The sequence below is a fragment of the Jaculus jaculus genome, chromosome X (assembly GCF_020740685.1).
Source record: "Jaculus jaculus isolate mJacJac1 chromosome X, mJacJac1.mat.Y.cur, whole genome shotgun sequence".
Taxonomy (NCBI): Eukaryota; Metazoa; Chordata; class Mammalia; order Rodentia; family Dipodidae; genus Jaculus; species Jaculus jaculus.
Genome location: NC_059125.1, coordinates 75,053,630 through 75,125,718, shown reverse-complemented (window position 1 = coordinate 75,125,718; position 72,089 = coordinate 75,053,630). Strand labels below are relative to the sequence as shown.

Below are 72,089 nucleotides of genomic sequence, written 5' to 3'. Positions count from 1 at the left end.
AAATAGACCATATACTGGGTCACAAAGATAGCCTTCACATATTTAGGAAAATCGACATAATTCCCTGCATGATATCAGATCATAATGCTATATTCCTAGAAATCAACAACAAAAAAACCAACAAGAGCCCCAACGGCAACTGGAAACTGAATAGCACACTCTTAAATAATAAATGGATAGTGGATGAAATAAAAAATGAAATTGCAAAATTCCTGGAATTGAATGACAATGAGAACACATCATACCAAAACTTGTGGGACACAATGAAGGCAGTCCTCAGGGGAAAATTCATAGCACTCAATGCCTTCATAAAAAAGACAGAAAAATCCCAAATCAATAGCTTAACCATCCACCTAAAGGCATTGGAAAAACAAGAAAAATCCAACCCAAAGAGCTCCAGAAGGAAGGAAATAATTAAAATCAGAGCAGAAATTAATGAATTGGAAACCAAGGAAACAATTAAGGCAATTGACAAAACAAAGAGCTGGTTCTTTGAAAAAATAAACAAGATTGACAAACCTCTGGCCAATTTGATCAATCAAAAAAAGGAGAGACTCCAAATTAACAAAATTCAAAATGAAAAAGGAGAGATTACAACAGACATCAGTGAAATCGGCAGAATCATCAGGACTTATTTCAAAAACCTCTACTCCACAAAACTGGAAAATGTGGAGGAGATGGATAAATTCCTGGATGCATATCATCTACCAAAGCTAAACTCAGAGCAGATCAACCACCTCAATGAACCCATCACGCTCATGGAGATTGAAAAAGTAATAAAAAACCTCCCAAAAAAGAAGAGTCCAGGACCAGATGGATTCCCAGCCGAATTTTATCAAACCTTCATGGAAGAACTCAAACCAATCTTCCTAAAACTGTGCCACACAATTGAAGAACAGGGAAAACTACCCAACTCCTTCTATGAAGCTAGTATCACCCTAATCCCAAAACCAGGCAGAGACGCCACAAGAAAAGAAAACTATCGGCCTATTTCCCTAATGAACATAGACGCAAAGATCCTCAACAAAATTCTCGCAAACCGAATCCAACAACACATCAAAAGCATTATCCACCTTGACCAAGTGGGATTTATCCCAGGAACACAAGGGTGGTTCAACATACAAAAATCTGTCAATGTAATACACCACATAAACAAGCTTAAAGATAAAAATCACATGATCATTTCAATAGATGCAGAGAAGGCCTTTGACAAGATACAACATCACTTCATGATCAAAACATTGGAGAGAATCGGCATGGCCGGTTCACATGTTAATATAATAAAGGCAATATACAAAGCTCCAAAGGCCCAAATAATTCTTAATGGAGAGAGACTGGAGGAATTCCCATTGAGATCAGGAACAAGACAGGGATGTCCTCTCTCACCTCTGCTTTTCAATATAGTTCTGGAAGTCCTAGCCCAAGCAATAAGGCAGGAGAAGGAAATAAAAGGGATACAATTTGGAAAGGAAGAAGTTAAGTTAGCTCTATTCGCTGATGACATGATTGTATATGTAAGAGATCCGAGAGACTCCATCCCAAAACTCCTGAAGGTGATTAACTCCTATAGCAAAGTAGCAGGATACAAAATCAACGCACAAAAATCGGAAGCATTTCTATATGCAAATGACAAAGACACAGAAAAAGAAATAAAGGACATAGTCCCATTTTCAATAGCAAAAAATAAAATAAAATACCTTGGAATAACGTTAACCAAGGAAGTAAAAGGTCTATACAACGAAAATATAAAAACTCTCAAAAAAGAAATTGAGGAGGACTTGAAACGATGGAAAGACCTCCCATGCTCCTGGATAGGCAGAATTAACATTGTGAAGATGACAATCCTACCAAAGGCAATATATAGATTTAACGCAATTCCAATTAAAATCCCTACAATGTTCTTCACAGACATAGAAATAATGATCTCAAATTTCATATGGAAAGGCAGAAGGCCTCGCATATCCAAACATATCCTCAGCAAAAGAAATACCTCTGGTGGCATCACCATACCCGATATAAAGTTATACTACAAAGCCATAGTAATAAAAACAGCATGGTACTGGCATAAAAACAGGAGTATAGACCAATGGAATAGACTTGAGGACCCGGATTTTGGGCCAAGCAACTATAGCTACTTGATATTCGACAAAGGCCCAAACAATATAGACTGGAAAAAAGATAGCATCTTCAACAAATGGTGCTGGACAAACTGGATAACCACATGCAGGAAACTAAAACTTGATCCACACATTTCACCATGCACAACACTCAAATCCAAATGGATCAAAGACCTCAACATAAGACCAGAAACTCAAAAACTACTGGAAGAAAATTTAGGAAGTACTTTCCATGATATAGGAATGGAAAAAGACTTCCTGAATAAAACCCCAGTGGCTCAAGTTCTTAAACAGTCACTCAACCATTGGGATCATATGAAGCTGAAGAGTTTCTTTACAGATAAGCATATAATAAACAAAGCCAATAGAATACCCACAGAGTGGGAGAAAATATTTGCAGGTTATCCAACTGATAGAGGCCTTATCTCTAGAATTTACAAAGAACTCAAAAGTGTAAACAATAAGAAGACAAATACCCCACTCACAAAATGGGGCACAGAGTTAAACAGGCAATTCATAGAGGAAGAGATACAAATGGCAAACACACACCTAAGAAAATGTTCATCATCCCTAATCATCAGAGAAATGCAAATTAAAACAACTATGAGATTCCACCTTACCCCAATAAGGATAGCCAACATCAAAAGGTCAAATGAAAATAAATGCTGGCGAGGATGTGGAGAAGCAGGGACACTCATTCACTGTTGGTGGGAATGCAGGATGGTACAGCCACTTTGGAAAGCAATATGGAGACTCCTGAAAAAGCTGACTATAGAAATACCAACAGACCCAGTTATACCATTACTGGGCATGTACCCTAAAACCTTCAAACCAAAAGCCAGAGAGATTTGCTCAACCATGTTTGTAGCAGCTCAATTCGTAATAGCTAAAAGCTGGAATCAACCCAGATGTCCATCATTAGAAGAATGGATAACAAAGATGTGGTATATCTACACAATGGAATTCTATACAGCAGTAAGAAAAAACGACATAAAGAAATTTGAGGAAAAATGGTTGAACCTGGAACAGATCATTCTCAGCGAACTTACCCAATCACAGAAAAAAAATCGACACATAGTCTCACTCATCTGCAACACCTAACCTGAATTTGCCCAAGATGCCTTACATACCCAGCAAGTACCTCATGGACTAGACAATAAGATGGATGGGTGGGCGGGGAGGGAATCAAAGGGTGGAAAACAGTAATCTGGACCCAAACGGCAATGGTACCATAAAATTCTACTTCCTAAAAGACAGACCAAATGACTGAACCTTCACTAGTCCCTTACAGGAAACACCTGAACCACAAGACACTGGAGAGGGTAGGATCAAGACTGACCTAAATCTCCTACATCTTCCTTCCCTCCCTTTCCCCCTCTCCCCTCTATCTCTCTCCTCTCTAACTCTTGTATATTAGTTATCTTTTTCCTCAATTTCTTAGTGGACACTGACCTGGAACCCCCACTTCCAGCTTGGGCCTACAATCCACAATGAGCTTTTGATCAGAGAAACCTACAAGGTTTCCCAAAACAATGACAGACTTCTGTCAGAGTAATTGATGACCCACCAAAGGCCAGTGGTAAGACCCTATTGCTGAAGACTCCATACGCAACTGACACGTAAAATGGAATGACATGGCTGGAAGCCAGGAGAGAGTCAGTCCCCAGACAGTCAGCGTGTCTAGTGCCAGAAGGCGCTACATAGGCGACTGGGGGAAGTGACCAAGATCTGTCCAAGCAACACATTGTTTAACCTAAGTAGCAACAATTAACCGGATGTGATACCCACACAAGTGCAATAGTGGTACACAGCCATGGTGAGGAATCAATTGCTCTTGATTTGGCTAACTGATCCACTCAGTGGTACTAGACCCTTAGCTGGAGCTGGGAAACAAGTCAGAACCATACCCAAACACAAGCCCACTCTACAATATCAAGCTACCATCAATCACGGGGTATAAGAGGGCCTACACCTATCAAACTGTCTATCAAAAAAGTGTCAATTTTCTGGGTGCTAACTTACTCTCCGTTGGAGAATCTGCTTCTCTTTTCCAGATAGATGCAGATCCTAAGAAGAGAGCTGCCCCAACATACCTCAGAAGGGGCTCAACTGAAACTAAGGACAACTGGCGAAATAAGCAAGGGTGATGTTTTCCTGTGAACTGGATACCAGCACAAAGGGGAAGGAGATCAATGCAGAGAAAAATCAACTCCTACCAAATCAGAGAGCCAGAGCCTCAGAGGCCCCCAACACCTCAGCACTGAAGCAGACCAAAAATGAACCCAACATGGCTCAGGGAAATCTTGCGGAAGAGGGGGCGGACAGAATGTCAGAGTTACATGTTGGGTCATGATTTTCAGAGACATTTATCATACTAATAACTGGGGGCTAGCTCCACAATGCACAACCCATTTTCAATAATAAGGAGGGTCTAATGGGAGGGGGTAGATCACAGATGAGCCTAAATAATGGTACCAAACTGCCTGTATTTACTGAAAAGAAAACTAATAAATTAAATTTAAAAAAAAATAAGAATTGTGCTTAGGAAGCAAATGCCATTGTTGTCGTCATTATATTCTGAGTCCTTTAAAATTATAAGAAATCATTTTGAATTAATGTGTCTCATTTATTTTGGTTAATAAATTTTAATTAGGTTTATTATATTATAGAAATTTAGTGCTAAAAAGACCCATGAAAATTAAAAAAACCTTTAATCTAAGGTGAAAAGTTTAAGAAACAATGTGTTAAATTATCTTAAGATGCCAAAGCTATCTGTGGAACATGCCAAGACAGAAAATAAAGCTGGTAAAATTTTCAGTACAGAACTCATTCCACTATAAATTCTTGTATCATGCTTTCATGTACCTAAACCAATGTCCTTTAGAAGACATTAGGGACCTGTTTTACTGACTTTACATAAGAAATTTAAATTATATTTTCAAATTTAGATTTAGCAACAGTTTTTGTTGGTAGTTGGCAGTTTCAAACTTGGGGAATTGCTTTGAAATAGATTTCTTATGATGAATTTACTTAGAAGAACCACCATTTTAAAAATAAAGCCATAATAACATTTAGCTCAATTCACTGTGCATTATCATAAATTACTAATTGTTTGAATCTGAAATAATGAGTAGTAACCATACTAGAGTTTAATTATGATCAATCATTGACAAAATAAATTAGTATCTATTAGAGTTGGCAAACTTTGTCATTATAAGTAAATTTAAGTCAATGCTTTTTATAATTGTTTGCTGTAAGGGGTATAAAATTATATTATATTTCATGATTTCCTATGATGTGTTTTATTATTTTAAATCATATAATACTCATAAATCTATGACAATTTAAGTCGAGATATGATTATATATATATGTATATGTAATATATATGTATAAATATATATGTACATATATATTTAACTTGTTTTAAATAAAAAATCAATTTTAGAGTTGCATATTTTGTAAATTATAAAAATAACACATGTATGTAAAACAGCACAACACATGGTTAAAGCAGTTTAGTTTTTGACCAAAAACATATAATTAGAGTTCAAGAGTTTTTCAGTTTCACTCATAGGTTTTCTATATGAACATATTATATAAATAGAACTTTGATAGTCTTGCAACCATTGTGATCTCCTTACAGTCTATCTAGGTGTGATATAAACCTTTGCCATCTTTTTAATGTTATGTTTTGATTGACTACATGAAGGAAGCAACACTCCTCTTAACTATTTCTACTCTCATGATATTAACAATTTCAATGCAATAACTGATTTTTTTCCTTTGAAAGAAAATGCAACCACTACCCCTATGTACCTTCAAGTCACTAGACATTAGCAAGTCTGCAGTGAGTTCCCAATTACCCAGTTCACCCTCAAGTCTGCTCACATTTCTTTCAGAGACCCTAACACAACCATGCCAGTGGCCTTTGGCCAACAGAGGCTGGGAAGTTAGATATGAATTTCCCAGGTCCATCCATATTCTCCCCAGGTGCCAGTGTCTTTCTGGGTCCGTAGAACATTGCACCTGGGGTGAGCTTCTACTTCCCAAGGTATCCTCTAACTCTACCCATGTGTCTCTCAGAGTCCCTCAACTAACCATGCTGGGGCAGGTGCTACCAATGTTGAGGGGGTGAAATCCCAATTACCTAGGTCCACTCATATTCTATCCACATGTCTTTTAGGATCTCTTTCCCAGTCACTCTGCTACTGGCTGCAGGAGTCAAGGGATGAGATCCTAATTCCCTCAGTCCACCTCTAATCTACATGCTGTCTCACTAGGTATCTGGATGAGGTGCAGCTATAGCTATGTTCCCAGTCCCATAGCATGCTTCCAAACCAACCCTACCTGTGCAATGTGTCCTTCCTACAAGGCTGGAGAATATACCCCTTCAAGTGAGTTCCTTATTCCTAGCACCCTCTCTTCTATACACTACCTCCAAGTGCACTATACCTCCCCAGTCATACTCAATACAGGTATATGGCGAGCACTTATCATTCTATTCTTCAAAGCTTTGTGCAATCCCACACCATTCACTGGTGCTCTGCCAATTTATATGGCCAGTCCACATATAAGACAAACACCCCAACCTAGATTTTGCCCCTGCTATGACCCTTGTGTAAGCCTCAGTATTCTCCACAAGACAAACAGCATATAACAGAATATCTCCCCAATGAGCAAGTCCCAATGAAAATAAGTGGTACAAAAAAACAAAGCAGAACAAAGCAGCAAGAATGCTCAATCTCATAGTAGAAGCTTTCCATAACAGCCACTTTGGGGAAACTGTATATATATATATATATATATATATATCATTAAACTTGAATAAATGCCCAAATAAAATCTAAGGGAGCACTAAAAAGCAATATAATTCAATAGGTATTTGATGAAATTCAAACAGGACAGAAATGAAAAAGAATCTGAATAAATTCCAAGAGAACATAATCAGTTAAATGAAAAAAAATCTAGATATTAAAGTGTAGCACAAAAGTTATGAAACATTAAAGAAAAATATAGAAATGAAAAATGCAACAAAACAAATAAAAAAATCACTGAAAGTTCTTTCAAATAGAATAGATCATGTGGATGATAGAATATCAGGACTTGAGTGCAAGGTAGAATAAATATATCAGAGAGCCAACATCAACAATTTCAAAATTTAAAAAATAGAACATTAGAGAGATGGGGAATACCTTAATAAGACAAAAATGTTCAATTTATAGGCATATAAAACGAGCAGAACTTCAGGTCAATGTCATAGAAAATATTTTTAGTAAATTTATAGAAGATAATTTCCCAAACTTAGGAAAAGTGATGCCCCTCCAGGTATATGTGGCACACAGAGTAGCAAATAGACAAGGGAAGAAAAGAAATTCCACACATCGCATTATAGTAAAAACCCTAAATATAAAATTATTAGGGTAAAATATGGAAAAAAATATCTCAAGCACATAGAACTATGAAACAAGTAGGTGAGGTTATTCTAATATCTGTTGAATTATAATTCAAAACAAAATTGCTCAGAAGAAAATTACTTCATACTGATAAAGGGAACAATTCATAAAGCAGATTTTAAAATTCTAAAAAAGTACACACCAGAAATAGTCATAAGCAATTTTATAAAACAAGGGGCATTAGATATAAAGTCAGAGTTAAATCCTAATTATAGTGGGTAGCTTCAACATCCCCCCATGACCAATACATTTATCATCCAAACATAAAATAAACAGAGAGTGAAGTTAAATGATGCCATAAATCAAATGGTCCTAACAGATATGTACAGAAAGTTCTATTCAAGCACTACAGAATACGCATTCTTCTCAGCACCTCATGAAATTTTCTATAAAATAGATCACATATTAGGACACAAAGTTAGTCTCAACAAATTTAGGAAAATTGAGATAAATACTTGTATTATATCCAATCACAATTCAATTAAGCTAGACATTAACAACAAGAGAAAGAGCATAAAATACAAACATTCAGATGGAACAACACACAATTCAATGATAATGGGTAGTTGAAGAAATCAAGAAGGAAATGAAAGAAAAGTTCTTATAACTGGATGCAAATGAAAGCACAACATACCAAAACCTATGGGACAAAATGAAGGCTGTCATAAAAGGGAATCTTATCTCTCTAAATGCTTACATTATAAAAATAGAGAGATCTCAAATAAACAACTTAATGACGCATCTGAACGTTTTAGGTAAAACAAGAATAAATCAGTGCAAATATACTAGAGGCAAAGAAAGAAAATCAGGGCAGAAATCAATGATATATAAATGAAGTAAACAAAGAATCAATGAAACAAAAGTTGGTTCTGCTTTTAAAAAAAATATTTGCCAGCAGAGAGAGATAGAGAGGAGACAGACAGACAGAATGGGCATACCAGGAACTCCAGCCACTGCAAAAGAACTCCAGATACTTGTGCCACCTTGCATATCTGGCTTTTTGTGGGTACTGGAAAACTGAACGTGGCAAGCACCTTAACCGCTGAGCCATCTCGTCAGTCCCCAAATGTTGATGCTTTAAAAGATAAAAGGCTGGTGAGATGGTTCAGCGGTTAAGGCCCTTGCCTGTGAAGCTGAGGAATGAATATTCGAATCTCCAGGTCCCACATAAGCCAGATACACAGTGACCCAAGCACAAAGTTTTGCATGGGCACACGTCTGGAGTTAACCTACAGTGGCTAAAGTCCCTCGTGTACCCATTCTCTTTCCCTCTCTCTCTCTCTCTCTTTCAAATAAATAAATAAATTGAAAAGATTGACAAATCCTTAGTAAAATTAACCAAAGGAGAGAGAAGACACTATTTAATAAGAAGAATCAATAACAGAGGTCACAATTGTAAAGGGAGGAGTGAGCTAACAAAAGAAGACAGTAGATGTTAAAGTAGAGGGCAGAATACAGGTGGCAAAAAGGTCCAAATAGGATTTGAGAAGAGGGAGACAGAAGCCATATTGGCTGAAGGTTCCACAAAACTATTGACATTATTAACAAGCCATATGTAAACCTACTTCTTTGTCAGAAAATTAAATTTGTAACAAGGTGCCAGAGAGATGGCTCTGTGGTAAAAGGTGCTTGCTTGCAAACCTTATGGCCAGCGTTTGATTCCTCAGTACCCACATAACATCAAGGTTCACAAAGAAGAATGTACATTTGGAGTTCATTTACAGTAGGGCCTAGAACACCTATATTATATACTCTCTCCATCTTTCTCTCTCAAATAATAAACAGATAAAATATTTATATGCAATGTATAATGCATTTATATATATATAATGTAATGTAAAAAGAGTACTCTGAATGCATGATGAACATGTGCAAAGAAGCCATAAGTTGTTACAGGGAAATCACAGGACCAAGGGTGGCATATCCACCCAATGAATTGTTGCTCATGGAGTCTCCTAAAACAATACAGGCTACTGACAACATTCTTAGTTGTACCTCAGAACTAGTTGGTAAGAGTCTATTCTTGAAGACACCACATGTTGTGGTAACAGGATACTGAGAAATCAAGCTGAAACTGAGCTAGAAACAATCTAAGTGCTGGCCAGTTGCCATAGTGCTTGAAAGTGTTATGCTGGCTGTTGGGGGAGAAAAGTCACCACAGTATGAACTTTAAGTGGATTCTGCATGTACTCAGTCAGCCAGCTGAGCAAGAAGTGCCCAGTGGTGCAAGAGTGTTCAGCAACTGCTCTCTGGTTGGATTTGAGGCCTTCCCTTTGAGTGTGAATTAATTCCCAGTACTGAAAATGACCAAGTCAAAAGCCAAAGCCTGGGAAGGTCCCATACTCTATTCTGTGCCCATGTATATAAATGTATATGTTTATGCTCATTAATAATGTTATAATGTTTTGTTAGAGAAGCATTTTTGCATATGACGATGAAATTTCTATTAATATAGACATTCAATATTGAATATCCAAATTTTATATTGTAATTACCATGCAGTGATTTCCTTTGAATTGTAAATTTTGTGAAAATGGCATTTTAAAATAGAGTGGCTATCATCTTGGCAGCAGGTTTTTTTAAAGTATTTAAAATATTTTATTTTATTTATTTGAGAGAGAGAAAGAAAGAAGGAGAGAGAAGGTGGGTGGGTAATGGGCTTTCCAGGGCCTCTAGCCCTGCTAAAGAACTCCAGACATATGCACCACCTTGTGCATCTGGCTTACTTGGGTCCTGGGAAATCAAACCTGGGATTTTTGGCTTTGTAGGCAAGTTCCTTAACCGCTAAGCCATCTCTCCAGCCCTTGGAAATAGATTCAGATATAGGTGGAGATAAAACATGAAAGTATATGTTGATTACCTATATTGATTATTAGGAAAGACTAAACTTTAGGGAACATTATCACTATTCATATCAATAATGTCATTTTCCCAGTATTTCAATAATATGCTCTAACACTTCCTTTAGGTATCGGCTCAAAGTCCAGGAGACAGAACTCCTGTGACTATCCTATCTAAAGTATCAGTTTCTCTTTTCTTTTGCATTTTGTAAGTAGTGGACTTCCTCTGAGTCTCAGTACCCTTAAGTATTAATGTATAAAATATCAACCAATTTCTAGAATTGTTAGGATTAAGGGAATTATTTTAAGGGGAAATATTTTTACTTTATTTTAGATTAATTTTATTGATTGATAAATTTTGTACATGTATTTAATGTATTTTGATCACATTTTCACCCAAATAAGTATAGTTATGGGTATATTAAATCTTACTATTTTCTTTCTTTGTAGAAAAGTAAAATAGTAAGTTACCTTAAATGAGATCACTTTCAGCATGCTGGGAACCAACACTCTTGTAAATGTTTAATACAGGATTCAGTAATCATAAACATGAAATATTAAATTACTATATTGCACCATTTACTTAAGTGTAATTTTCATATAGTATATAGAGACGTTAAAATTGTTGGTGATTTTTCCTTTTCTTTTCCTTTTTATTTTGATGCTACCAAAGTCAGGCACTGAACACTAAAAAGTACATTCACTCAGGTTGAATGACACACAATGGTAGCTGATAAAACACTTACTTCAAGCGCAGGGTGTTTATAATTATGATTTTAATTCACTATGGATCATGAGCCAAAAAGGAATAAAAGTTTGTGCATGACCAGATGCATAGAGAAGAAAGCAAGTCATTCTCACCTGATCCTATGCTATTTCTTATGAAGAAACTATATCAGCTGGCATGTTAAAAAAGTTCACAAAATATGCATAGAAATCCTTCCAGAATGGCAGCATCCCTATATGCAAAGCTTTGATGTGAGCACATGCACAAATAAGAATGGCTTATATATTAATTGATGCAGCAACTAAGTATGAGGGAAAGAGAAGTAGACTGACAGAATATATGAGTGTAGAACCTGCTTCTATGTTTTTCCAACTTGAGAAATGCATTTATTAACTCTTGGCATCAATTCTGTAACCTATAAAACAGGAATCATAATACAAGTTTCATCCATTCCTAATCATGAGGATTTTTAACATTAATATATGGAAGTAATTGATAATATTTAAATCAGTTAAAATGTTAAACATTCCTCTTAATACATAATGAATTAGTCATATATACTTCAACTTTATGTGTCTAACACTACCATTTTTATCAGAGGTTTGTTTGTTTGTGTATGTCTGTGTGTAAATTCAAATCTATTGTGTGACTAGGTTATGTTTTCCTTTTAGATGTTCCTTTACTTCATATGATATAAACTCAACAGGAATAAAAACTAGTAATCATAAGGCCAACTTTGTTATTAGCATTTAGATACTTCCAGCTAATTGAAAAATACTTAAACAAAATGAATATTAAGGCCACATTTTAAGTGAGAAAAATATCTTGTAAGGATAATGTAAAATTGAAATAAGACAAATGACAAATTCAATTCTGCATATGGCAGTACTAAGTTGACTTGTGGTATGTTTATTAGTGTGTTACCATTATCAATATTTTCTTCTATGAGAACTATAATTTATATGTAAATAATTACTTATAACACCTTCAAATGAATGTACCAATAAGGTAGATCTGAAATTGTTTATTTCATAATGATTTTACTACATACATTCCTTTTTGTATCCTTAATGAGAAATATGTGACACAGGTGGTTGCAGTACCTGACTGACATCTAATTGAGAGTTATTTATATTAATATCAGTTGATATAATTTCTTATAAATGTGCCTAAGCATTCCAAATCTGAGGAATGCCCTAAATCATATAGTGAAATGTGGAATATACCTCCACTTCTGAATTAAGAAAAGATTGGCACTTTTAAAAATCTGACTGGAAAAACTTTACTCAGAAATAATAAAAATATGTGACTACTATACAGTATCTATTGGAAGCATTTGTTATTTTATGAAACATATATCCATTTACAGCACTCAAGATATAAATGGGAATATAGAGATCATTAGAAATTTTAAAGATGCAGTCCAAAGCAGCTTATAAATGGAATGTAATCCCTGTCAAAATCATCTCTGCATTATATACTGCCCATGGTAGTATGAAATTTTTGTGATAGAGCCTTCAAGCACACTAACATATTTTATTAAGGAATACAAACATTTAGTAAAAGGAAAATGATTGATACTATCTGAAGAAACACCTGAGTAATAAAAACATTTAGAAGACAGTTTGATATGCTCTTCATGTGGCATAACTCAATGGGTTAAAAAAGGCATGAAAGTAAGATATGGAAAAAGTTTTAACATGGGAGGGGGATGGGGATAGGAGATGGTAATTTTGGGGAATAAGGACAAAATTCATTATATACTTTCATGGAAATAAGAAATGGAAAAAATAAAAAATAAAATAAATAAATATTATGATACACATAACCAAAAAACTGTACAAAATATTTATGTAATCATAAAATGCACTAAAGAACCAAAACAATCTTAAGCTAAAAGTGCAGAAGGTATTACATTATCTGAGTTTAAAACATACAATAAATCTGTACTTATCAAACTAGAAAGATAATGACATAAACATACAGACATAGACTAATGTAAAAGAATGAAGAACATATAATAAGTAAACATACATGTATACTCAATTAATGCTCAACAATAGTAATGATACTATACCTGATCACTCACTAGTTATAAAAATCTATAAAAGGGCTAGAGAGATGGCTTAGCACTTAATGAGCATTCCTCTAAAGCCTATGGACCCATGTTTGACTCTCCAGATCCCACATAAACCAGATGACAATGTGACACAAGTGCACAAGGTCACACATGCACACAAGATAGCACATGCATGTGGCATTCAATTGCAATGGCTGGAGGCCCTGGTGCACCAATTCTCTCTATTGCTCTTTCTCTCCCTCTTTCTGTCTCTCTCTCTCTCTCTCTCACAAAAAAATGTGTCAAATAATCTGAAGACTTAAATATGCTGACAGTGTGAAAGTATTAGAAGGAAACAGGAAGAAATTGTTTCAAGATGTTTGTAGGTTACTAGGTGCATGGGCTATTTTGGATAAGACCATAAAATTATAAGAGGAAAAAATATATATATAAATTATGTCAAACTAAAACTTTGTAGAGCAAAGGAAAAACATAAAAAAAATATGAAACCAATCTACAGAATGGGAGAGAACATTTGCCCAGAACACATGTTGTAAGATGTTCATACCAAAAATACATAACAGATTCCCAGTACAAGCATGTTGCTATCATCCACAATGAGTTCTTTGATCAGAGAGACCTACAAGGTTTCCCAAAAGAAGACAGACTTCTGTCAGAGCACTTTATTACCCACCAGAAGTTAATGGTAAGACCTTACTGCCGAACACACCATATGCTATTGGTACAGAACATGGAAAGACATGGCTGGAATCTGGAAGAGACTCAGACCCCAGACAGTTAGCCCATCTAGTGCGAGAAGGTGCTACATGAGCTACTGAGGGTAAGTGACCAACATCTGTCTGAGCAACTTGAGGTCTAAGCTACTCAAAAGCAAACAACCTGATGTGATGCTAGTAGTGGCATGCAGCCATGATGGGTAACCAACTGCTCTTGAATTGGCTAACAGATCCACTCAGTGGAGAAGATCCCATATCTGGAACTGGGAAACACGTCAAAATCACATCCAGATAATAAGTTTTTTTTTTTCCAATATCAAGATCCCACCAATCTTGAACTACAAGAGGACTAACAGCAATTAAATTCTCTCTAAATTAACAATCGTTATCCTATTTAACCTGTGCTGACTTGACTCTGTCAGAGAATCGGATTCTTTTTTTCATACAGGAGCTGGACCTGAGGAGATAAATGACCCAGCCCACTCCACCCTAGGCCCAGCTGAAACCACAGAGAAATTGGGGAAATGAGCAAGAGTGTTGCTTTCTTGGTGAACCTGATATCAGCACAGGGGTGAGGGAGGTAGACACTGAGGACACTCAACTCCTACAAAACCAGAGATCCAGAGATACAGAGACTCCTAAGAGCCCACTACTGAAGTAGACCTAAAACTATCCCAACATGGCTCAGGAAATTTTGGAGGAGAGGGAGTGGAAAGATTGTTAGAGCCACAAGTTGGGACATTACACACAGAGACATTGCCTTTTCCCCATAACTGATGGCTACCCCCACAATGCATAGCCCACAATCCCCATGGGGACAACCAGCATCCCCAATGAGGATGGTCCCTTTGGAGGAGGGCCAGGGATAAGGGTATGGATAGGGCCAACAAATTCTGTTTACATATTGAGTATGTCCACAACTAACAAAAATACATAACAGATTTTAGAAATGAGATAGCAAAAAAGTTATAACCAGATGAAAAATTAGTGACTGTCCTTAAAAGAAGGCATACAAATGGTCAAACAGCATATGAAAAACTCTTCCATGTCAGTAATCATTATAGAAATGATAATCAAAACCATGATGTACTGTTATTTCTCCTCAGTAAGAACTATTGATAGGACATCAAAAGGTGACCTAGAGATACAGTTCATTGGCAGAAATCTTGCCTAGTACATGGTAAGACCCTTGACTCAGACTCTAGTATTGAAAAGAAATAAAGAAAACCAAAATTCCTAAGACAAGAAAAACAAAAAATAACAAAAAATTACATTTAATAGGTAATGGTGAAAACTGAAGCCTTACTCATTCTTGGGAATGCATAAGTTAATGTAGCAACTACTAAACAGGATGGACACTATTCAGAAACAAAAAAAACCCTGAAGATAAAACTACTATAATATCAATCCATATCACCACTGTGTACATATAGCCAAAGGAAAAGAGATTGTGTTAAAAGGACAGTATGGATATACTGTCATGTTTACTGATGAACTATTTACAATTGTCTGCATATGGAATCAACCTAAGTGCACATCAACCACTGAATGGATATATACACTATGAAATACTATTCAACCATAAAACAGAACAAAGTCATGTCCATTTGTGAAAGCATGAGGAGCCTCTTGTGAAATGCACTAAGCCAAGCAAAAAGAGGCAAATACTTCATGATCTCAAATTTTGAATATAAAAAATAGTTGATCTCACAGTACCTAGTAGAAAGATCATTAATGGGGCTGGAGAGAGGTAGTGGGTACTGAAATGTTATCAATTGGGATTAATTAGTAGAATGGAGTAAAAAGTTCAAGTGTGCTCATGTAGAGTGAGGAGACTATCAACAGTGAGTTTGCACTGCATACCTTCAAAAAACTACAACAGTGGATTTTGAGTGTGTGTATGTGTATACCATGGCACATATGTGAAGGTCAGAGGACAACCTTGGATGTTGTTCTCTGATTTTAACCTTGTTGAGGCAGTGTCTTTCATTAATTTCTGGGTTTTTCAGGTCAGTTTACCAATAAGCTTCCTGGATATTCTCCTGCCTCTGCCTCCCATCTTGCCATAAGCTCAATAGGATTGCAGATGTCTGCTATAGCTTCTGGTACATTATTTAGGTTCTGGGGATCTGAACTCAGATACTCATACTTGCAGGGCAAGAACTTTGTCCACTGAGGTAAGTCTCCTGTCCTAAGATTCTGAATATTTTTTTGTCACAAGAAAGTAGAAATGGTTAACTTGATTTAAAGATCAAACAGTGTATAGATATGCTAACTATTTCATGATACCCTAGTAGTATTTACAAGCGTCGTGTTTGTTTTTCTGTATCCCTTAAAGTAAATTCAAAAAAAAATTAGTGTTGTGTAATTCTGAGAATGTAGATGTTTTAAAATGTTTCTGAATGATGGAAATTATTTGGAATTTTTATATCTTTTTTTAAATATTTCTTTTTATATTAATAGACATAATAGAGAAAACAGGTTTTATACACACATACACACAGACACACACACACACACACACACACACACACACACACACACACACACGAAAACCTACTCCCTCCCACTACCACACATGTTGTTCATTCTTTTTGAGTTAGGGTTTCACTCCAGTCTAGGCTGACCTAAAACTCATTCTGTAGTCCTTGGTTGGCCTCAAATTCATAGCAATCCTCCTACCTCTACCTCCCAAGTGCTAGAATTAAAGGTGTGTGCTATCATGCCTGACTATACATGTACTTTTCTGATGAAGATGAACCTCACACAGGCCTGTATAAGATAGAAATGTAGTAAAGCTTTCATTGTTTGTGATAAAAGACTTTCTCAAAATGGTAATGTAATTTATTCTTCCATCTTGCGCATCAAGTAGCTTTTGTTTTCTATGGTCTTTATCAGTTTAAATTTTGTTGGAAACACTAAATTATGCATACTCTCCATATTTCTCAAGCAATAACAATTCTTAAGGAAAAGAATCTTGGAACTTTGAAGCAGGTATCTATTTGATAGAAGTTCAAATGTCAGTCTATTTGCTTGATATTGGAGAGCTCAACATTGTATAATGGGGGTTACGCTTATGTCCCAATTCTTTCATTCATCACAATGAAGTGTTTCTTATAATTTATACTCTAGGGATTTCTATTATTTTAGGATTGAATGAGGTACTTTCTTTCAAATAATAAGTAAGCCCAATATGTTTTGAAGACATTTAATATTTGTGCTTTAGTATTGTCAAAGGAAGATGAAAAATTTGGGATTTTGACCCAGAAATGGAATATGAACAGATATATTTTGGTAATGTCAATGTACTTAAAATTCAAGTAAAACATATTTAGGAATGATATTTTATTAGCTAATTTTGACTGTGAATGAATAGTTTTCAACACTCCTCAAGCTCAATATATCAGAGGAACTTGATTCATTCCCAGCAGCAATATAATAGCATATTGATGCAATTATTAGAAGATTGTGACAGTGCTATGGACCTCCTGGTGGTATATATTTTCCAGAAACCAAGAAAAATATCTGGCCACTAATTGATATGCTTCCCATACTGAAAAAACCTCCTATATAGCAATGCATATATGTTCCTCTTTTGATGGAGATGATATTGTGTCCCATCTGCCAAAAGAATACTAGTTATACAGCGTTTCATGAATCTCTGATGATTTCACACCTATAGCTTTTGTGAAACCATAAGATTACAGCTGACCATGCTCTCTAGACTTATATTAACTATGTATTAATAGCCTCTTGCTACTTCATATCCCTAAATAGTGAATTTGTCAGTAATAAAGGATTCAGTATTTTCCCTTAAATTATCCGCTCCTTTCTCTAAATGACAGCAAACATGTTGATGCAAAACTCACTGTGTGGTAATAGGCTGCAAACCTTTTTCTAAGAATTTCTGCTAACCTGTATATAGAAACGTTTTTGGTAATCAGTAGGTGTGATTTTTACAGGTGTCTCATACATCACAAATTCCACTTAAACTACCCTTTTGGAGATTATGGTAGCTGTGTGTTGATAAATAAATAATCATAATGGTGATAGCTGAAAATCTTTTAGAATAAACATAAAACTGCTCCTGAGAGCTTTAGAATATTATTTCTATTTTTTCTTTCCTTAACTGTGTTGGAAATAAGCAGATCCCAAGAACAATGTGAAACCTTCCATGAAGGAAAGGGCAACACATAGTTATTATATTTGAATTTATCTACAAATTTAAATGAGAGATTCATTTATTAACTTGATTGTAGAGACCTGCACTTGGTTGGGTTTAGGTGAAAAAAAAAATCAATCCAGTGGTAAAATGAAAATCAGTTTTGCACTGTCATCATAAAGAAATGCTTTTCTGTCAGCTATTCTAGTTAGTCAGGGTGTTTTAAATGAAAGTTTTTCTTTTTGTTATTATCATATTTTCAGAAACTTACCAGGGATCACTGAGTAATTTCCATCAGTATTCACTGCACTGACTACCCCTCGTCATCTCAACCTGTCTTTCAAAATTCAATATTTGCTCATGCCATTCTGTGCAACAGAAATTCTGAACATGGTTTCATATAGCAAGACACTTACAAGTTATTGTCCCTAACATTCAACTTATGGCCTCTTACCAAACCTGTACATTAATGCCTAATGCATACTTATAAGATTGTACTTACGTTAAACAACAGCTTTAATAAATTAGTGACCACCTATTGTCCACTAGATCACTTATGCATCTATTAACTATTAATATATTAATATATATGTGTGTGTGTGTGTGTGTGTGTGTGTGTGTGTGTGTGTATACAGCTCTCTCATTTCATTGTCAGTTAAATGGGTTTATAAGCATCCACGGTTGGAGGGAGGACCCTAAGGGGATTGGACATTCCAAGTTCATTTATGATGCCTAATTAGCATATGGAGACAATCATTCTAGCACATAAGCAATGGTGGGGGGTGTCAGGTGATCTAGGGTCTCAGGACTGTGTGAAGGCTGCTGGCTGATAAGGAGTTTCCTAGGCAACTGGCCAAAAGTCACAGGGCTATGGGCAAAACCCAAGTTCAGGTGTGACAGGCTTGGAAAGGGAGTGGTCTCCTGTAGCCTGGCCTTAGCTATGGCCGGCATCTCAGACCCCTCTCCTGAAGGCTCCAGCCTGTGCCCGGCAGTGCCCAACAATTCCCCCTGTATTTTTATAATGTGGCAGTGTCATCCCAAATGAGTTCTTTAAAGTTTACCATAGGTCCAGATAGAGTTAGGTGGTGTACAAGGACCTGATTAATAGAAACCTTAGCTATATTAGTTATTTGTTATCTGAGAAATTTGGTGAGACAGGGGGCTACAAGCAATAGGGTCTCTATAGTAAGGAAGGGGATGAGGAGAAGCCAACTAACCAAAGGGCTAGAGAACCAGGTGCTGTGGTCCTCAGGCTCATAGCTGTCAAGCAGCTGGCTTTGCAGGCAAGTGTCTTACTGACTAAGCCATCTCTCTAGCCCCTTTTATATTTTTATATATTAATATTCAATATCTATTACAACATGACAGTGCTGGGTACTAATGGTGTATGTGTGTATATGTGTGTTTGTGTGTGTATGTGTGCATGTGTGTGTGCACACATGTGTATGTTCATGCTTGTGTGTAGTGAATTAGGGTAACTGGGAGAAAGTAGATTAATAAATGAAATTAATGATTCCTGCTATCAGGGAGCCTACACTTAAGTAAGTGAGGTAAACCATATATATTCAAATAGCTATAAGGAGTTGTAGCTACTTACTGTCTAATAAATGACAGAAAAATGATAGAGAAACATTTAAACTTCTTCATAATTTTAATCCATCTATAGTTTTGTGTTTATTATTAGCAACTTTGCGTACCTTCTCCTTTAGTCATCAGCCTTCTAAATACAAGCCATGCTAATTCTTTTAGCCATGCCTTTCAAAGTATTTCCCAATCTACATCATTAGTGCATTCAATTTTCTCTACATAGGGAGAAGTTTTGTTTGTTTGTTTGTTTTTTTTTTAGTAGGGTCTTATTCTAGCCCAGGGTAGCCTTGACCTCATGGCCATCCTCCTTACCTCTGCCTCCCAAATGCTGATATTAAAGGCATTCACCACTATGCATAGCTATATTCAGAGTCTTATTCATTTTCTTCATGAGCTTTTCAGAAAGGAAGATGGGTTAAGCTTTCATTTTTGCCTAAGGCAAGGTAACTAACATGTCAATACATGACACTCTTTTTCAAAGTACATAGTGTAACTCTACTAATTTAAAGGTTTTCATCTTTCATCTCTTCAAATAGACTCACTATTCTGTTTCTCTATCCTATCTTCAAGATCAAGTTGAATAAATCTTAAAGATTATTTTGTACAATAGGCTGGATTATTTAAGTCCATATATTTGATGTGTGCTTTGATATTAAACCTGAGAAAACATCAATTTGTAGAAACTTGGTGTTGAAATGGATCCATTTAAAGGAAATATATTTTGTTATTTATGATTATGTGAAAACAATCTCAGAAGTCAATGAATAATAATGATATGTTCTATGTAAAAATGGAATTTGTGCCGGGCGTGGTGGTGCACGCCTTTAATCCCAGCATTTGGGAGGCAGAGGTAGGAAGATTGCCATGAGTTCGAGGCCACCCTGAGACTCCATAGTGAATTTCAGGTCAGCCTGGGCTAGAGTGAGACCCTACCTCGAAAAACCAAAAAAAAAAAAAAAAAAAAAGGAATTTGTTATGCTCTACATTGGGTGTTTTTTCATTGAAATAATGTGAAAAAATAAGATGTAGAGGTCTGTAAATCAAAGAACAAAATTTCACTTGTGGGAATTTCCTCAAAATTTTGGAACTTCAAAAGATATATAGCTCCTCTTTCCAAATGCAAAGGAAAGAAATATTTTTTTCTACCATTTCAATATCATATTTTCAGTTCTTATGTGTTTTTAAAAGTCTATACCATATCTTCTTTTCTGGAGACTGTATAAACAACCTTACTTGAATGGGGTAAATATCAGGTTAAGCAAACACTACACAATACTGTTGAGTCTTAACTTTTAATTTTGAGCTTTACACTCACAAAACAATACAATAATAATAAATAAGGTTAACAATAATATATATTTATTATGTTGTCTTTTAACACTAAAAAACTATCACACTATTAAAATGTCTGTCATAAAATTTTTAAAGTTAAGTCCACCTTCAGAATACAGGGACTTACATGAAAGAATTTCTGGTGGAGAAAATATGTCTGCAGTTTTGGTCATTGACAATACAAAATAATTTTATGATGGTTAGACAGGACTACAGTATGTCCTTTCTTTAACTCTGTAGTGTAGCAGAAATATAGAAGATGGAGGGGGAAATTTTTACAAAGTAGTTTAAAGCAACATTTTTGAACACAGAAGGAAATAAAAACATGGTAATATAATTGGGAAGGTATGTGGAAATGAATATTGCCCCGGGATCTCGGCAGTCTTTCGAAGTTATTTGTTCATATCGTCAAAACCTTCTTAGTTGTGATTTTTGCCTTTTCCATTTCAAGGTATTCTTTTCATTAACCAAGGGTCAAGGTTTAGTCAGCTACCTGTCTGGAGGCTGAGCTGCAACAATAGGACAAAAAGAAACTAGGGAGTTAAAAATGATTTAAAAAAAAAACAACCAAACAAACAAAATTATATTCATCCTTAAGAGTACTTTAAACAAATTACTTAATAAAATATAGGATATAATGAAACATTGAAAGGATCAAACTTTTGCCTAAGAAGCTACTCTAATTTCCTTACAATAACAGGGATACTACTGTCTCTAAAATTACTAATACTGGATGACAAGGATGTGCATTTTGTAAAGTAAGTGTATAGTATATTAGGTTACTATCATGTTCATTATATTTGGCACTTATAATAGCAAGCTATTTTCATTATATAAAATTATCATTGTATGTATAGGCTCTGATTATTACATTGTAGCTATGTGATCATAAACAATTACTTGACTATACTATATTTTAGTTTTAGCCTCTGGAAAAAGGCTAATAACAAGTACACAACTTTGTAAGTATTTTCTATTGTTAAATACATGTCTGAAGATTTATACCAATTTTGTCCATTTTCTACTTTAACATCACATTTCTTACTTTTTTTGTGACACATAGTCAATTGATAATTTGTATTCAAGAGTATTATAAAACAGTAAAAATAATACTAGTGGATTTTTATGATTTGTTTTGCTTAAAACTCTCACTATTAGCAATCTAAGTAATGTTTTTCACATTTGGAATTTAACACAAATACCTAGAAATTCTCATTTCAGGGACTATATTGAAATTTTCTTTCTTCACTATCAATCACTATGTATCTGTAACCAGGTTCTATTAGCAGTATAGCATTTATAGTATGAAATAGCCCTCTTGCTTTTTTCCCCTTTTGCTCTTTCTCCAGATTCTACTTTACTAGCCACCTTTGCATTAAGGAAGTACTAAGATGGCAAGTATGAATTAATGCAGATTTTTCTCAACTTATAGAAGACCTGCACTTGAGAAATTCTTTTGTAATTTAATTTTTAGTATTGAAACTATTTTCTTTTTAAAGTCACTGTTAAAATGTCAGTGAGAGTGCACCTTAATGCAACATAAAAGTAAACAAAATTATCTGGAGACCATGGGTGTGGCTATATTTGTGGGTGATGCATGCTTGTGCACATGAGTATATGGTTATGTCTGTATAGACACTCTGTGATGGATTAAAATGTAGGTAGTGCGGGTATATTGGGAGGTTGTTTTCTGAATAATCAACATAGTAGTATAGTCAGTTGAGAATTATTTGGTAACTGTTAGAATGAAACTACAGGGACATAGACTGACTTGAAAATGGAAAATAGAGAGAGTAGTGATAAAAATGAGAATTTCTTAACAGAAAGAACATGGTTTTTGGTATTATAACTTTGCAAAATATGAGTCTTCAACTGTATTCATGTGTGTTTGCATGTATTTGAGCATAAGAGATAAAAATAGGAGTAGCATAACTATAGTGTTCCTTTCTTTTTGCTTCTGATATACTCCTTTGCTATTGGTAAATTGTTATCCCAATTTTCCATTTAGTGGGGGAGCTATACTATATTAGATACTAAGCCCCTATCCAATAAATAGTTTACTTAATTCAGCAGATATCTATAGGATTATTGATATGATTCATGAGAGAAAAGTGAAATTTTATTAATATTCTTATGTGATAATTATGCACATAATATAGTCTTTGACATTCAAACTCAGAGTTTAAAACTTAAAAAAACTATAAACTCATATTTATTCCCCTGATGATAGAAAATAGAATATATTCAGATACAGCTGCTGAAGACGACAGCAGATTTCAATGATTTTGGCAACTTTAGAATATAGCATAATGACATTAGGTTATTGCAGGAAATATTTTCTGGATTTAAATTTCTAGTGAAATCTTATACTTGGGAAATAAAAGGTTCTTTAGTTAATTGTAAAAGTTATGATTTGGAGTGATAGTATTACAAGCTTCCTAATTTACTCTATGACAGTCTTAAATTGATTTGATTTTTTTCTACCTGTCTAGAGGTGTTGCTTCCATCCAGAGGGCTGGGTTGGGAACAACTGTGAAAACCATGATTCTAAATTTCCTGAAGAAAAAGGTCACTGACAGAGATTTTCTACAAATACAGGGAATAACAAAGATCGTCCTTTCTTTGAGCTTCGACCAACTGATTCACATTGTATTGCTGACCTATGTCTTTAGGTTAGCATTTGACTTAAAAATTAGATAGATAGATAGATAGATAGATAGATAGATAGATAGATAGATAGATACATAGATACATAGATAGATAGATAGATAGATAGATAGATAGATAGATAGACAGACAGATAGATAGATATATTCATATAGAGGGAGAAGCTTGGATTCAATCTGAGACCTTGATTTTTGACTTTTTTATTGACAGATTTCATACTTGCAGACAATAAACCATGATAATTCCCTCCCCTCACCCACTTTCTCCTTCACAAATCTACACTTCATCATATCTCCTCCCTCTCTCCATTAGTTTCTCTTTTATTTTGATTTCATCATCTTTTCCTCCTATTATAACGGCCTAAGAAAGATAGTACTAGGCACTGTGAGAGACCTTGATTTTTAAAAAATCAGTTTAATGACTGTTTTCTTCCAACATTATTAAGAGAACCATGTGAAAATTTACATTTTTTTAGAAGGAGATCTTTCAATTCTAGTAGTCATTTATTTTTCCCAGAATTCCTCTCAGGGAGAACATTTTAGTCATGTTCAATTTGAGATTATTTACACATTATTTCCAAAAAGAAAATTCAAGTTATTTATTCAACTGAGTTCTTTGAATACCCTCTCTTGGTTTGGGCTACAACTAAATGACTAAATAGTGTATTACTTGTCTATTTTGACCAAGGTCTTAGGTTCCTTATCCTAGTATTTCTAACAGAAATAAAAACAGAATACAAAGGAGAAAAAAATCATTATTATCTGACAAGTAACACATCAAGATTAAACCACTGAAACACTTCAGTAATATGAAGGAATATGAAATTGATATATAAATGTGTCATTTTATGGGACTGCCTGGTACATTGAGGGATAGTAGAGAGGTTGAACAATTAACAGACCTTAAAGGAGTTGCCTATATCTTTGAACAAGAGATGATTTTGTGGCATCTCAGACTGAACATCTCCAAACAAATCTTCCACTGTAAGAAAATATAGCATACTCATAAATAGCAAGGAATGGAAGAGTTGTTATTTTATGTGAATATATTTAACTAAGGAGCCATTTTAAAAGAACAATGTTTGATCAGAAATATGTGGATACTATATTTAACTGACTACATATTAAGATTTAATAATATTTATTTTAATTAATATTAAGCCTAATAATAAATTCATTAATGCATCTCCATGACTATAAGGTTTGGAAGAAAATGGTACAAAACATATAGCCATTTAAAATCAAATTTAAACTACTTTGGCCCACTTCAGTCTGTATTTCTTTTGAAAACATTATATTGTAACTTTAAGCTCTGCTGAATGAAGGCTTGTTAGTTGACTTCCTCAGGTATCCAAGATATATATAAATAAAAACATGGATTCTGTTTAATTTTTGTAGCAAATATTATTAGTATTAAGGGAACTTTGTTGAAAAAGAACACAACTGATTGCTATTTCCAGAAACTCATTAATTGGAATACCTATATAATTCTACATTTATAAATATATATTTATATAAATATATAAAAACTAAATAATTATATTTTATACATAGAAATCTAAATATTATTGTATAATAGGATATATAAAACTATCATTTCATTCAGTATTGTTACTGAATAACTTTGTTCTTCATCAATTCTGTCGTAAAAAATGGCCAACTTTCTGAACAGCACTAGTGCAGTTCTTCCAAGAACAGTCAAGTCTGTAAGAAATTAAACTTATTAAATCATTGAGTAACTATTTAGTCCTTTAGATATGGAATTTTATCGCCTCTGAAGAATTTAAATAACTTTCCGAGCAATTCATTGACACTTCAAATAAGTCCAAAAAATTAAGTGATACTAGTTGTAGTAGTTGTTTACTACTGAGGTAATATTTCTCCTAATCTTAAAATTAATTTCAGGAATTAGGATCTTTCTAAATATTGCAGCACAAAATAATAACCTACATACATCATTTCATCTAATTTAAGCACATTGGTGACATGAACAGAACATTTAAAACATTTTTAACCATTCTGTAAACTCAGTAAGAAGCTATTTCATTTGTTTTCATATAGCTACTACCCCAAATGACTCATTATTTGCTACTATGGTCAATAGACCATGAGCTCTTTGGAGGGAGTTAATTATGTATTACTTACTCTCTATTTTTTGATCCTAGTACTCTTTTTAATTATTAAATGCTTATTTTAATGAACTAATGAATATGATGCCAGTGATTTAAGAATATATTTTGGTGTTAGGTTGGTTGTTTTGAAGGATTTTTGATTAGTAGAAAAGTTTTATTTCCCTTAAGGTAAGTTTTCTCATTTCATTAATTGTTTGCCTGGAAAGCACTCTGATTCTCTCAATTATAGTTGGTTTCAGTGGACATGTATGAGTCTAGATGAAACAGGGAAATACCAGAATACTAAATTTCCTTCCTTTTCTTCTTGATTCAGGGTCTTATATAACTTAGACTGCTTTGAACTTTCTATATAACAGAGGATGACCTTAAATTTTTGATCCTCTTGCTTCCACAATGCAAGTTCTAGGATTTCAGGTGTGTAATCACATGTTTGGTATATGCAGTGCTTGGGATCAAGCCTAGGGTTTTATACATGCTGCTGATCAAACAATGTACTAACCATGCTACATCACCAGCCCCGAAATGAACTAGGGATAAGAAACAATCCATTGTCCCTGAAAAAGTTTTGTTAAAGAAGGTATACAAAATGTTTTATTTTAAAGTTATTCATAATTTGTTTTGAAATTCTGTTCATCTCCAATGAAAATTATGTAATTGATTGAATATATGTTAATTGTCTAGTCTTAGCCAAAATATTGGAAAGTATGTTTATATGGCCCTGTATTTGAGTAGATATTCCAGTAAAAGCTCATTGCTTTTGAAAAAGTGTGTGTGTGAGAGAGAGGGAGTGATTATTGGCATGCCAGGGCCTCCAGCCACTGAAATTGAACTTGAGACACATCCGTATATTGTATGCATGTGTGACCTTGTGTGCTTGCATCACCTTATGTGTCTGGATTATGTGGGACCTGAAGAGATGAACATGAATCCTTAGGCTTCATAGGCAAGCACCTTAACTGCTAAGCCATCTCTCCAGCTTGTAAAAGCTCATTTTTATATGTATAAATCAATATGCTACATTTGAAGAATTTGTTTTTCATGTCACTGTAGTCTATTTTTCACATAGGTTTCATTTGAGGGCATCCCCATTTAGGACTCACAGTGCTTAGGTGATGTGATTTGAATTAAAAATTACAATTACATATAGCCATAAATATCAAATACATAAAAACATAATTCTACACTACTACAAAAGTAAGTTCACTTGTGAAAAGTAACTGGAAAACATCTCATTTTCTAATATTAAGGATTTTTATCTTAGCAATTATTATGATTATTTTTAATAACAATCCACACTGTCTAGATTGTATACTTTTTTCATTTAATTTGCAGGTATTTGTGATCTTGTTTTACCAGAGACAAAAACAAACAAACAAACACAGCAAAAGAATGGACAGGATGGATTACTGGCATTTATAAAACTAGGAAATTAAAGAATGAGTGTAGGTTTCTTATCTCTAAAGCTCTTCAGTTCATTCTCTGTCACAATTGAGCCTCCATTTTCCAGCTCTCATTATGTAAATCAATTAGGTGCCAAGTGCCTCAGACCCTGATCTCATAAAGCTCTCCACATTCACCCTACATTTGTTCTGCCATCCTGTATTAGGGGCCCTCATTTCATCTCATGTCGATTTATTCCTTTTCAGTAGATAACCCTACACTCTTATCAATTATTTTTAATAATTATAACTTGCCAATATTACTTTTAGGCTTACATAAGGAGAAACTGTAAACCCATACTTGGTGATCATAGTTGTTGTCAGGCAGGTACTGTCTCTTGAAAAATGCTTAAAACTGTTCTTTATTAAAGTGAGCATTAAGAAGATATTAATATTGTATTTCCATTTTGGCTATAGGAAGCTCCATTCTATTTTTAAAATATTTTATTTATTTATGAAAGAGAGAGAAAGAAAGAGAGAAAGAGAATATGGACATGACAGGTTCTCTTGCGACTTCAAACAAACTCCAAACACATGTGTCACACTGTGCACTTGGTTGTGTGTGGGTACTAGGGAATTGAATCTAGGCTGAACTGTCTTGCAAGTGTCTGTAACCACTGAACAATCTCACCAGTCCTGAATCTACATTCTAATTGTACAGTAGTAGACTTACTAATTGTGTAGAAAGCAAAGTATTTCACATATATGTTCAGAAATACTATAATTTTGTTTACCATATCAAATGAAGTATAAAAGAGAGAAAATTCAATGTATACACAATAAATTTTGCCTCAATGACATGTTGGTAAAGTTTTCTCACAAAGGATATTATTTGATATAAAATTAGCTTATCAAATACTTAATAATCTTAATTATCCATGCAGTTCAGAATGCTAGAAGAAACATTTTGATAAAACATACCTTCACATTTTATCAGGAGAAATTAAGAGCAAATTTTGTGTTAAAAGTAGAAAAGTTTTACTTTATTAAAGTGAGAATATTAGGGAGTCTTTACTTCCACATCATTCATAAAAATAACTCAAATGTTATGTATTCAAATGAGAGTTTGGAATACTATGGCTATTACAGATAGACAGCCTCTTTATTATGACCAAATGCCTCAAAGATGGTTTTAGATAAACAGCTTGATTCATGGTATTTCTGGAGCATTTGAAAAATCCTTCCTTTCACTTACCTCTTTCAAAGAAAATAACCAAGGCCAAGATATATATATGGGTGAGAGGAGATATGGGAAAGGTACTAGATTTGTCTGTGAATAGAATTACGTTTATGAGCTATTCAATCATTAATAGAATAGTACACCTGTCACTAGTGATGTAATTATAAAAAAAATGACATTATTTGCTTTCGGGTGTCAAAGAGATAATATTGGATACCTGGCTTCCTCTATTCCACAGTTTGAATATACCATGAAGTAAACTAAAAATTCAAATTTTGTTAAGTGATCTAATATTGTGAATTATATGGAATAGAGAATAAATTTGAAATGTGTATTTATATAAACTTACCTTAAAAAAATGATTCACAGCACCTGATGATATAGAAAACTTCACAAGATCTGGTAGGTCAGCTTCTGCTATAACATCAAAACTAGGGATTTGAATGTCTGGATTAGACCAAATCTCTAAACTGGCAGGATTCTTGATGCCAATGGAATTCTGGATCTTGGAGAAATCTTTTAAAAGGCCAGATTCATTGGCATCAATGGCACACATTGATCCAGTGGAATTCCTAGAACTAACAGAGCCCATGCCACCAGCAGAATCTTTGTATTTAGCACCAAAGTTTTGGTAATAAAAATTTTTATAATCTCTACCAAGTTGAGGTGGACAGTAAAATTTAGAAATAATCAAATAATCAGTAGTAAAATTAGAGCTTGTGCCAGCACAAAAACAATAACACATTTTAGGGATAGAGCAATTAGAAATGCTTTCTAGCTCCAGATTAATATTGCTGTTACCAAGAGAATTATAAGTATTGTGTATATTTCTTTCATTATAGTTGGGGTTGATGATGATTGTGAAGCTAATGATATGTGTAAATATAGGGATATGGTTAGTATCTGAGGCACAGATTTTTCCAGGGGTACCTCTAAAGCTTATAGCACCACTATTACAGATGGTGTTGCTGGTGTTAGTGGCATTGATAGGAATAGTTGCAGACCTGGGCCTAGCAACATAGCTATTTCTGTCAAAATAGTTTAGGCCGACTTCAAAGCTAGATCCTATCCCATGTTTAAATCCTAGGATATAGTTTACATCTGAGTAATATTTGATGGGACCTGGGTGGTTGTGACCAGCAGTGCTAGTGAGTCTTGTACCAAAGTTGAGGCAAGTGATTCTGTTAGTACAAATAATACTGTGACTAGTAGAATTACTGCATTTGGCCTTATATTTAAGTTTGGGATCATTTGGATGGACATGGTTATTGTTTTGAGAGCTAAAATTGTTATTGAAATGAATCTCATTCCTTCTTGGGCTAAGACTAGTTGGACTTGATCTAAGATTCTTAGGGCAACTATAACTGTCTAGGCCAGTGGCAGTTTTAGGGCCAGCACCATTATTGGAAGCAGAAGTGTAGTCCAGCACAGTTTTAGTTTGGGTTTTGGAGGTGTATCTTGGATGAATTCCACTGTTGGAGTCAGAAGTAGCATTTTGATAAATAGTCTTACTAAAACCAGATGCATTGTCTGAGTTATTGGTGCATGTGCCTTCGTCAATGCTATAATTCAAGTTAACACCATTGATGGAGGCATGTTCAGATTCACTGTTGGGATCAGCTCCACTTTTAGGGTTGCCTTCACTGTTAGGGTCATTTCCATTTTTAGGGTCATCATCTCTGCTGGAATGAGACCCACTTGTATTTCCAGAGTCACTACAGGGATCAGACCCATTGTTGGCATCAGTATCATTTCCACAGTTATCATCTTCAGGATTACTGTCATCAGGGTCAGTTTTATCTTTGGGATCTTTCTTTTCTTTAGTATCATCTTCATCTTCAGTGTCTGTATCATTTTCATTTTCAGTGTCTGTTTCATCTTCATCATCAGATTTATCTTCAGTGTTTGACTCATCTTCAGAAAGAGGATTATCTTTAGCATCAGACTTATCTTTGAGATTTCTAGCCCTGACAAGTTTAGTCACATTGTGAGAACTACCCTCATTTTGGGGTTTGCCACTAGGATTGAACTTGTCATCACTTTCAGACAATGTTACTTGTGTTGAAACTAGGTTGCCACAGACATGGTATTGGCTTATATTTTGAGAGTTCATAGGATGGGTGCAGGTAACAGTAGAAGCCAAGGTAGTTTGGAGAGCTGAACAACTTTCACAATGTAAATGAGAAGTTGAACTCAGAGAATACTTATCTTCCTGGTGCTGAAGGCAGCGCATGGCCACAGGATACTTAGGATCCAGGGATCGAGATAGAGGGGTGTTTCGAGAAGTCTTGTGGTGTCTAAATGTTGTTGAGGTTAGCGAATGTTTAGAAAACAAGGAAACACGGACCTGTCTAGGACTTTCAGAATCCGAATCATCTGAATTAATGTGGCATTTATAAGAAGAGGACTTATTTGTTTCCATAAAATATCTGGAGTTTCTTGGATTTCCCATATCCAAAGGATGTGCAATACTTCTTTGAGTCTTGCGATGTACAACAGGCTCAGGACTTGTACGAGTTGGAGTGCAGACAGGTGCTGGTACATCAGAGGTTTTATCCTCAGCACATAGATTAATAGGATTAATTTGAGGCTCAGAATTCTGAGAACTCTGAGAATATCTGTTTTTGCTGTAATGATGCTTATAGGCAGACACTTTTCTGTTATCAATGAATGTGCTTGAGTCTGGAGAAAGGCTAGGGCTGTACTTTCCCTTTAATTTTTTCTGTATTTGCTTGTCGCTGAGAATTGGAGAGACTTCTTTGAATCGCATAGTCTTGTCATCACTCTGCCTCATGAGTTGAATTCTGGAAACTGATAGAAAAGAAAATATGAGCAAAATTAGCCAAAAATATAATGAAGTATAGCTTTGTTGCTCACATTACAGCATAACACTGTTCAAAGGAAAATATCATTCCTTTCCGTATGTTATGACAGTTTTTATATGATTTTTCAAGGGTAAGCCATGACCCTAAATACTCTTTTCAAGTTGATGTCATCTTAAGCTTGCTAAGACATAAAAATGAAACATTGACCATTTATTTCAGATGGTTATCCTCTTCAAATTCAGCAAGCTTATACTTTAGAAGATCACTCATTATATAAGAGTTCAGGAAATAACGTTACCAAATAAAAAGTAAGGGTATGATGAAGACTAGCCTTAATATTCTACAGCTTCCTGCCCCCCTCTCTCTCTTGCTCTTGCTCTCTCTCTTTCTCTTCTCTCTAGCTCTTGTATATTAGTTTATCTTTTTCCTCCTTTTCTTAGTGGGCACTGACCTGTAACTCCCAGTACCAGCATGTGGCTATCATCCACAATGAGCTTTTGATCAGAGAGACCTACAAGGTTTCCTAAAATAAAGACAGATTTTTGTCAGAGTACTTGATGAGCCACCAAAGGTTAGTGGTAAGACCCTACTGATGAAGACACCTTATGTGGTTGACACGTAAAATGTAATGGCATGGCTGGAAGTTGGAAGAGAGTCAGTCTCCAGACAGTCAGCATGTCTTGTGCCAGAAGGTGCTACATGGACAACTGGGTGAAAATGACCAAGATCTGTCCAAGCAACACATTGTTTAACCTAATTAGGAACAAATAACCGGATGTGATGCCCACACAAGTGCAATAGTGGTACACAGCCATGGTGAGGAACCAATTGCTCTTGATTTGGCTAACTGATCCACTCAGTGGTACTAGGCCCATAGCTGGAGCTGGGAAACAAGTCAGAAGCATATCCAATCATAAGCCTACTGTTCATTATCAAGCTACCATCAATCATGGGCTACAAGAGGGCCTACACCTATTAAATTCTCTATTAAAAAAGTAAGGGTTATCTCATTTGTCCTGGTGCTAACTTACTCTCAGTTGGAGAATATGCTTCTTCTTTTCAGATAGATGTAGATCCTAAGGAGAGATCCACCCCATCATACCTCAAAAGGGCCCCGGCTGAAACTATGAACCATTGGCAAAACATGCAATGGTGCTATTTTCCTGGTGAACCGGATATCAGCACAAGAGGGAAGAAGATCAATACAGAGAAAAATCAACTCCTAACAGATCAGAGAGCCAGAGACCCAGAGGCCCCCAACACCTCATCACTGAAGCAGACCAAAAATGAACCTAACAATGGCTCAGGGAAATTTTGTGGAAGAAGGGGTGGAAAGAATGTCAGAGTCACATGCTGGGTTATGATATGCAGAGACGTTTATCTTACCCATAACTGTGGGCTAACTCCACAATGCTTGACCCATATACCTCAACAAGGAGGAGTCAAGGGGAGGGTGTAGGTCATGAATGAAAATAATAATGGTACCAAACTGACTGTATTTGCTGAATACAAAACTATTAATAAAAAAATTTAAAAACAGGGAAGGTGAGCACAGCCCGCAGGGAAGGTGAACACAGCCCATGCTGGCTAGGATGTGGAGAAGCAGGGACACTCATTCACTGTTGGTGGGAATGCAGGATGATACAACCACTTTGGAAAGCAATATGGAGACTCCTGAAAAAGCTGACTATAGAAATACCAACAGACCCAGTTATATCATTACTGGGCATCTACCCTAAAACCTTCAAACCAAAAGCCAGAAAGATTTCCTCAACCATGTTTGTAGCGGCTCAATTCGTAATAGCTAAAAGCTGGAATCAACCCAGATGTCCATCATTAGAAGAATGGATAACAAAGATGTGGTATATCTACACAATGGAATTCTATACAGCAGTAAGAAAAAACGACATAAAGAAATTTGAGGAAAAATGGTTGAACCTGGAACAGATCATTCTCAGTGAACTTACCCAATCACAGAAAAAAAATTGACACATACACATAGGCTCACTCATCTGCAACACCTAACCTGAATCTGCCCAAGATGCCTTACATACCCAGCAAGCATCTCATGGACTAGACAATAAGATGGATGGGAGGGCGTGGAGGGAATCGAAGGGTGGAAAACAGTAATCCGGACTCAAACGGCAATGGTACCATAAAATTCTACTTCCTAAAAGGCAGACCAAATGGCTGAACCTTCACTAGACCCTTACAGGAAACACCTGAACCACAAGACACTGGAGAGGGTAGGATCAAGACTGACCTAATTCTCCTACATCTTCCCTCCCTCCCTCTCCCCCTCTCCCCTCTATCTCTCTCCTCTCTAACTCTTGTATATTAGTTATCTTTTTCCTCAATTTCTTAGTGGACACTGACCTGGAACCCCCACTTCCAGCTTGGGCCTACCATCCACAATGAGCTTTTGATCAGAGAAACCTACAAGGTTTCCCAAAACAATGACAGACTTCTGTCAGAGTACTTGATGACCCACCAAAGGCTAGTGGTAAGACCCTATTACTGAAGACTCTATATGCAGCTGACGCGTAAAATGGAATGACATGGCTGGAAGCCAGGAGAGAGTCAGTCTCCAGACAGTCAGCGTGTCTAGTGCCAGAAGAGTGTACATATGTGACTGGGGAAAATGACCAAGATCTGTCCAAGCAACACATTGTTTAACCTAATTAGCAACAAATAACCGGATGTGATGCCCACACAAGTGCAATAGTGGTACACAGCCATGGTGAGGAACCAATTGCTCTTGATTTGGCTAACTGATCCACTCAGTGGTACTAGACCCATAGCTGGAGCTGGGAAACAAGTCAGAACCATACCCAAACATAAGTTCACTCTACAATATCAAGCTACCATCAATCACGGGGTATAAGAGGGCCTAAACCTATCATACTGTCTATCAAAAAAGTAAGTGTTAGCTCAATTTTCCAGGTGCTAACTTACTCTCCATTGGAGAATCTGCTTCTCTTTTCCAGATAGATGCAGATCCTAAGAAGAGAGCTGCCCCAACATATCTCAAAAGGGGCCCAACTGAAACTAAGGACAACTGGCGAAATAAGCAAGGGTGATGTTTTCCTGTGAACTGGATACCAGCACAAAGGGGAAGGAGATCAATGCAGAGAAAAATCAACTCCTACCAAATCAGAGAGCCAGAGCCTCAGAGGCCCCCAACACCTCAGCACTGAAGCAGACCAAAAATGAACCCAACATGGCTCAGGGAAATTTTGCGGAAGAGGGGGCGGAAAGAATGTCAGAGTCACATGTTGGGTCATGATTTACAGAGACATTAATCATACCAATAACTGGGGGCTAACTCCGCAATGCACGACCCATTTTCATTAACAAGGAGGGTCTAATGGGAGGGAGTAGATCACAGATGAGCCTAAATAATGATACCAAACTGCCTGTATTTACTGAAAAGAAAACTAATAAATTAAATAAATAATTAAAAACAGATGGGTTAACATAAAAAAATATGCCTATTTGGAGAAAAAGATTTTCCTTATTGATACATCAACATATTCTAACATCAAATTTAATACAAAGGATCAATTTCTGAAGTTATAAATAACTCAGTGTCATATCATTCTGGAAATTTGAATGTTTATCAATACCCTAGCTTTAAAACTGAATTAAAATCAATTAAATTCCATTAATAGAAAATTTTTCATCCAAATATTAATTTGGCTATTAAAAAAAAAAGACAAAAATGCCTGGTTTGGGGCTTAACTTTTGGTTGCTGTTCAAGTCCACATGAAAAGATCCTTTTTAGCAAATAAACGTTCAATGTGCTTTTCATAAAATAAAACACTTAAATCTTTAACAAATAAACCATTTAATTGTGTTAAAAAAACACAGGACTAGGGCTGGAGAGATGGCTTAGCGGTTAAGGCATTTGGCTACACAGCCAAAGGACCTCAGTTTAAACCCCCAGGACCCATATAAGCCAGATGCACAAGGTAGCATATGTGTTAGGAGTTTGTTTGTAGTGGCTGGAGGCCCTGGGTGCCCATTCTTTCGCAATCTCTCTCTCTTTTTCTCTCTCTCTCTCTCTCTGTCTGCCTCTTTCTCTCTTACTGTCTCAAATAAATAAAATAAAATAAATGCAAATGCAGAACTCCTAACATGTTTGACCTTTATTTATAACTGTTAGATGTCAATATGCATGTGTTCTGTGTTTCAGATATAGATTCCTAGATTTTCATTTGGAATATAATTATTTTGTTAAAAATGAAGTGTTTAAATCAAGATTATTCAGTCTCTAGAAGTCTGTACCAAGAATTGCTATTTTCCCAACGGGGAAAAATACAACTGTACTACTGCTATTTTTTTTAGGTAAAGGAAGCAGACTGGTTGGGATTGGAGCATTGTAGCAATGTGTGAAGTGTAGACAGAAATTTTCCTTAGCTGGCTAGTTGACTAGTTGAAAAGTGAAAATTCGTTTTCCTTTCTTTCCTTTTTTTTGGAACCTCAATGAGTGAAGTTTATTTAATTTAAAAAAGGAGAAATAAATTGCAATTTAATAACCATTAAAAGGGTTTTCTAACTTTTATAATAATCATAATAAGATAGAAAGTAACCATCAAGTAATAAAAAAGATAAAAAGTTATTAACTATAGTTTGGTAAAGGAGGCTAAAGAAAAAGAAAATTCCTTTAGGTAAGAAAGGACATTGTATGGGTAAATTAGGTTTTGTTCTAAGGTAAAAGATTATTCCAAATGGAAACAAACAATGACAAAAATATGGCAATTTAAAGTGTGTTATAAACAGGTTGTGCAAGTTAAAACTTAGCATATATGGGTATAAATAAGTTAATTATATTTACTTATTTAAATTATAATTATAATTACTAATTTTTTCTTTTGGTATTTTCCTCAAAGTACAGTCTCACTCTACTCAAGGTTGACCTGGAATTCACTATGGATTTTCAATGTGGCCTCAAATTCATAGCAATCCATCTACCTCCTCCTCCAAAGTGTTGGAATTAAAGGTATGTGCCACCATGTCCATATTATAATATTTTTTAAAAAATATTAAGGTCATAATTCAATAACCTGAGATAAAACTGATGCTTAATTTTCTACTTTATTTGTCTTTTTTGAAAATGTTTACCTGATCTTAGTAACATTTATGAAAAATTGGCTTAGAAAACAAAGGTTTTATATTTACTCTGTTATTAGATAAGCCATTTAATACATATTTAATTTTTAGCCAAATGCTTAGTTTATATATTTTACCATGGGTAATGCCTTCACTTGTTGGATTATAACTTGTCTTGCTAGTAGAGAAAATTACATCTCATAGGAATTGTCCTTATATAGGGCATTCTTGCTAAGTTACATAATAATCATAAAACTTACTGTAATGATCAAATATTTAAAATGGCCTATTGTGTAAAGTTGTACAATTCCTATGATCTTATATCCACCAGACTAGTGGTTAAATTAATGGGATTAATTGTCCATGTTGATTTAAATAAAGATTTTAGGTTTCTTACCCTATGATATTCCCATTAGTTCTAAATCTAAGATGTATCCTTTTAGAAAACAATAACCATTATCTCCTCATAAAACAATCACAATGTACCCTCTAAAATTAGGTAAAAAAAAGGGCTGAGGAGATGGCTCAGAGGTTAAAGTTTCTGGCTTGCAAAGCCTGTTGGCCTGAATTGGCCTAAGTTCAATTCCCTAGTACCCAGGTAAAGCCAGATGTGCATAAAAGTAAGTAAAAATACAACTCTCTGAACCATCTTTATTAAAGGGAGACCTACACTATCCTAAGGGTTATTTTAAAAGGGTAACTGAAAATTCAGAATTGTTTACACTATTTCCACAATGAGCTCCTGAGAGACAAAGAAAAACAGTGATTTCAAAAATTAAAAATATGTTATTTCAATGATCTCCTTCAGCCTGGAGAAAAGGTGCTGGATCATGGACTTATAGTCATCTCTGATACTATAAGACTTTAGGAAATAAATTCAGATTTGTATTTTTTTACTTCAAATTTCTGAGAACACGTATATATGGACTTCAGAAAACATGGATAATGCTAATCTTCAAATACATCTGACAATTGAGTATCCCAAGTAAATGAACATATTTACTAACTCTCATTTTTGGATTTCTTAAGTACTTTCATATTTAGATATTTCTAAAAAATTCTAAGAATTTTTGGAATATTATTTGGTATAACCCTTAGTGATAAAAATAATGTTAATATTGGTTTTAGTGAATTTACATCTGAAAACAATATTGTCTTTTGTATGACTTTCTGTTTTTCTTTATTTGGTTTTCTGAGGTAGGGTCTCACTTTACCTCAGGCTGACCAGGAATTCACTATGTATTCTCAGGGTGGCCTCAAACTCACAGTGATCCTCCTACCTCTGCCTCCTGAGTGCTGGGATTAAAGGCATGCACCACCACACCTGGCTATAACTGTTTCTTTATACAGACCATCATTACTGTTTATCTAGATCTTTCTTACACTACTGCAACTATTTTTTTTTGAATATTATTAGTGTCAACTCTTTAAAGAGAAGACTCAGACTAACAAGCTAGGTCAGAACACATGGTGCATTCTTTCGTTATCTTAAGGAAAGTCATATGACTATGAAAGACAGACACAACCTTTGGGTGTAAGGATGGAGAAATATATCCGAAGTAAAGGGATCTAGCAAACAAGTAGTTGTGGCTATTCTAATATATGGAAAAATAGGCTTCAAATGAAAATTATCAAAATAGATAAAGAAGGTAATTTCATATTGATCAAGATGACAATGCACCATGTGGTCTATTTAAATTCTATACATATATGTACCAAATATAGGTAATCTAATTTAATAAAATAATGCTACTGGATATGAAGTCATAGATATATTCTAAAACAATAATTGTGGGCAACATCAATACTCCAGTATCACCAATAGTAAAAAGAAAGAAAAAAAAGAAATAAACAGAAAAACAATAAAGTTCAATGACATCATAGTTCAAGTGGACCTAACAGACATTTATATAACATTCTATCTAAGCATTACAGAATACAAATTCTTCCTGGTAGCTCATAGAACTTTCACTAAAATAGATTAAATATGAAGACACTCTAATAGTTATCTTATCCTTGCTAGGAAAGCATCCTATTAGAAGCAGTTTATTGAATGAAAGCATTGATTTGATGCTTACAGTTTCTAATAAAAGTTTAATCAGGGCAGAGAAAGCATGACAACAAGCTCACATCTTCATATATCCACAGCACAGTGAGAAAAACACTGGAAATGAAACTTGATTAATATACCCCAAAGTCTGCCCTCAGTTACACACCTCCTTTCAGCAAGGCTCCACTTCCCATTAGCTCTACAAGCTGGAGACTAAGTAGGAACCTTAATCAAATAAATTTAGCCTATGGGAGCATTTTACATTCAGATCACCACAGATACAAAGCAAGTTTCCTCTAATTTTAGAATTAAAATAAATTTCTCTATTTTATCCAACCACAATTAAATAAAGCTAGATATTAACAAGAGAAAATATTTTAAAAATACACAAACTCATGGAGATTGAACAACACACTACTGAACAATGAGTAGATTAAATTCATGTGCAATTTTTGTTGAATATACTCACATTTGTCATCTAGATGCTGGAGAGAGTGTTGTTCTTTAGTTTTCTTTTCCTGACCACATACAGGGTATGGTAGAATGGGCCTCCAAAAACCTAGAAACATTTCAAATGGACTCAATTATTTTCCATTTCTTAATTAAATAACATTGTACACAGGAAGAATATATATTTCATACTTCTGTGAAAAACCGTGTGTGATGGTATCACAACTTTTCCCCCCAAATGTATTTATTTGTTGTAGTAGGAATCATTCCCAAGTTTAATGAATTGTACTAAAGAAATGTTAAAACCTAGTTTTAAAGTATTATAGCATAAATTGCTAATGTCTTTGCTACACAAAAAATTAAAGAATTATTCACTTAACTCCATAAAACTTGTAGCAATTTCTTGTCTTAGTGATCGAGTATGAGTAAGGATACATTTAAGATTCATAGTTACATGAGGAAAGTGACGTAATTTTGTGTGTTGAACAGAAAGCCAGGGTCTTTTCTTTATACCTCTTTAATATTACCGCATATAAGAGAGAGGTATGGTAAAAGGTGATTTGAAGAAGTGTGTGTTACTCCTTTGTGATGAGCAAGATGTGAGTAGAAAAATCCCTTTATTATTCATTTTTTATGTCTTAATAAAAAAGTGTCAGCTAAGATACAGCAAAATAAGTAAATATATTGACAGACATTTTGTCAAAGGCATACACATGAGTAAAAACACTTCTCTTACACTTATAGCTGCCTATTTTATTTATGTAACTGAAAAATCACATTTAGTCTCAACTTAAATTTTAAGTATATAATAGCTAAATAGATATGAGAAATACTAGTTACTCAGGAGGGTGAGGAATAAGAATCAGGAGTTTGATGTCATCATGGAGTGCCTAGGCAATGTAATGATACTCTTGCTCAAAATTTATCTCTGCAATTTGACCATAATGTCTATTATTAGCATAAGGAGACAATAAGAGCTTGTGATAAGCATATTATTGGTAGTAGACCAGGAAAACACTTCATGCTATTCATAAAATAAAAGAGAACACTTTCATCAAGTTTCAAAATTTGTATCTACTTCTAGATTATAAGAGTTGATAATTATATTTAAAACTTTTTAGGTTAAGTTGTATATGTATGAGGCAAAGTGAGAACTATATAAAGAAAAATATATTTACAGAGGACTTTAATGTGTAACATTTCTTTTTTATATATTTTTATTTATTTATTTGAGAGAGAGGCAGAAATAGAGAGGGAGGGCCTCTAGCCACTGCAAATGAACTCCAGAGGCATGTACCACCTTGTGCATATGGCTTACATGATGTTGCAGTCAGGTTCGTATTGCTGCCAGAAAATACCCAACCAAGAGCAGCTTGTGGGCAAAAAGGTTTATTTTGCCTTACAGTCTCAAGGGGAAGCTACACTATGACAATTGAAAATGATGGCATTAGCAGAGGTTGGACATCATCTCCGGGTCAACATCAGGTGGACAACAGGAACAGGAGAGTGTGCCAAACACTGCCAAGAGGACACTGGCTATAATACCCATAGGCCCACTCCAAACAATACACTGCCCCCAGGAGGTATTACTTCCCAAATCTCCATCAGCTTGGAACCTAACATTCAGAACACCTAAGTTTATGAGTGATCCCTGAATCAAACCACCATATTCTACCCCTGGCCCACATAAACTGATATCCATACATGTTATAAAATACAATGCATTCAATCCAACTTTCTAAAATCCTCATAGTTTTTATCAATCCTAATCATGTTCAAACATCTCCATAATCCAAGGTATTTTAACTGAGCCATAATCCAAAAAGTTTCCCCAAAACCCATAATGGCACAGAATGAACATTCACACTGCAAAAGATGGTACTAGGTATAGCAAAGATATATTTAACCAATACAAGATTTAAAACAATAAGGCAAACATCATACTCTGTAATTTCAAGTCAAAATATTCTAGTCAGTGAAAAATCTCCAAGTCTGATAATTCCAACCAGCAACAAGTCTCTGGAGTTCCATTTTCACCCCTCCAGCTAGTCCACTCACTGCTACGTCCACGGCGACCTCGCCTGTGTAGCAAGCAGAAATGCTTCTGCACTGGAAGAGAGCTGAGGACAGAGGGCCAGCACTCCTCGGAGGGATGCCCCCGGTGACCCCTTGGCAGTCAGTTACTGTAAAGGTTCCTGCTGCCCATGAAGTCACGACGACCTAATTGCTGGCACCAATGCTGTTTCTTTCCTGCTTTCTTCTAGCTGTTTGTCTAAGAACAGCTAATTCAACACTTATTAGTAATCATGCACGCAATCAGAGTACAAGAAACAATCTAAGCATTGAATGTGCCCCTCCTATGATTAGGGCAATGGAGAGAATGTATAACTCTACTAGGAATAAAAAATTAACTCTAGAACAGTTTTTAGATGGTGTAAAGTAAAAACAGCTTATGATGTTTGAGAACGATACTGAGCCTGAGAATATGAAAGTAGAAATATTGATCGGTAGTGTTCATAAGAAACATGACAGTTCTGCAGAAAAGGAGTTACAAAACTTAGGCATTCCCACCAGGAAACTTCCTGGGGGATATGTTCAGTACTTGATCAAGGGCAGATGGTGGACTCCTAGAGCTGGAATCTACTTAGTTCCACTCCCCTATGAGGGAGGATATGATGAATTCGGTAATAGATGGGTGAATTATGAAGTAAAAAGGAGGCTATGGCATTCTCTTCCATTTACGGGAACGCTTAACAAGGAAGCGTAAGCCTTGGTGTTTATACAGTCCTTGGGGTATAAGAAATAAGTAACCTGTTATTCACCTTACACCTAGTTTCTGTTTGTATAATGTTGTGGTCAATGATACAAGACGCCCTTCTTAAAAAATGGGTACAGTTCCTGCCTGATCAACATTACATGTATGCTTACAATAGAACAATACTCAAGATTGTTTAGATTAATGATTTCTGAGATCACTTGTTGGCTTGCTAAGTTTCTCTGTTCAATCTGTATAAAATCTTCATGAAACCTTCAGTAAATTGCAGCAGCATATTCAACTTGAGTGTGTCTGTCTGTCATTTCCTCGCCGAATCCCGAGTTCTCCTTGAGCCTTCGCCCTTGTTCTCCCTCGGTCCTGATCTCCCCGAGAGTCAGTCCGCGGCAGGTGGCGCCCCGAACAGGGACCTGAAGGACAGGTAAGCTTTCTTTCTTTCTTTCCTCAGAACTTAGGATCGGCTCTCACCAGGGAACTGCAGTCCCGCCGGTAAAGGATCACCGGTTAAGAGTGAGTAATCATAAGGAAATCATGGGGCATTCAATGAGTAGAAATGAAAAGATGTTGGGGGTCATGGTACAGTACATGTTGGCAAAAAATGGGTTTAATGTGTCCACAAAAGTTTTAGAAGAATTTATGCTTTTCTTAAAACAAGCTAGCCCTTGGTTCGTGGAGGAAGGTGCCATGACCTATGAGGATTGGAAACGAGTGGGACGTGAAATGCGTAGGTACGTCCAAAGAAATGGAGAAAAAACTCTACCTGCCCAGGCATTTCCATTGTGGTTACAAGTAAGGGAAATTCTTACAGAAAAACCCTTTGAAGGCTTAATTAAAGAAACCGCCTCCGAGGAGCCTGATGAGGTAGTTATTGATAATGTTGAGGACGGGGAACTAAGACCCCTGATTCCGAACAATTCTAATTTAAAACCTTCTGCCCCCATCTTAACTGATGGAAAGATAGAATCTGATGATGACAATGATGATGATTGGGGGCTGGATGATGAAATAGAGAGAATGCATTTTGATGATGAACTTAGGGACCATACACATGGCCATCCTCCGGCAATACGGGGTAAATTTAGACCATTAAAAAAGACAAAAAGGCCTCCTCTGCCTCCAATGGGCTTCCAGGGAGCAGTTAAGGAGGCTCAAGCAACTGGGGATTGCTCTCTTGTTTTTCCAGTGTCTGAACAGTTAACAGAAAATGATGAACCTGTATGGGAGCCCATTCCTCTTAAAACATTGAAGGAATTACAGTATGCAGTTAGGACATTTGGCCCTTCTGCTCCTTATACATTACAAGTGGTAGATATGCTGTCAAGTCTGTGGTTGACACCCTATGATTGGTATCAAACAGCTAAGGCAACTCTTACTCCCGGGGATTATATCCTGTGGAGGACAGAATATGAAGATAGATCAAAAGATACTATTACAGATTCTATAAAACGCAGGGGTCCAAAACCTACCATGGCAATGCTCCTAGGCACGGATGCTTATGCTACAGCACAAGCACAAACTTCAATTCCTCGAAATATTCTTGAGGTCATTACTAGAAATGCGGTCCTGGCATGGTGAAAACTTCCTCCTCCGGGAACCAAGGGAGGTGCCCTAGCAGGCATCAGGCAAAGCAATGAGGAACCTTATCAGGATTTTATATCTAGGTTGGAGGAGGCTATCAATAGGATGCTTCCTCCATCAGAAGGAACTAATCTTCTCCTTAAACAATTGGCTTGGGAAAATGCTAATGCGCTGTGCCAGGATTTAATAAGAAAGACAGGACAAATACAAGATTACATTAAAGCCTGTTTGGATGCCTCACCAGCGGTGGTACAGGGAATGGCCTACGCTGCAGCCATGAAGGGACAGAGATTCAGCGCCTATGTAAAAAAGACTTATGGGGGAGGAAAAGCCTCCCCACAAGGACCTGGTCCTGTATGTTTTAAATGTAATAAGACAGGACATCTGCAGAAGGACTGCAGACAACAAAGTTCAGGCCTTAATAACAAGGGACCTGCTCCTGGATTATGTCCCAGGTGCAAGAAAGGAAAGCATTGGAAAAATGAATGTAAGTCTAAGTTCCATAAGGATGGGACCTCCCTGAATGGGGAAGAAAAAGAGGAAAATGAGTCAAAAAACTAGGAGGAAGGCAAGCTCCTAGCCCAGAACAAAAGGGAGCTCCCCCTCAAGAGCAGAAGGAATTAAAATTAAATCCTCTTGCTCCAGAGTTTACTATTCAACTTAAAAAAAAAAACAACTCCAACAATGTTACCAAAAGTACTTTGAAAAGACATGCTGACCGGTTCCTGGAAAGGACCAAATATCTTAATAACCTCGGGAGGAGGATATGCTTGTGTTTTCCCACAGGATGCGGACTCTCCCATCTGGATCCCTGACAGGCTCGTCCGGCCACACTTTACGCAGGCGCAGGAGACGGCTAAAGAGGAACAACAAACAGCTGCTCCGACAGATGGAAAAACTGAAACTGAAAACGACACGGGGACATAATTTGACATGGACAAAGATAAAAACTCTCACTCGAGAAGCAAAAGAATTAATAATCAGCCAGGGAAAACCCCTGACTGCTTGCATGTATTTTGTGGCATTTTTGTCTCTGCTCTCCGCGCCGGCTGAAGTTCAGGGAATTCCCTATTGGGCATATGTTCCCAACCCCCCTCTGTTACAGCCTGTGGGTTGGTTGGATCAGGAGCCTATTAAAATCTTAACCAATGATTCTATGCGCATAGGCGGAGCTCAAGACTCGGAAGTCAGACTGAGTACCTCCTCTTTTATTAACTTTGAGGGCAGAGCAGATTCTTTACCAATCTGCCTTGTGCTCCAAGGGGGAGGGGTACCAGTAGGCTGTTTGCGCACCAGCTATCGGACGTTCCTAACGGACGCTCCCGATAGAACAGATCGTGGTAAGAGATGGATGTGGGTTCTACAAATACAGACTTTAGGTTTTCCTAATTATAATGAGACACATCAACAAGTTACAGAATTGCCTTTACCATCCTGTATATTAAAATATAGAGACAGGAATCAGTATTGGGACTCTTCTCTCACAAAATATCCTGCTTGGTTAACTTGCGGCTTCCCAAATGCTGCTACATATTATAATCCAAAAAGCTCTGATGTTAAAATATGAGATTATTCTGCTTCCTCAGGGGAAGGCAAATATGAGAACTATATTAAAAATAATAAGGATAAATTTAATGGGTTTGAATTAGGAGATATGCTAGGGGAAAAAATAAAAAGATGGTTTTCTCAAGGCTATGTGGAACCAACCTGGGTAGCCACAGAAGGAAATATATCTAGAACTCATTCAGATTTATTCAGGTTGGTTGCCGCTGCAAATATGCTTCTTAAAAGACAGCCTAACACTACAAAACCTATACCTTATGGGCTTAATGCTTGTGCTGCTTATCCTAATGCTCTATTGATTGCTCAACAAAATTTTGTTAATATTACTAAAGTAGGAAAATCTTATCAAATTCATTGTTATTCTTGTAAACTTACTAATTGTATCTCCTCAGGAGACACTAAGAATTTAGGAGTAATGCTCATTGTTAGACGGCCTCCTTATGTGATGTTGCCAGTAGAATTAGGTGATGATCCTTGGTATGATAATTCTGCTCTTCAAGTGTTAAAAACATTTAATGCACTATTGCGGCCAAAGAGGTTTGTTGCTGCTTTGATTCTTGGTATCGCAGCTTTAATTTCGATACTCACCACTTTCGCTATTGCTACTACAGCATTAGTAGAAGAAATTCATACAGCTCATTATATTAATACGTTAAATAAAAACATTACTTCCGCCCTGATGGAACAGGCTGCCATAGATACTAAATTAGAAGCAAAAATAAATATTCTCGAGGAAGTAGTTCTGGCTCTAGGACAAGACCTAACTAATTTAAAAACTACATTATCTACTAGGTGTCATGCTAGTTTTCAGTCAATTTGTGTTACACCTCTTCCATATAACTCATCAGAAACATGGGATAAGGTAAAGGCTCATTTGCAAGGAGTATGGAAGGATAATGATGTTACTCATGATATAGATACATTACAAAAAGATATTTCTGCCATTAGTCAGTCTCATCTACAAATGGGAGGTTTAGAAACCTTAGCTAGGGATTTAGAACAGCGAGTTCGCTCTCTTAATCCTCTAGATTGGATTCAATACTTTGTTTTGATTGGCGTGCTGCTTTTATTAATACTTTTAGTGGTCTTTCTGTTTCCTATTCTTCTTAAATGCCTTTTCAGCGCTGTGGCTGCCATGAAACAGGAAGTCTTTGAGCTTCATTTTAAAAACAAAAAAGGGGGAACTGCTACGTCCACGGCGACCTCGCCTGTGTAGCAAGCAGAAATGCTTCTGCACTGGAAGAGAGCTGAGGACAGAGGGCCAGCACTCCTCGGAGGGATGCCCCCGGTGACCCCTTGGCAGTCAGTTACTGTAAAGGTTCCTGCTGCCCATGAAGTCACGACGACCTAATTGCTGGCACCAATGCTGTTTCTTTCCTGCTTTCTTCTAGCTGTTTGTCTAAGAACAGCTAATTCAACACTTATTAGTAATCATGCACGCAATCAGAGTACAAGAAACAATCTAAGCATTGAATGTGCCCCTCCTATGATTAGGGCAATGGAGAGAATGTATAACTCTACTAGGAATAAAAAATTAACTCTAGAACAGTTTTTAGATGGTGTAAAGTAAAAACAGCTTATGATGTTTGAGAACGATACTGAGCCTGAGAATATGAAAGTAGAAATATTGATCGGTAGTGTTCATAAGAAACATGACAGTTCTGCAGAAAAGGAGTTACAAAACTTAGGCATTCCCACCAGGAAACTTCCTGGGGGATATGTTCAGTACTTGATCAAGGGCAGATGGTGGACTCCTAGAGCTGGAATCTACTTAGTTCCACTCCCCTATGAGGGAGGATATGATGAATTCGGTAATAGATGGGTGAATTATGAAGTAAAAAGGAGGCTATGGCATTCTCTTCCATTTACGGGAACGCTTAACAAGGAAGCGTAAGCCTTGGTGTTTATACAGTCCTTGGGGTATAAGAAATAAGTAACCTGTTATTCACCTTACACCTAGTTTCTGTTTGTATAATGTTGTGGTCAATGATACAAGACGCCCTTCTTAAAAAATGGGTACAGTTCCTGCCTGATCAACATTACATGTATGCTTACAATAGAACAATACTCAAGATTGTTTAGATTAATGATTTCTGAGATCACTTGTTGGCTTGCTAAGTTTCTCTGTTCAATCTGTATAAAATCTTCATGAAACCTTCAGTAAATTGCAGCAGCATATTCAACTTGAGTGTGTCTGTCTGTCATTTCCTCGCCGAATCCCGAGTTCTCCTTGAGCCTTCGCCCTTGTTCTCCCTCGGTCCTGATCTCCCCGAGAGTCAGTCCGCGGCAACTCACAGTACTGGCAAACTTCATTGGGGCCAGCTGTTCTCCTTAGCAGCCATCTTGTGGTCCATGCATATCCACTGCAACCCATGGTTCATCCTCATGGCTCCAACCAGTCTCCATGCAGGTATCAAGCAAACCTGTTTCACACTGCCCATGGCCATTTCCAAAACACAAGACTGTATTGCAAATTCAATGACCCTCTCTTTCCTGCATTTCTTATACTCCACAACCAGCTAGGGTGCCAATTTGTTAATTCATGGGGGGGGGGTAAAGTAGACTTTGAAGAACAGGACACCCCATGAGCACTTAGGCCCCTTCAAAAGATTCTACATTCTTTCTGTTGCCCCAATGCAAGTCAGCTGGCCTAATCTCAACAGTTGTAAACTCTCAATTGCAGCAGTTTTGGCCTAATGATTTATTTCTGTGCCAAGTCCCTCAGTTCACATTAGTCCATTTATACACACTGCAACCCTGCACAATTCTCAGGATATGGGTTTAACAACAAGCCTCTCATACAAACTGCTTCTATCCTAGTCCAGAGAAATCTCCTTTTTACCCACATAAGCCAAACCTCACAGTCCATAGTTTTTACTTCATTCATGTCTTTCAACTCTGACCAGCCAATAGTCCATCAAGCTGTACTTACAGCACTTCAAGGCATCTCTTAGGCCAAAGTTTCAAATTAATCCACATTCCTCTTGAAAATCAGCTCCAAAAGGCCAAAGCCACAAAGTCAGGTATCTAGCAGCAAATGACCCCACTCTCAGTACCAACACTACTGTTGTAGTTAAGTTCACAATGCTGCCAGAAAATACCCAACCAAGAGCAACTTGTGGTAAAAAAAAAAAAAAAGAGGTTTCTTTTGCCTCACGGACTCAAGGGGAAGCTCCACGATGGCAGGGGAAAATGATGGCATGAACAGCGGTTAGACATGACCTCCTGGCCAACATAAGGTTGACAATAGCAACAGGAGAATGTGCCAAACACTGGCAAGGGGATACTGGCTATAATACCCATAAGCTCACCCCCAACAATACACTGCCTCCAGGAGGTGTTAATTCCCAAATCTTCATCAGCTGTGACCCTAGCATTTAGAACATGTAAGTTTATGGGGGACACCTGAATCAAACCACTACACATGGGCACTGAGGAATTGAACATGGGTCCTTATGCTTGGCAGGCAGGCACATTAACCACTAATCCATCTCTCCAGCTCTGTCACATTTCTAAAATGTAAGCATATATTTTAAGGCATGTTTAAGAAATAGCTAAGAAACCAAATAATGATTTGATTGGCCTGCTGTGCATGTCATTAATGACAAAATATAACATGTTGGTGATAAAAATGAAGGAGAATGGGAGCAGATAGCAAAGCTATAGTTTTAAGCCAGAAAGTATTTTTACCTATGGATTGTTCATATGTCAGTGCATAGTTAATAATAATCTACCTGTTTGATATTTGCCAGCAAAATGCAAATATAAAAATTCAGCTCAGAGAAAGTACTATACTTCATGGATTATTTTTATATCATATATAATATTTTCACAATCATATTATAAACTTCATCAATATATATATGAGGAAAAACTAGACTAACAGTTTCTATGCTCTACCTTGATAATTAATTATAATTTTGACACTGAGGAAAATAGTCAACCTGATCCTCAGTTTTCTCATTTTGCAGCAGCCAAACTATTACTGAAAAGTTTAGAACAGTTCATAGTATAGTGCTATATGAAGCTTATTTATTGTTTGTGAAGAGATATAACAATAGTGGATGAGGATTAGGTATAGTAATGGCAGAGCTCCCATTACCTCTCTCCCTCTCTCTCTAGCAAATAAAAAAAGACACTCTTTTAATTAAAAAAAACTCAGTTACTGAACTAATGGCTTAAGGATAAATGTCCTTATTTGACAGTCTGTGAATAATAATTTGTAAATGTTCCAAAACACATAATATATGCTTTATTTTTTGCCATCAGTAGTCTACCATACTTTAAGCATATAACCTAATGGAAAAAATCAGTGTTATTTAGGATAAATGTTAAGGATCATTATGTGGAATAGCACAATAAAATAAGAAGAAGCACTTATAATAAGGTATAAAATGTATTATTAAAATAATATTTTTAATATTCTTACATCAATAAGTCATTTGAATCTATTGAGACACAAAATTTATTGTTCTATCTCAAAGGGATGGTTTCTTAGACCATTTAAGGGCAAGATCTTAGTCTTATTTGATGCTTTGAATAATTAGGTCCTGTGACTAATGACTAGACAATGAAAGATATGACATGAATTAAAACTATAAGCATATAATAATTACTTCAAAACAAATGGGAGCAAGGGTTGGGGGATCAAGGAGTATAACCCGTTATAACATAGATAAAATAAAATAAAATAAAATTTAAATAATTAAGCATAGCCAAAGAGTGAAAAATAAATCCTATTAACAAGTTGCATGACAACTATACAGTGAAAATTATGGAACTTGGACAGTACGTTTTTTAGATTGTTTATATAATCAGGTTTCTATACTTATCTATTTCCACAATAACTGGCAACAAAACAATTAGTAATCTCCATTTATCTATTCAAGAATGATGGGGGCTACAGTCAACATGGTGTTCTCGGCAGAATAGTATTTTTTTTTTGCTTTGAATTTTTAATTTTCTTGCTTTTAAATTGAAAATAAAAAATACATAAAATGTTATAATTGCTCTTAATTTTTCAAAGTGAAATAAAAATTGATAAGATGTCCAGGCTCTACATTTCTTATAAAGTGTTTTCAGGCCCAAATTGATCAAAGTTACTGCCATTTTGGAAAGTTTTTGATGTTATTAATTAAACATGTGAAGTATAATGTACTGTCAAAGTCCACATATATTGAAGCTTACCTGGAGGACGATTTTCCTTTCTGCGGGCACCAAGCCGTTGTGCTTCAGTTTCTGAATCAAGGTTGTCTGTTCTATCACCAGAAGTAATTTTGTGCTCTTTTGCACTGTAAGAATCTGTGAAATGTCTTTCTTCATCCATTTGAGATCTCTCATTGTCAAATTCACTCTCCATCTTCACAAGGTATTTTTTACTGTCATAATCATCTTTCCATCTTTCATGTCCAGTGTTTGTCTGTTGTGTTTCAGAATTAGACTCTGTTTGATCCCTTTCAAAGATAACTGGCAACTTATGAAGCTCACCTTGACATCTTCCAGAGCCAACCAGCGGTTCTACAGTGGGAAGCTGATATCTTCTAGAGCTATCCCACTTTCTGCTATAGTCTAAATGTTTTCTTTCAAAGTCAACTCCATGTCTTGGATATTTAGGCTTGTGACCCATCCAGAGTTTTTCTAGGTCACAAGTACTCTGGCACATTTCAGCCCTCCTCATGGGTTTCATAGAATCAGTCATCTCAGGGCTTTCAGAGTCTGAATTCACTGTTTGTCTTTCTGACCAAGAATCCATCAAGCGTCTGCCCTTACCAGTGCTCTGCTGAAACATTTCTGTATCCATGAGGCATTTAACAGCGGCTGAGGCTTGCTCATGTCTTTTGGCATCTGATTCCATCTCAAATGGGCCAGAATCAGAGTCCATAATGTATCTCCTAGATGTATTGCCCTGTTTTCTTTCTTGTATTATATGTATGTGAGACGTTGATGGTGAATCTGACCTATCTCCTTCTGCATCAGAGTCCATTGCATGCTTCCCAGAATCAGGGATCAACCAAACATTTTCACTCTCCATGACTTGTTTGGATTCCATCAGGCGTTTTATAGAATCTGCAGCCATTAAGCGTTTTTCTTCCTTCAACATGTATTTCAGAGATGCCGAATCTGTGGAACATTCATCTGAGTCTGAGTCTATTCTAGGACTTTCATTGTAGGAGTACAATTCATTTTCAGAGTTAGACTCTTCGAAGAGCTTTTCTGAGCCTGAGTGCATCAAATGTTTCTGAGATTCAGCATCCACCAGGAACTGCTCAATTCTCACCAGGTGTTGTTCTGTCTCTCTCAGTTCTTCAAAAGCTCGTTTGTCTGAGTCTGAGTCCTTGGAACAGTTTTCTGAGTCTGAGTCCATCTCCCAGATTATTGAGCCAGAGTCTCCAGAGTTCTGTTCGAAATCTGAAGTAGTGCCTCTATCAGAATCTGAAGCCAAAATATCACTCTCAGAACCAGAGTCCATCAGAGGAGTATCTTCCATGACTCTTAGATCTTGAAAACTTTTATGATACAAAGGAGCACCTAAAGATTTAGTACCCTCTGTATTAGAAACTTCTGGTTCAGCTTTGCTTATGTTATCATGCTGTAGTGTAAATTCTTCAATACTTAAAGAAAGGACAAACATGAATACTTAGTTAAATATTCATCAAGCATTAATGAACACATTATCTCTCTACTAAAACCATTATGAGAGAAAATATGAAGTACATATTTTTATCTGGAAGGTTGTAAATTACAAATTACAGCACTAGGCTACTTGTGAAACAAAGAATAATAGTGTGTGCTTATTTTATATTCTCTTGAATTTTCCCTCACATTAGTTTTTCAGTATACCAAAAACTGACTGCCCAAGTAGGTTACTTCCTTGCAATATACAACTTTCTTATCCTTATTTAATGGATACATCAGTTTGGGGTCAAATATATTGAAATTGTAGAGTAAAATTATATTGTCTTTTTCTATATCCTACTCTGCATAGAGACTGTATTTAGGTAGGCTTGAATATTAGTGAGGATTACCTGGAAGTGTGGACTTTTTGTGGAGAACAGTAACTCTCAGATACTCTTTGATTTGAATGGGAGACATATTGTAAGGCAGGCACAGGTCCATGTGATGAAATAGTTGTAGTGATTGGCTGCAAAATAAATGATAAACTTATAACATTTGCTTAAAACAAAACAGCATACTAAGTCATTTAGACTAAAGTGTGGGTGTCAAATTTGTGAGTTACACTTGTGCTTAATGGACAGACATAGTGAGAAGTTCCAAAGTAAAATTTTAGGATTGTTATTTAAATATAAGTGGTGAGCATGATACATACATTGTGGGGTATTTCCAAGGCTGTTCTTTCTTATAAACTAATCTCCACTTCAAAATACAAGATTGATCCTATAATAATTACCAGTCCCTTGACTATAACAGGAATTTATAGAATCAAAATGGAACAATTTGAGTCTCTGTTAGAAATTGAGTGAGAATTCAGAAAAGATTTCCTCTCTGGTTTTTTCAAACAAAGGTAGACAATTTCTGCTACTATGGAAAGTCAATTCTTTCACATACAGATAAGTGTAGAAAAACCAATGTGACAGAATATAAAGAATAAGGCTTTCTCCTCCTGTGATTTCACCTGAACACAGGTATGTAAGTCTGCCTCCCCTACCCAGGCAGGCTGGTAAGAAACCTGAATTTGTGGACAGCCTCATGAAATACAAATAAACTGGGTTCCTATTGCAAAATATTTTTTTGTTTTTTATTTATTTGAAAGTGACAGATAGAGAAAAGTCAGAGAGAGAGGGAGAGGGAGAGAGAGAGAGAGAGAATGGGTGCTCCAGGGATTCCAGCCACTGGAAATGAACTCCAGATGTGTGTGCTGCCTTGTGCATCTGGCTAACGTGGGCCCTGGGCAATTGAGCCTCTAACCGGGGTCCTTAGGCTTCACAGGCAAGTGCTTCACCACTAAGCCATCTCTTCAGCCATGCAAAATCATTTTTGAAGCTTGGTGTGGTGCACTCCTTTAATCCCAGCACATGGGAGGCAGAGGTAGGAAAATCACTGTGAGGTTGAAGCAAGCCTGAGACTACATAGTGAATTCCAGGTCAACCTGGGCTAGAGTGAGACCCTACCTCAAAAAGAAAATCATGTTTGGCACAGATTTCTCTGTGATGGAGGTTCTCTCCTTCTCCTCTCTCCCTTACCAGCCAGGCAAGGACAATTCTCCTCTGGCTTGAGTTTTCAGCTAGCCATATTTTTAAAGAATTTATTTATTTATTTATGAGAGAGAGAGAGAGAGAGAGAGAGAGAGAGAGAGAGAGAGAGAGAGTTCACCAGGGCTTCCAGCCACTGCAAATAAACTCCAGACACATGTACCACTTGTGCGTCCTGCTGATGTGGGTACTGGGTAATCGAACCTTGGTCCTTAGATTTAATAGGCAAGCATCTTAACTGCTAAGCCAATTCTCCAGCTGTGGATTTGTTTTAGTGAGAGAGAGAGAGAGAGAGAGAGAGAGAGAGAGAGAGAGAGAGAGAGAGAGAGAGAATGGGTGTACCAGAGCTTCTAGCACTGCAAATTCCAGATGTATGCACCACCATGTGCATCTAGCTTATGTGTGGATTCTGAAGAATTGAGTCTGGGTCCTTTGGCTTGGCAGGAAAGTGCTAAGCCATCTCTCCAGCCCACTGTTCATGGATCTTAACTCCCCCTATGAACCGCATAATTCATGATTTCTCCCTCAACTTAATACTTTAAAATTTGCCCATCTCAAAGTTTTGTTGTTGTTATTGTTTCTGAGGTAAGGTCTTGCTCTAGCCCAGCCTGACCTGGAATTCACTATGTAGTTTCTGGGTAGCCTTGAACTCATGGTGATCCTCCCACCTCTGCTGAGATTAAAGGCATGAGTCACCACACCCAGCTGATTTTTTTTTCATTTTTGATAAATAATTTAGTAAATCAATCCAAAAGTTGGGATTCACAATCTCCACTACCCCCTACTCAGAACCTAAAAATCCTGTATCACTGGGCTCAGGTGATAGAAATTTTAAGAGATGGGGAGCTAGTGGCAGGTTTTTAGGAGTGTACCTTTGAAGGTGACTATGAGATGTTAGCCCCTCCTCTCTCTTTACTTTCTGGTCATAAGGTGGTTGGTGCTCTGTTCATTCCTTTCATGATTTTCTACCACAGACTTGAAGCAAGGGCACCAACTAGCCATGGACTGAAACCTCTACCATTGTGATCAAAGATAACATCTCAGCCTCTCTCATCTCATCTCATGATTGCATATAACCCAAGCTAGCCTTGAAGTCACTATCCTCAGAGCTGAATTTCAGATTTTCTTGCCTCCACCTCCCGTGTGCTGGTATTACAAGTGCCTACCACCATGTTTGGGAACGTATGTTCCCTATTTTCATTATCTCAGGTGTTTTTCTATAGTGTTGGGAAGGGAACTAACAGAGCCTTTTCTCCTGGAAACTCGCTGAAACTGAAGTTGTCTATGTATCTGAACCCAGTGTCTGCTGGACTGAGATGTTCACTTGTAAGGGGGAAACATACTAGGAATAGCAAATGCCTGGGGCAACTGAACCAAAATTATATTATTACTATTTGTTGTTATTTTTCTAAGTATGGTCTCACTCTAGCCCAAGCTGATCTATAATTCACTATATAGTCTCAAGATGGCCGTGAACTCACAGTGATCTTCCTACCTGTGCTCCCGAGTGCTGGGATCAAACGTGTGCACCACGCCTGGCCCCTAAAATGATTTTTCAATAGGCACACAGTTTACTTGTATTTTATGAGGCTGCCCCCAAAATTTCTCCACTTCATCCCAGTTTGTGTTAACATATCTTTATTAAAGTGAAATTCTCACAAAAAATAAGTAAACCATATAAGGAGGAAGTAAAAACAAGTGATTTTATGCTTCTAGAGGAAAAAAAATGGAACTATTTTCTAACTGGATTATGGATTTTTTTTCTGTTTCTTTATATTTGTCCTTGGGAATTTTTAAAATAATTTAGTTTTTTATTATTTTAATTTTTGAGTGTGTACATATATATGGTGTGGGGGGGGGCATGAATGTACCCATGCATGTTTTTGTGCATCTCTCTCTCTCTCTCTAGCCTCTTTTGGAGAAAGGATCCCCTTGGCCTGAACTCATCAAGTAGGATAGATTGGCTGACCAGCAAGTTCCAAAGATTCACTGTCTCCACACCCCCAACATTGATATTACAGGTGGGTGCAAGTACACCTGGAATTTATGAGGATTATGAGAATTATACTTGGGTCCTCATGATTGCAAGGCAAGCACTTTACCAACAGAACTGTCTCCCCAGCTCCCCTTCTTAGTATTAACTCTATTTCCTGACCTGTAATTATCTAAGTTAATTATAGTTCTTTGAAATAGTTTTTCATCATCTCTCCTTGTTATATTTAAGAAAGTATGAGTGAGGTTTCATTATGACACCGACTACACAAAAGCTTTGGAATCTACTGTCTTGGCAGATAACTGTGAGTTTCAAATAAGATAATTCCTAGAAATATAACTAATTTAAACTTTGTCTAAATTATAAAATGTGAATGATTTAGTGATTAAAATAAAGACAGCATTTTTATATAGTAATGGAATATGATATATAATGAAACTTCCACATGCCAGAGAAAGTGAATATCAAATGACATCCATATTTTTCTAAACACTCATCTAAAATGTTACAACAGCAAAGCTAATACATATATAATATGTGTTTAGCACCATAAGCCATTAGGGAAATGCAAATCAGAGTGACACTGATATTCTATCACATACCAGGCATATTGGCTATCAAGAAAGCAAACAATAAATGTAATAAATACTATATACATCAAGATGCTATGCTATATACCCATAGCTAATATCATGGGGTATTGAGAAAAACTCAAAGTACTTCCACAAATATCAGGAAAATGACATAGTGACCATTTTTCCTCACTATTATTCAATATAATGCATGGAGTTGCAGATAGAACAATAAGACAAAGGAAATAAAAATGGTACAAATATGAAGGTAAGTAGTTAAAGTATCCTTAGTTTTAAATGATATGTACCAGAGCCTGCCAGCTGCAATGGTTTGAGCCTGATGGGGAGTGAGCATTAAAGAAAGACAAGAGTCAAGATTACAGGAAAGGACTCCAGACAAAGGCTGAAGCTACATTTATGTCTCAGCAGTCCCTTTTATAAGCTCTTGTAAACAGTAAGCCAATGTACAAAAATATTCCGTGACCTTTACATAAGTTTTTATCAAAATCAGTTCTTCCATGATAATGCCCTCCCCCTACTTCCCCCTTCACTAACCCACTCTCAGTCATACCCCTTCCCCCTCTCAAACAGCCTCTTTTTTATTCTGATGTCATCATCTGTTCCTCCTATTATGATGGTCTTGTGTAGGTAGTGTCAGGCATTGTGAGGTCATGGATATCCAGGCCATTTTGTACGGAAGAGTGAGGGGGATGTAGGGGGAAGGCATTATCATGGTTTGTTGTCTATAATTATAGATGTTGTCAATAAAAATAAATAATAAATAAATAAATAACTTTTAAAAAATAGAACAGGAAGCTGGAGAGATGGCTCAGTGGTTAAGGGTATTTGTTTGCAAAGCCTGATGGCCTAGGTTCAATTCCACAGTATCCACATAAAGCTGGATGCACAAAATACCACATGTGTCTGGAGTCTGTTTGCAGTGGCAGGAGGCCCTGGCATGCCCATGCCCATTTTTTGTCTTTCTCTCTCTCCTTGCAAACAAATAATAATAAAAAAATATTTAGCTCGTTAAAAAAAAAAATCACTTCTTCCTGTTACAGAGTCATGCACCTCGACCACGTTCCGTGCAAAAGTTATTCAAAGATTGGGAGACAGACAGACCCTCTGTTCCCAGCAATAACTTCCTCATGCAAGCAAGAGAGTTAAAGGATAGGTCAGCTCTTGCCAGAAATGCTGAATTTTCACAATCTTGTTTGTTTGCCGGTGCAAAAGTCTTATTGCCACACAGCCCAATGCTACAGATTCAAGTCCAGCCCAATGGCTCCTGACATATACAATTTTGTATATAAGGAACCCTAAAAACTCCACCAGAATACTTCTAGAGGTGAAAAACACTTTCAGTAAAGTGGCAAGGTACAAAATTAGCATAGAGAAATTGATACCTTTCCCAAATAGCAAATACAATCATGGGAGAAAGAAATCAGGGAAACAATCACATATAAAATTCCTTCAAAATACCTTGTAATAAACTTAAACAAGGTAGTAAAAGATGTCTACAATGAAAACTTTAAAAGGCAAAGAAGGAATTTTAAGAAGACACTAGAAGATGGAAATGGCCCCCATACTTGTGAATTAGAAGAATCGATACTGTAAAAATGGCCATCCTACCCAAATCACAAAAATTATATGCAGCTGGGTGTGGTGGCACACGCCTTTAGTCCCAGCACTTGGGAGGCAGAGGTTGGAGGATCACTATGAGTTCAAGTCCAGCTTGAGACGACATAGTGAAATCCAGGTCAGCCTAGGCTAGAGTGAGACTCTACCTCAAAAAACAAACAAACAAAAAAGTATAATGCTGGAAGTATCATACCAGATTTCAAGTCATAACACTACATATTGTCCATGCTGTGCCTTCTTAATTACTTAGTATATTTCACAGGGCAGTATTTCAATGGTCTAGTTCCATTAGATTTAAAAATACTGAATGAGGTAATGTCATGTATCATAAACTACAAAGATATTTTTTCTTGATTGGAACACCACTTAATTGTACATTTCTTGTCAACGAAGTAGGAGTAAATTTTGTGGTATATTAAAATTTAAGGTGAAAACGCGATTACTTGAGAAGTGCATAAAATTGGCATCTTTTGAATTGTTGTCTTTGGGGGGGAACATAAGTTCTTCCTACCAGGGTGATACATATCCATACACAATTACAACATTTTTATTTCCTTTCATATAATAGCCAAAAGGTTAGTTAACATCTTACTAGGTTTGCAAATAAAACAAAGATGCATTGGTGTGTTGTACCTTAGGGAAAAAGATCATCATTTAAAAAGTTGTGACATATAAAATATACTCTTCAACAAATAAATTGAAGGAACATCAGATCATGATACAAATATATGTAGGTATGATGAAGCACTGTGACCAAATTGAAACTTCAAAGTGAAAAAGGTTCATGCATATATAATTTATAGTATCTATAGCTCAAAATAAAGACAAGATCAAAATAAAGAAAACATATTCAATTGCATAAGTTTGAGCATAACACATACAAAATATAAGATAGTTACTGAAGTTCATATATTATGAACAGCTATTGTGAGAGCTTTATAAAAATTCAGCACAGTTATGGATTGTATAATAAAGGTAAGACACTAAAAAAGACATTATAAGAGGAACTAACAAATTAAGAAAATGGTTAATGAAAACAAATGCCATTAATCTGCAGAAGACAAAGATGAAGGATGTTTTAGAGATTTTCTGAATTAATAAAGGTAATGAAGTTTAGCTAAAGGGTCTAGGTTCTGTAGTAATTTGTTAATTCAGTAATTCATCAAAAATAAATATGCTCTAGAAAAATATGTTTGGAATGGACATTTTGTAACATCTTCTGTCTTTCGGTTTCCTAACGTGGGCAGAGGGCTATTATGGAGAACATCATGTTATTACAAGGCTGAAATAAGATATGAAATGACAGTAGCTACCATAGTACTAGTTCAGATAGTACTATGGGTTACCAATTGAAGGTAAGAGGTCCAAGAAAATAATATCTATAGAAACTGTATAATACATCAATTAGGAACCATAACAAACTAAAATTCTGCTGAACTCCTAAGGGGGCAGGCAGTACTCCAGCAGATTGTTATGAAGAAATGAGAATCCAGTGTTGTCAAGAATTCTGATTTTTTAAATGAAACTGGAAATTTAGAATTTAATGAAAAAACTATCTTTTGAAAATATCAGCAACTGATTCAAACACAATAATTATGGGTTAATATGGCCAGAAAAGTTTTATACTACAAATTTTGATGTTAGCATTCAACACAATTTCAGTCTATTAAAATATTTTGAAATTATTTGAATAGTTTGGTATCAGTCTGCTTTATTTACTGCATAATTTCTTTTAAGCCTCTATCCACATAGAGATTATAGTCAATAATGTCCTCTATTTTGCTTTCATCTCTATAAACTTTTCATACAAGGACAAAGGGATCATTATTAAATCATGTTTGCTTCTTCAATTCTCTTATTTTCTGCAATAACTACAGACTGATACAGATTGTAGTTCAAAGTTATATGGAGCAAGTATTATGCTATATCTCTAATTTCAACATATAGCTAAATAAGTGCTTATGCAATGGTACATTCAGTCAGAATGTCATTTATTTAAATTGAAATATAACCAAGGGTTTTCAATATTCATTAATTAAACCTGATTTATTCTGAATTAATATGAAAAAACAAATATACCAAGTGCTGTCTGTGCCTTTCATTGATATGATTTTTTTTGTTTACATTTTCAGAATTTTTATAATCCATTTTTAAGAAATGGAGACCAAAATATTGATATTATACTTGCTTTTATTGAATTTTCTTAAATGAAGTCTTCCAAGCCTTATTCTTAACACATGTTATTAATAATCCCAGTCAACTCATTTATGTCTACTTCTCAATCTACAACAAAAGTAATTAAGGTAGTGTTAAATTTTATTGGATACAAGATATCGAATTTAATATGGAAATATGTTATGTGTTCATGACATTTTGCTTTCCTCTCAGTAGTAAAAGGAAAAAAAAACAAAACAAGCAAAAAAAAAAAAAAAAAAAAGGCTTCCCAAATCATGCTGTATTTCCATTTCAGTAATGATAGTCAGATAACATAGGGTTGTTATGTAGCAGAATATACTGATAATTGCAATTTTGTTTTAGATGATTTGGACAACGAAAATGAGGTTATTTTAGTAAATAAATCTTGTATACATTTATCAGCATCACTCATATTAATATATTGCTTTATATTTTAAAATAATTCCACACAAACAAATAAATTGTATCTCAAAAACTATAATGTTAGAAGCATTATTAACTATCTGCATCTCAAAAATTAATTGTATGAAAGGGAATATAAGATTTAGTTGAATGATGGTGTGTTATAGTACAACTGACTAAGTACCATGATCCATTTCCTAAATTTGAATTGTTTTTTTATATTGTAATACATAAAATGACTTACAGAAAGTTATAAAACTGATGAGTACACTGGAAAATAACTGTTTAGTATGGTCAGGACACTCTCTTAAGTGGATTAAGGATAAACCAAATTGTTTCATTGAAGGAAGTTTTAACCTGAAAGCAAAGCTGTATCACCACATACAAGAAAATTAATAAAAAGTCAAATACAAAGATAAAACTTTATGATGTTATAATTTACAGAAGATTTCATGGTCAGAATAGGCCTCATGGAGAAGGTAAGGATCACCTTTGAAGAAGCAACAGTTTTCAAATTATAATCAAATTTCTCCACATCCTCGCAAGCATTTGTTTTCATTTGATTTTTTTATAATCCAGAAGTTGTTCAACATTTTCAGACATAAAGGCAAATAGGACTATGCAAGTTGAATTCTGAAGAAAATGTACCATTATAGCAGGACAGAAAATAAAACAAAATAAATAAAACCAAAAGGATTTTAGTGATGTAAGGAAATAAGAATGTAGCAGTTTTAATGGATCTTATCAGCTATATTTTAAAATATTTTTTATTTATTTGTGAGCAGACAAGGGGCAGAAGGGAAATGAGTACCCCAGAGGCTCTAGCCACTGCCAATGAACTCTACTCACATTTCCCCCTTGATTCATCTGGCTTTAGGTTGGTACTGTGGAATTACATTCAGGTCAGCAGTCTTTGCAAGTGCACATCTTTATCTACTGAACCATTTATCCAACCTGCATGTTTTCGTTTATTAACAAAATATTTGAAATTTATTTTAAGAAAAAAGAGATAGAAAGTTTTTGAGTAGTAGAATCATAATGTCATACTGTATCACAAGGAAGAACTTTTCTTAGAACAGTTAGATTTTGTTTGCATGTTGCAGTATGCATCAGTGCTAGTGGCCAAAAAGCTAGAATGAGGCTTGGAGAGAGGAGAAGTAGGGAAGGATTAATGGAGGGGATAGTAGACTGGCAAGTAGTGGTTTCGAATAAAGGAGAGTAAAAATTCTAAGAGTGAGAAGGGGAAAGGAGTGGGGAGGGATAGACATGAAGCTACAGAAATATGAAAAAGTATCATGGGAATGTACTTCTTTAGCTAAATAAAGGAAAATTAAAAATAATGAAAGGAGATAGATGATAGATAGATAGATTGATTGATTGCATAGATAGATAGATAGATAGATAGATAGATAGATAGATAGATAGATAGATGTTGGGAAAAATACCCTGATGGTGTGGAGAAAGTTTTAATCTGAAGCCATAGTATACTGTTGGACAAGGGAGGCCCATGAATTTTCAAAGAATGCAGGCCATTTCCAAAGTACTTGGCTACCCATGAGAATGTGATTATGAAGCCAGCACAGGCTGTGGTCACAGGATACTGAGAAATCAAGTTGGAAATGAGATGCAGTCCATTTCCCTGATGATAGTTGCCATAATGCTAAACAGTAGTATGTGAGCTGCTGGGGGAGAAAAGCTATCTAGTTTGAACAAGCACTGGATTCTGCAAGCTACAAAATCAACTAGGCAGACAGGATGTTCCTACCAGTGCAACAGGGGCACATAAGTTATGGGGTAGTGATGGTTCAGTTCTGTTGTCAACTTGATCTGTTTAGGAATCCACAAGCATTCCTCTTGCTTTGGTCTCTGGGGTTGATTCCGGAAGGATTAACTGAAGGAGGAAATCCTTTACCCAAAGGGAGCCCTTCTCCCAGTATGGGCAGTTTTCATGGAGGGGACCATTATGTTAAGAAACTCTGGGAGAGGGCTGGAGAGATGGCTTAGCGATTAAGCGCTTGCCTGTGAAGCCTAAGGACCCCGGTTCGAGGCTCGGTTCCCCAGGTCCCATGTTAGCCAGATGCACAAGGGGGCGCACGGTCTGGAGTTCGTTTGCAGAGGCTGGAGGCCCTGGTGTGCCCATTCTCTCTCTCTCCCTCTATCTGTCCTTCTCTCTGTGCCTGTCACTCTCAAATAAATTTAAAAAAAAAAAGAAACTCTGGGAGAAAAGAACACCTTCCTCCCACCTGACTGCATTGGGTTTGGTAAAAAAAAAAATACATACATATATATATATATATGTATGTATTTTTATGTTGGACATCATGTATGGTTATGTATCAGTTTATGGGGGTCAGGGGCAGAATGAGGTGGTTTGATTCAGGTGTCTCCCATCAACTTATGTTCTTAATTCTAGGTCCCAGCTGGTGGCAATTTTGGAATTGATCCCTCCTGGAGACAGTGTTTTCTTGGGGCAGACATAAGTATTATAGCCAAGTTCCCTTTTCCAGTGTTTGGCACACTCTCCTGCTGTTGTCCACCTCTTATCATGTTGGCCAGCCTTTTATCATGCCATGTTTTCCTCCGCCATAGTGGAGTTAACCTTGTAGACAGTAAACCAAAATAATTCCTTTCTTCCCATAAACTGCTTTGGTTGGCTACTTTCTCCCATCAATGCAAAGCTAACTGCAAAATGGGATAATCCACTGCTTGGGATTGGATAAGAATTCCTGCTCAGTGGGAGGGAATTCATGACTGGTACTGAGAATCCAGTCAAATATGTATGGCATGGAATGCCATAGACCCAAGAGTAAAGCTTCCATTGTCTTTTGGCTAAGCAGACTCTTTATGGCCATAATATACCCTTCTTAGTGCGTATGTTTAAACTCTTTAATGAATTCTGATCTCGCTTTTGGTTAGAGAACCTTATTTTTATAGATGGCAGCACATACTGAGCAGAACCAAGATTCATTAAGAAGACAAGAAGAAGCCGGGCGTGGTGGCGCACGCCTTTAATCCCAACACTTGGGAGGCAGAGGTAGGAGGATCGCCATGAGTTCGAGGCCACCCTGAGACTACAGAGTTAATTCCAGGTCAGCCTGGAGCAGAGTGAGACCCTGCCTCGAAAAACAAAAAAAAAAACAAAAAAAAAAACAAAAAAAAAAAAAAAAAAAAAAGAAGAAGAAATAGGCCAGGGCTTACCAGTGGATAAGTAATCTCTTTAATACCTACCAGGACTCAGGGAACATTGTAGACTTAGTCGCAGGAATAATTTGAGTTATATTTTCAGTGCTACCAAGAGAACTGTCTCTATAGAGATGGTAGCTACTAAGGAGACTAAAATCTCGTTAAAGTGAAAAATAAGAGGCTGTCAAAGCTCAAAACCACAGGAAATTTCTATCACACCTTCCCAAGCTGAGGCTACATTGTAGAAGAGGGGGCAAAAAGAATGCAAGAGCCTCAGGGTGCATGCGTATATATTAGAGCAATGTCCTTCAAACATGAACAGACTGGTGCATTCATGACCCCACTATGGTTATCGATACACCCATAAGACCAGCATAGTTCTGATCTTATGACATTGTGACATGGAGGAAAGAAGAGGACAAATGAAGATAAAAAGGACATAGGGGCTGTAGAGATGGTTTAGCAGTTAAGGTGTTTGCCTACAAAGCTAAAGATCTTGGTTTGACTCTCCAGGATCCATGTAAGCCAATGCACAAGGAGGCACATGCATTTGGAATTCGTTTGTAGTGGCTGGAGGCCTTGGCGTGCCCATTCATTCTATCTCTCTCTCACTTTCTCTCACTCAAATAAATAAGTAAAATATTTAAAAAGGACAGAGGAAGGAATACTTTGAAAGAAGAGTGTCCTCAGGGGATAGGGGAAGGGAGGGGGTAACAAAAAGGATAGAGGAACTGGAATATAATCAACTTTATATATATATATATATATATATATATATATATATATATATATATGCATACATACATACACATATATATATATATATATTCAAAGCTCTCAATAAAAATTAAACAAAAAATAAAATCATCCTGATCAATTAAAAAAGTAGTGTTTACAAGAAAATGATCTCTAGAGCACATAGAATAGGTTACTAATGGTACTTGGTCAAATTTAAAATTAGATGACTTCTTGAAAATCACCCATGGATTAAATTGATTTAAAAAAAGAATTCTAGAAAATCACTGGGAATCTGAATTAATAAGATAGAATCCACCCCTTGGATATGTCAGAGTACTTATTTTCCTACACAGTTCATTGTGCATGTTCACAATAATTTCATTTATAATCAAAAGTATTTTAAATTCATTTTCATGTTTACATAATGCTCATATAATAAAACTTTTTTTTTAATTTTTTATTTATTTGAGAGCGACAGACACAGAGAGAAAGACAGATAGGGGGAGAGAGAGAGAATGGGCGCGCCAGGGCTTCCAGCCTCTGCAAACGAACTCCAGACGCGTGCGCCCCCTTGTGCATCTGGCTAACGTGGGACCTGGGGAACCGAGCCTCGAACCGGGGTCCTTAGGCTTCACAGGCAAGCGCTTAACCGCTAAGCCATCTCTCCAGCCCTAATAAAACTTTTTTGCCACCAACCAACATCTTGGTTTCTCCAAGCTGGAACTGAACAAGAGGCTTCCATCATACCCAGAAGCTTTGTGGTGGTTTGATTCAGGTGTCCCCCATAAACTTAGGTGTTCTGAATGCTAGGTTCCCAGCTGATGGATATTTTGGAATTAATGCCTCCTGGAGGGAGTGTATTGTTGGGGGCGGGCTTATGGGCTTTATAGCCAGTTTCCCCATGCCAGTGTTTGGCACACCCTCCTGTTGCTGTGGTCCATCTTATGTTGGCCAGGGGGTGATGTCCACCCTCTGCTCATGCCATCGTTTTCCCCTGCCATCGTGGAGCTTCCCCTCGAGCCTGTAAGCCAAAATAAATCTCTTTTTTCCCAGAAGCTGCTCTTGGTTGGGTGATTTCTAACAGCAATGCGAACCGGACTGCAACAAGCTTCTTTCATGCTAGAAGTTGCTATGTGAGCTAGTGTGGGAGAGAAGTTTTATTCAGCTATGGATCCTGTATAACTCACAACTATCCTGCTGGGTAAGATGTGACACCTATGCTAATATGATATAACTGCTATGGGAGGTAGCCAATTGATCTCTAATTGTATTTGATGCCTCCTACATAGGAGAAAATTCATGTTTAGTTCTTTAAATGTGTCCAAAAGCCTGTGATTGTGGGCATAGGCCCTAGGGAATAACCTACTACTGAAGTTATTCTAAAAGGGCAGTATGTCAAATTGTCAAATTGCTTTCTGAATATCTATGTTTGTACTGCCTTTAGTCTATATCACAGAGGTTTTTGCAAAGGGAAATATTAATGAAGATATTAATGAATTAATGCATAGCTAGCAAAATTGTCAGGAATAAGGGATTATTGTGTTCTCAGTACTAAATTATGACATCTAAACCAATCCCTATAAGGCATAGGGAACTTTGAAGAACAGGGGGTGAAAAGAATGTAGGATAAGGAATATGAGAAGTAAAGCCAGGGTATGCTATCTTCTGGATCTAGCATGACTATTACACTTGTGAACTCACAGAGGATGCTGCTTCCTGCGCAAAACTGAGCCTTTCAATATTTCATCATAAGGAGGGGTTCATGAGATTTCACTCATCCTCGTGTAGTTAATGCATCTAACCATTGCTGAGAGTCCCCCTCTCAAGTGCATTAATGTGATAGCCACTGAAGTGATGCCAGTTCTATAGTAAATAAGCTCCCATCCATTTTCATACAAGCAAATCCAATTCAACTGAGTTTAAAAAATTAAAAAAAAAGAAAACATGATATAAAAGCTAGATGGGGGCTGGAGAGATGGCTTATCAGTTACGCGCTTGCCTGTGAAGCCTCTCTCTCTGCCTCTTTCTCTCTCTTTCTGTCACTCTCAAATAAATAAATAAAAATGATATTTTTTAAAAAAAGCAAGATGGGATGAAATGGGAAGTATGGTTATTGTGGGAAGGAAGGTGGATGAGAGAGGTTAATTGAGTTAAACAATATCACCATTTATTCTATTCATGTATGAAAGTTTCAAACCCTTATTTTTTTAAATACTTTTTTGTTCATTTTTTATTTATTTGAGAGCGACAGACACAGAGAGAAAGACAGATAGAGGGAGAGAGAGAGAATGGGCGTGCCAGGGCTTCCAGCCAGTGCAAATGAACTCCAGACGAGTGCGCCCCCTTGTGCATCTGGCTAACGTGGGACCTGGGGAACCGAGCCTCGAACTGGGGTCCTTAGGCTTCACAGGCAAGCGCTTAACCGCTAAGCCATCTCTCCAGCCCTCAAACCCTTATTTATGTGTGTGTATAAATCTTAGTAATCTAGGTTTCTGAGCAAAGCATGATTCATATTCAAGAAGAAAAATACTTTCAAATATCAAAAACCCATAAGAGTACATGTAAACCCACCTTGAGTGGAAAAGGGGCACCTATATAGTCAGAGTATGCAGGCATAGTAGCAACATACAAAGATGTGAGATTTGTGGTTAATGTTTGAAACATCAAAAAATTGAGAATGGAATAACACAATTTTAAAAACACCTTATGACAATTTTTGAACTGTTGATTGTCATTTTTCTATGTAATTGAATAGTCATGCATCTTAAAAGGCCAAATCAGGTAGTAACAGCTTTTACAACTAGTATTTTAGGAACCAATATTATTATAACATAAAAATGATGGATATATTTTTTCAGGATGAGGCATAAAATGTAATAGTAGAATGTTAAAGATCATTTTTTAATGAGTAGAATAATAAACTATCTCAAGGAAATTAAATTTTTGATAAAATGATTTAATATTTTACCATTATACTTTGCCCTTTCAGCAACCTAGTTATTTCTTTTTTTTTTTTAAATATTTTTATTTATTTATTTGAGAGCGACAGACAGAGAGAGAAAGACAGGTAGAGGGAAAGAGAGAGAATGGGCGCGCCAGGGTTTCCAGCCACTGCAACCAAACTCCAGACGCGTGCGCCCCCTTGTGCATCTGGCTAACGTGGGACCTGGGGAACCAAGCCTCGAACCGGGGTCCTTAGGCTTCACAGGCAAGCGCTTAACCGCTAAGCCATCTCTCCAGCCCAACCTAGTTATTTCTAATACTGTCTTAACTACACAGCTCCCCTTTGATTTAAAACCCATTATTTTGCATAATTAATATATACTAATTAAAAATAGGACAATCTTTATAACCATTTCTGGAAAGGTAGTAGGACAACTAATAGGAATTTTGTTTTGGAGTGAGCTCATTATAAAAATTCTATAGAAAAATGCTGGGAAATAAAGAATTAGCATTACACATTGAATAGGAAACAGCTCTTATTAGTCAAACTGGCACTTTGAGTGTTCTTTTTAGCTGAAAAATGCAGTTCAAGTAAATATACTTAAAATATTTGGAATAGAGATTTTAATATCTGTGGGAAGTAAAATGTTATTTATTTACTCTGAAATGTTAGTGTGTATGGAATGTTGCTGGGTTTGGAAGTAGTAATATTAAGGTGAATAGGCTCTAGAATAGGGAATTCTAGGAAATGTTACTATAAGATTTACAAGATTTTCCAGGGATGTGTATATTATGCTAAGAAAGAAAAGCTATTAGCTTCAACCAGAGACCAGATAATTTGTTTAAAAATTAGAAATTTGCAGAAAAATAAGTACTATAGACTATTTCAATAGAAAAAATATCAAGAGACACATTAAAAATTGGACACATTTAAGGAGGAAGGAAATATGAACCATAATAGTTATTTATATGATTTAGAAATTCATGATTTATTGAAATGAATCATACTAACATGATCTTCTAAGACTCATAAAAGGTAATTATAATTATAGTCTATGTTAATATGATTTTATTTGTTCCAAAAAATACTATAAGGAGACAAATTCCATCTAAGTCCTTAAAGTCTACCCATATGTCGAACATTTCTTCAGTCATGCAGTTTATTTTTATCCTTCAATTTCAAGAGTGAAATTCTCAATACTAACAATGAAGTAATTCAAATCACTCACCATTGATAGTTGTTGTAGTAGATTATAATCAGGTTCATGTTCCACTGAAGAACTTTTGGTGTCAGGTCCAGTGGAAAGTAGCTAAAAGCAAAAGTGAAAAAAAGATTAAATATTGAGATGTATGTGAAACAAAAAATGAGGAACCCATGACTATTTATGAATGGCTCAGACAGAAAAATTAGCCTTTCAATTTTTCATGAAAAATGACATATCATTAACTGTACACTTGTACACTGGTAAACCAAGAAACAGCTGATATGTACTGAAAGATCCCTATATTATCCATTATTCTAAGGGTTTTATGCATGCTAACTCTATTAATCCTCATAGCCACATTATGAGATAGGTACTATTATAAATATAAAGAAACCAAGGACTGAAGAAGTAAATTAACTTGTTCAAGGAGAGACCACTATTAAATTATAAAAATAAAACTTGAACTCAAGGAGTCTTGTTAACACTTTGAAACACTAAACTAATCTAATGCATTATAGAAGTCTAAATGTAACAGCATTGTGTATATATGAAATGTTTTATTTAATAAATTTCCTATGGAATATAATATGGCTTATTTTAATGCTTTATAAATATTAACTTATTTAATATTATTTAATGTTATATTATTTTAGCCCATTTTATTTGAATATTTGAATGAATATACTACTTTAAATATATTAGATCATCTTAACACCCCTTGTAATTCTGGAAAAAAAATGCTTAGCTGGTATACTTTAAGAGGTGGATGAACAACTACATATTTACACATTGCACATGCTACAAAAAATGACAAATTCTTGGATACATACACAACACCAAGATTGTATCATGAAGAAATTAAAAAAAAACCTGGGTCAAAAATTGATGAATAATGAGATTGGATGCATACTTCAAATATTCCATGAAAGAAAAGCCAAGGGATAAATGGATTGACTGATATTTCGACCAAACCTTATAAAAATACAATACCACACTTAAACTATTTGAAAATGATTAGGATACAATTCCTCCAAACTCACTCGACAGGATCAACCTTTTTTTCTGCAACCGAATCAGACAGTAACACAACAAAAATGAAAATCAATAAGTTGATACTCTTACTAAATCCTGATGCAGAGATTCTCACCAAAATGGTAGAAACCAAATCCCAAAATAAAATTTAAAAATGATTCAATACGATCATGTAGAACTCATTCAAGATAAGCAAGGATGGCTTAATTCATGTCAATAAACACTATATCCCACATGGGCAAAACAGAATACAAAACCATATTACATCTTAATAGATGGAAGAAAGCATTTTCTAAAATTCAACAGAAAAATGCCACAAAGCTGAATGTACAGGGAACATCCTTCTGTATAATAAAGGCCCTTGTAAAATTATGCAACAGCTAACATTATCCTGAATGGTAGTAAGTTAAAAACTTTCTATATTAAAACTGAAATGATGCAGTGATGTACATCATAGTTTTGCCCATTTAATTCAATGTCTTATTGGAAATCCTAGCCAGAAAAGTTAGTCAAAAGAAAGAAATAAAATGTAAAGCATCATAATAGATGCTTCTTATAGATGACCTGTACTTATGTAAAGCTTTAAACAACTCTGCTAAAACTAAAAATAAACCTATTAAGACTAATAAATATATCTAGTGATGGTGATCAAACCTAGCATTGATTTAAAGATCATGATGGGTAAGCACTCTACCACTGACCTACATCCCCCAGCTCCTGGGACTAATAAAGAAATTATTTCAAGTATATGTATGTATATATATATATATATATGTATATATTTGTCATTCACAGTAGCTATAGCTGTATAAACTAAAATATTTAGGAATAAATTTAACTAAAGAAGGAAAACTCTATAACTACAACATGAAATGTTTGTGAAAGAAATTTAATAGGCTAGAAAATGTGAAAATCATCCTATATTCATAGACTGTAAGAAACATTACTATTAAAATGTCCATATTGCCTAAATCAATCTACAGATTCATTGTAATTCTTACCAAAATGCCAGTGATATTTTTTCACATAATTAGAAAAATCCTAAAATTTGTAAGCAAGTATCTTTAACTACTGAGCCAACTCTCCAGTCCTTAAAAATCTCAAAATTTGAATTAAACTACTACATTCTAAATTGATTACATAATCTATTGCATAAACAAGAAACCAAGGCATACTATACTAATTAACTTTAAATGCACCTCAAAGGAATCATAACCAAAACAGATGGTATAGACATAAAATCAGTCATATAGACCAACAAAACAAATGAAGTTTTGAGGTGAATACACACACACACACACACACACAAATCCACAATCAGATGCATGTTGACAATAATCCAAAGATCACACAGTATAGAAGAAAGAATAGTCTTTGAAATAAATGATGGTGAGCAAGTTAGATGTCCACATGTGGAAGAATTCAACATGACTATTACTGTCCACATAAGCAGTGTAAAGTAGATTAGTCTTAAATGTAAGGTCTGAATATGTAAGTCTAAAATTATTCAAGGGAAATATTTCAGGCCATTGAAAGGAGCAAGGTGTTTTGACCATACCCAAAGGAAGAAGAAACCAAAGGAAAATGGTATTACATCAAATAAAGACCTTCTGCACAGCAATTTTCATAGTGAAGAAACAATAGAATAAGATGAAATCGTTGAAACTATTCATAAGACAAGAAGTCAATCTAAATTATAACCAACTCAAAAGACTCAGTAGCATAGAAATCAACAGCCAGAATAAAAGGTTGGCAATAAGTATCAAAGATATCTCTTAAACAAGAACTACAAATGATTACACACACACACACACACACACACACACACACACACACACACACACACACACATCTATCTATCTATCTATCTATCTATCTATCTATCTATCTATCTATCTACCTACCTATCTATCTCTATCTCTATCTGTCTACATATATACTGAACATCCCTGACCATCATGGAAATTAATATCAAAAACATTCCAGAAATAATGACTACTACCGATAATAATAAAAAAGATAGCAAGTGAAGATGTGAAGAAAAGAGAACCATTGCACACATTGATTGTACTGTAAATTGGCAAAGCTCAAAAAGTCAAGATACTGTTAGATACATCAGAATTCCTTGGTATAGATTCAGCAAAAGACGATATCAGTATAGGTAATCCCTGTGGTTGCTGTAGCACTATTCAGAACATTTAAGAAATGAAAACAGTTTATTTTGTCAATGTATAAAGAAAATGTATAGAACACACAGTTATAAAAGAAGGTCCTGTAATTTGTAACAACATGACTGGGACTAGAGATGGATATATTAAGCAAAATAATCCAAACACAGAAATAAAAGTACTACATGATCTCACTCATATGTGGAATCTAAGAAAACTGATTTCATAACAAAGAGTAAAATAGTGGTTATCCAAAGCTAATAAGAGTAAGGTAAAGAAAGAGATTGGAATAGGGCGATGCCTGTATAATAGACTGATGTTAGATGGGAAAAATAAAATTTTGTGCACTATTGCACAGTAAAGTGAATGTACATAATGAATATGAGTCATTTTGTTTTCTTTTTTACATTTTATTTGTGGTGAGAACATTGAAATTGTTTCTTAGCAATTTTCAAGCATGTATTGCATTGTTAACTGTAGTCATCATGCTGTTCAAAATATGACCAGAACATTTTTAAAGAAGTATTTAATATAAGAAACAGGAGGCATCAACCTAAAAAAATAATACTTTTAATAGTAGAGGATAAACTTCACGAAGTCTACTTTCCTTTAAAATAAAGTGAGCAGTTAGTTGACTGTGTCACCTAGTGTAATCCAGTATTTCACTATCTGAGCAGCTGTAAGATGTAATATTTAACAACATAGCATCAGGAGGCCAATAGTTTTGAATTTTGACTCTTGTAATTATAAGCTATGTATTTTTGTACAAGTGAAACTATAAGTCTTTGTTTCTTCATTTGAAAGAAAAGATTCTATCAATTCCTTCCCCACATCACTGGTGCAAACTTTTAATGAAAGACTGTGAATAAAATGCTTTGTATAAAGTTACCACAGACTAATTTCTATCTGTATTTTTCTTCACAATATTAAATAAATCACTACATTATTGTATTTATGTTTTGAAGGATATCCATTTTGGGGAAGATCTTACACACTTTGATAAATACCAGGCCATAAGAATGTTG

General features: G+C 35.8%; 1 protein-coding gene across 1 annotated transcript; it reads right to left on the bottom strand.

The window, feature by feature from the left end:
- Nucleotides 1–21,427: 21,427 nt before the first annotated feature.
- On the bottom strand, nt 21,428–50,833 carry LOC101608556 (dentin sialophosphoprotein-like). Its single transcript, XM_012951458.2, has 4 exons — nt 49,972–50,833; nt 38,890–38,979; nt 28,783–31,244; nt 21,428–21,525 (listed from the first exon to the last, which is right to left on the bottom strand). Exons 1-4 carry the CDS (start codon nt 50,831–50,833, stop codon nt 21,502–21,504), a joined length of 3,438 nt encoding a protein of 1,145 aa, XP_012806912.2. The 3' UTR covers nt 21,428–21,501.
- Nucleotides 50,834–72,089: the final 21,256 nt, after the last annotated feature.

Bases quoted from the DNA above. Each gene is read 5' to 3' on its own strand.
- LOC101608556 (XM_012951458.2), bottom strand. From the start codon at position 50,833: ATGGAATCCAAACAAGTCATGGAGAGTGAAAATGTTTGGTTGATCCCT. The intron at 31,245-38,889 runs GTGAGTATATTC...CTTTTCTATCAG, and splicing joins CCAGCATCTAGATGACAAAT to TTTCCAGAATTCAACTCATG. The intron at 21,526-28,782 runs GTAAGTTTATAT...CTATTGTTGCAG, and splicing joins CTGTGAATCATTTTTTTAAG to CTCAGCCTCCAGACAGGTAG.